This window comes from Rhineura floridana, chromosome 9 (assembly GCF_030035675.1).
Source record: "Rhineura floridana isolate rRhiFlo1 chromosome 9, rRhiFlo1.hap2, whole genome shotgun sequence".
NCBI lineage: Eukaryota > Metazoa > Chordata > Lepidosauria > Squamata > Rhineuridae > Rhineura > Rhineura floridana.
The window spans coordinates 99,544,140-99,616,228 of record NC_084488.1 but is presented as its reverse complement, the minus strand read 5'-3'; positions in this window follow the sequence as shown (position 1 = coordinate 99,616,228).

The window sequence follows — 72,089 nt, the reverse complement described above, 5'->3', positions numbered from 1 at the left end:
TTGAAACTTTGAAAACTGCACTGATATTAACCAAATTTTTCAGGGTTCCATATTATAGCTGACCCAACAATATTAGAATGAAAATACAGTTTTTTCATTAAGAAACTAAAGAAAGATAATTTATCCATTTATAAATCTCTGTGTATTTTGGTTTCTTAGAATTCCTGAGCAATGCTGGGCATTGTCTGCTTGTCTACTATATATTCTGGAAAGATGTTGTATATTTTGGAAAGTTGTCTGTTTGCTGTGCATTTGGACACTTCTTAAGACATTGTAACCAACACTTGCATGAAACTTCCCAAGACCAGAAAGTGGGTTTATATATATGTTTGGATATCATTGGATGCAATTTTGAATGTGGTAGGAAAGGCAGAAGAAAGGACTACTAGAAAAAGGTGGTTGTCTCTTCTTTTCTTTACAAAAACACACATCATTCTTTGATCTTACACAGGAATGGAAAGAAGCATTAGGCTTGTCATCCCTTTGTACCTGAGCATGTCAATTGCTTCTGGTTTTTAGAAAAGGGCGAGATGTGGACTGTGTAACCTGGGGCAGGTTTTATAGCACTAGGCCAGTGACTGGAAAAATAAAGGCCAAATTGGAAAGAGAAGAAATATTTATGGCTTTTGCATTCTACTGCTATGATTACCATTTTAATCTTATTGAAGCAATAGTAATGATAGTAATAAATAATATTTCATCTTTACAAGGACATGGAATTAATCAAATCTCCTTTAAATGGTAGGAGATAGTTAGTGCAGAAGAGCTCTATATAAAAACAATCTATGAAATAAATCATGAGGCAAACAAGATTTATTTACTAAAAAGGGAAGACTTAACATATTTTAATGGCTAATTCTAGATCAGTTATCCATTTAGTTACCCATGGGCAAACACTGATATTGTTGACTCCGAATTATTTCTTTTTTTTTTTTTTTTGAAATATAAAATCCAAGCAATTGGATGTGGCTATAATAAACTCACAGCAGGAATAAAATATTACTTCATGCAACTGAGATAAACATGACATTATCAAATACTCAATGGAACAAATACAACCAAACTACTCTTTGTAAGAAATTAACCAGCTTATGGAAGTACATTCCTGTTTACTGCATGCAGTATATTCTGTTTCTCTGGGCTTATCCACATGGGAGCATAACTCCATGCTAAAGACGCTGTTTTTACCTCCATTTTCTGTATGTACTCTCTACAATAAAGGATCAATGCCAGCTGCAAACATGGTGTTTTCTAGCCACACTTGAGGGGAAGCATCAATCATGCAGTTTCCTAAAGACCGCGCCCTCTAATTTAACATTCCCACTCCCTCTGTTCACCTGGCAATCGAGCAGGCTCAGTTTGTTCTACCAGTATGTTTCATTTTTTAAAAAACAACAACCTGGAAGTGCAATTATTTGTATTTTCACTGGTACATTACAGATGAAATACAAATCTTTGTTTGAGCCGTGTTATGTTTTTGCGCACAAGTTAGGGGAAAAAAAGAAATTAAAGGGACTGTTTGCAGCAACATAAAATAAGCTTGCAGAAAGGGAGAGAGCGCAGAAGTTTCTCTTCAGCCCACAGGAAATGAAATGAACAAAGAGGAAGGAGTGGGCGTGGAGAGGGGAACAATTTACACACCCACCTAACAGCATCAGAGGAAAGAATCTGCAAGCCCTAGAGATACAGAGTGAAGACTTTTTTCCTTCCCTTTTCGGATTATCAGAAGATTGGGTTAGTATGGATTTACAGGGGGGAAACTGTGTGATAGCTTCTGTTTGCCTGTAACGTCATGTGAACCATGCGAATTAAAAGGGGATGCAAGTAGCATCAGACACACAATAAAACCCTGTGTAGATGAGCCCTCTTTTTGAAGTCAGCTCCCCAAGATTTTCTGACAGCTATTCTGTTCACGTGTAAAAGAGCAGGCTCTTGGATGCCATTATATCACATTGGCTCATCAGATGGCACAGCATGCTTTTCCGTTATGCATCTTTGAGCAGACCTAGTGGCTGCAATCCTGCACCTGTGAAAGTAAAGAATGGCACAGAGCAGGTTTCTATAGGAAGCTTGTGTATTGTTGCCTCCATTACAAAGATTTCTTCACATTCAATGCACTGCTGTTATGCTACATTTAGACAGGATTTAGTGAGGAATCCATTTTAGTGGATTCAACAGCCCCTAAGTGGAATCTCAGGCCCAGGGCCAAAATGTGGCTCTCCAGACCTCTCTGTCTGATCCTTGACACTCACCCCAAACCCTAACCCCACCCTCTTTGGGTGTTTTTGCCTGGCTGGAAAAGTGTCCTTTAACTGTGATCATGCTGCTCGTTTACTTGGATGGATGGATGGAGGTTAGAGAAGGTAGAAACTAGCCTATTATACAAAGGCAAGATCCACATCCATTAGTCTGCTCACTTTTGCTTCTGGTCCTGCCCATTGCTGACCCCCTAATGTTGCCCAGAGGGAATGCAGGCTCCAGGCTGAAAAAAGTTCCCCAAACCGTTTCTAAGTGAAGGTTACTGTGCCTTCCCCTTAGCGGATTCAACACCTTATTGTTGACCTGTGTACCAGCAGGCTGTTGGATGCCCTAACATGAGATGTAAGGAGTGCTTCCATTTAGATGCTGTGCACTCAGCATGATAACAACATACTCAATGTACAAACATCTTCATGGGGGAGAAGAGACTATATTGGCTCCTGTTGAGAAGATGTTCTTCATCTTTCTCCATTTCCACAGGATGTGGGATTTCAACCATTCACATTCATTTTACCAACTCCTAATTGTTGAAAAATAGCATTGAGTCAGCCCTAGGAATTTGGATTTTTTGTGTATTGTTATGATTACCAAACTTTCAAAGTCCTTTTACAAATACATTTTTAATCTTGTCACCTACACTCCCAATGCCAAAACGACAAGATTCATAATCATATCAAGACAGATAAAAATCTCCTATCATACTATGATGAAGACTCTTCCACTCCCAAATTAGGGACTTTAATTTCAGGAAAAGGGATTGTGCTTCATTACCAGTTTTCTGCAAGCAGCTTCAGATTCTTGGTGTCCTGAAAAAAATACGTGTGTGCTTAGATCTGATGAACTGCTAATACTGAAAATCCCTCCAGTCAGGTGCTTGGGAAAAGAATAATATACTAATATTTGCAGCTGAATTTTTTTTGGGGGGGGAATACAGTAATGACTGCTGACAACAGTAATCTTGTATACAGTAATACCTCAGTTAACAAAGTAGATACGTCGTTGGACATTAGTTCTTTAACATAAACTTTGGTACCAGAAGTAGAAATAACATGAAAAGAATAGGGATAGGTTCCTACACCCAACTCATAGATGGTGGGGACAGTTTCAACAGGGGCTTTAAAGGGTGCCTACCTGGCACCTACCTCCTCCCCCTCTGAATCATACTGGATCCTTCCCTCCCCAGCCCTTGGAGAAAGCAAGATATCTCTTTAATGCAAAACAAACACACAGGCTTGCCAGTTTCACCCTAGCAAAGCAAAAAGACAGGCTTATCAGGTTATTGATAGCATAGCAAAGACACAATCTGCTCAATTTCATTTTATAGCAAGGCTCAAGGCTGAAAGTTTATCCATAGCAAAGCAAAGACACAGGCTGATCAATTTCACCTTAAAACAAAAGCATAGGCTTGTCTGTTTCATCTTAAGGCAAAGACACAGACTTGAAAGTTTATCCATAGCAAAGCAAAGCTAGTCAGTTTCACCATGAAAAAAGCGGTCCTTAACAGGAGCTTCATTCCTGGAGGATTCCTTAACTGAGGCATTACTGTATAGTTCACCAACCCTCACAAAAGACACACGACAAAATCTTGACTACCAAGAGAGACAGAGGGCCTGCTCACAAATGCTAACTATACTCCCCCTTTCTGTCCAAGTGATCCCTTCTGTTTATTTTGCTTGCTTTATTTTGTTATTAGCTTAGTGGAAAATGAACTTTCTAAAGAGATAGGCTGCAGCCATATTCACAATCAGTGCATTATTTTTGTATATGTGAGCTGGTCTAGAAGCTCCCAAAAGTGGTATAACCCAGAAGGATTAATAAAGTATGTGCAAGCAATAAAATGGATTGTGCCATTAGGAGCTCAACAATTCAAACTCTGCAACAGTAGGAAATGCTTGCACTGGGCTCTATAAGAGAAGCTCTGATCAAACTGCAGAGGTTCCTTCTTGTCTCTGTGTACTGGGGCTGCTATTGTGGCAATGAGGACAAAAGCAACCAAATTAGTTTCATTCCTTGTCATCAGGAAAGGGGCAATGGTATGAACTGACATAACTGGAACATGTCCCACCCATATGCTGCTTCCCATCAGCTGACCCAGCCACTCCCCACTGTGCCTGTGTCACTCTCCTCAGTTGGCCGCCTTCCTCCTCCTCAATAGAGAAGATCTAAAGGGAAGGAGAGGAGGAAGCCTGGCAAACTGATTGAGGGGGAGGAGAAGAGGGTGCTTGGTGACTTGTTTGGGGGAGCTGCTTGGGAGTCCCTGTGTGGCAGGGTTGTTTGGGGGTCCCAGTGAGTGAGTGTGTTTGGGAGTCCGTGTGTGTGTGTTTGGGAGTGCCTGGAGGTATTGGGTGCCCCTGGGTGTGGGTGTTTGGGAGCCTCTTACTGTGTGTATGCATATCTCTGTGTGTGTGTGTGTGTGTTTGGGTGTCCCTGTGTGTGTATGTGTTTGGAGATGCTGGAGGGGATTGGGGGTCCATGTGTGTGTTTCAGAGCCCCTGGCTATGTAGGTAGGTGTTTTGGAGTCCCTGGGTGGGGATGGGGTGTATGTGTGTGTGTGTGAGAGAGAGAGACTGAGTGTGTGTTTGGGAGTCTCTCTCTGTGTGTATGTGTGTGGGGTTGTCATGTAAAATGCATGGGGCAAAGCCCATAGTCACTAAATAATAAATAAAGCAAACTGATAGATCATCTATCCCTACTCTTAAGTAAATCAGTCCACAGCTACAGCAAATCAAGTTCTCCTGGCCAATCACGGGGAAGTGAAGAGTAGTTCTGGCATTTCTAGCCATATTTTATGCTAGGGATGGAGAACTTGTGGCAGATGTTGTTAAGCTCCACCTCCCATCAGCCCCATGCAGACTGGAATGTAGGTATCCTTCAGTTTTGCACTTTTCTGAATTTTTCCAGGTAGTTCCTGACTCAAAAAAGGTATCTAAATAAGTATTAAAATGCATAGTTTAGATATGATACATTTAGAAATATGTATTTACATTCTTATTTCAATGCAAATTTTGGGGTGGATTAAAAATTTAGCAGAAGAATGCAGAAAGGGGATGGAGTGGAGTTATGAATGAACACATATGAAAGTAACATAGACTGGAAATAGATTATTTGTCTCTATGAATGCTATGAACTGTGACTGCTGTATCAGAAAAGAAAAGCATGTCACATCTTAAGTGCTTCATTCATCTTTACCCATAAAATCTGAGGAAACTAAGAGAAAGGACCTTCTGCATATGCCACTGAAGGAATATGATTATTAATTTTAAAAAAAACCATCAAGATCTAACCTTTTTGACTGATGCCTGCCATAGTAAAGAGCATAAGAAATGTAATGGTAGAGAAGAGGTCAGGTTATCTGAAAGGAAGTCCAACAAGAATCTATCGGTGTGAATTTCAAAAAAGAAATAATGGCGACAATATATTGAATGTTTAGATTTAACTGGAAAAATGTTATACAATGCTTAGCATGCCCACATGTAGGACAATGAGGTGAGTGTCCTACATGTGGGCATGCTGAGCAGGAAAATGAGAGAAAGAAGTGGGCTCCTGTAAACTGGGAAGGATTCCCAATGTATGCTGGAAAATGTGGGCCCCCTAAAAAAGGGCACAGGACAAGGGCTGGGCATGCTAGTGCTATGCCGAAATCTGTCCTTCAGTTTCTCTAAATGTTTCTTGCCTTATAAAAGAGGTTTCAATTTTTTTTTGCCTCATTCTCAGGGCAGTTTACTATTGCGTTACCAGTTTGGTGGGTGTGAGGTTTTGAGCTAACCATATCATTGCAAGATGGCCAAGGGTGATGCATGTGGGTTCCCCCCCCAGTAAACATTTATCTAGCATTCCACAGCCTTTCCAGCTGCCCACACTTCCTGACCTGAAAAAAGTCCCTATTAGACAGGAACCATCCCTGTTACATTTTCAGCACCTATTGAAGACCTTCCTCTTTCAACAAGCCTTTTACATAGAGACCTTGTCCCAGTCTGCATCTGTGCTGGAATTGCTTTTTAAGATGTTTTTTAAGTTGTTTTTAAAAGATGTTTTGTTTTAATATGTTTTAAAGTCTTTTGTTTTTAAGGTGTTTCAAAGTGCTTTTAGTGTTTTTTCTTTGCCGCCCTGGGCTTCTTCTGAGACGAAGGGTGGGATATAAATTAAATAACAAATAAATAAATAAATTTTAGGATAGTACTAGTGTATACATACTGCCTTATGCTGACTCCAATTTAGAATTAGACCAAAAGGGTTTGAAAGTATATGGAATTGGACTCAAGATAATATTTACCATGTACCTAAAGGTGCTGTGAATAACAGGATTGAGATACCCCCTAAACATGCAAATAATGTACTGGGGGATTGGAGATCATGTGGTTAGTCCTGTGTCCTACTGTGGCTGCACTACCTATCATGTGGCATGCAGTAGAAGAGGATGTTCCATGGAAGGGAAATTCCAAATGCAGCAGGACCCTCCATTGCATGGAGGATCTCTATGTGTATATGGCAGAAGAGCCCCTTAGTACCTGTGCCAAATGGCCTAGCAGAGGACATGGCCACCAAATGCTTTACTGGCAGGAGGCAGGACTAGACCACAGCCTGTAACCATGGGGAGCATCTGAATGCCCCTGGTGTGTTTCTTAAATAGTAGCCTTCCACAGTTAGTATCGCAGTCTTACACCATTGCAGTCCCCTGTCTACTTGCACCCAAATTGGTCCTAAGCTATGGTCTGAAGGCACATGAGGCCAGCGCCCTGCTGAAGCTAAGCAGGGTCAGGTCTGGTCAGTACCTGGAAGGGAGACCACCTAGGAACCATATGTAAGCCGCCTTGGGTTTCAATCATGAAAAGAAAGGCGGGGTAGAAATGTAATAAATAAATAATAAGATAAATAAATTAAAGAACTCAAAAATGATGACAAAGAAGATGGAAGGAGAGCTTTATGATGCAGCTCAAATTAATCTGCTTTAATTTACAATAACTTTGCAACGTCAAATGAAACCTAGAAATGATTTAAAAAAAACAAGTGAGAAAATGTGTTGATCTTCTCTAAATTATGTTAACTTTTCTTGAAATTCCATATGTCTGAGCAGAACCCTCCAAATGGGTTCAAATTTTGCTTTAGACAAAGTATGGTGCAATGTGGAGTTGAATAAGGTTTGAAGATTTCTTGCAAATCTTGTCTAAATTTTGGGGGGCAGAGGAGGCTTTCCTCAACATTCCTACAAATTAGAGTAGCCCAAAGCAGGAGACAAAATTCAAGGAAGAACAAGTAGTTTCAATAACTCTTTCAAAATTTCTTGAGGAGTCTATATTTCCAACTATTTATTTATTTATTTATTATCATTATTTTTACCCCGCCCTTTTTCCAAAACTGGAACTCACGGCGGCTTCCAGATAAAAGCACACATATAATTAAAAACATACAAAAGTCTAGATTAAAATCAAATTAAACAATTTACAGTATTAAAACCATTCATACATACAGTTAAAATAATTCAAACTCAGTTTAAAATAATACAGTTAGGCAACATCAATGCAGCACCCTTCAAGACCTGTCCTTAACAGCTTTCAGTTCCAAAGGCTTGTTGAAATAAAAAAGTCTATAGATATTTTGTCAAAGCACAACCATACAAATTTGCCTCAAACTTCATTTTAGGCAACATTCAGTGGCAGCTTTGAAGCAGCCGTTTATAAGATTCTAAATAAGAACATATCAACATTTTAATAGCTACGGGTGCAATCCTACACCAGCTGTTTCCTGGACGGTCTTAATGAAATGGCAGGGCCACTGTCACACCTGCAGTCCTACTGTGCATATTGACTGGGGTGAAAGGTGGTGGTGGGGAGGCTGCTCCATCCTGGAGTGGGCACAGTGATGAGGGCAAATTGGTCCCAATGCCATTATGTGATGGCAGTGGGGCCAGCTTGTGATCCAAGGGATCCCAGGTTGGCTCAGCTCGCAGCAGAGTGATGCTGGTGTCACTCCACAGGCGGAAGCCAGTAGGGCGATCCCTCTGTGCAATTTAATTATTAACAACAACAACAACAACAATTTTCTTCCTGGTGCCTGTTATCTCTGCAAGCTATCTCACACCAGCTCCACCATGGATGTCCACTCCAGTTGGGGCAATAAGGTTTCAATCCAGATTGAGGAGAAATAAATTCAGGTTTGTACTTCCCAAACCAATACACAGACTGGAACACAACTTTCTATCTCAATTCACACTTCTCTGAATTTTATCATGCAGTTCCTCAACCAAACAATGAGCAGAAAAACGTCCATATCATTGAACATAGTGTACAAAATTACATATTAGGGAAATTGCTTGCAAACATACATGGGCAAAAATTGTATATATTAGGAGGAATGTGCATAAAAATCCATACAAATATTTGTATGAACTTAAGTGATGTAGAAATTGGGCAAACGGGGCTTAAGACTGGAAAATAAGAAACGGAGAAAACCTGAAATTGACTGATTTGTGAACCTCTGCATTATTTATTTATTTACCGCCCCGTAGCCGAAGCTCTCTGGGCGGTTTACAATAACTAAAAACATTAAAAACAAATATACAAATTTAAAAACACATCTTTTAAAAACAATTTAAAACACAATTTAAAACCATTTAAATTAGAATACAAGCTAAGTACATGTATCCAATGCTTTGGAGCAGCTGCATAATATCTGCATCCAGCTCCCAACAGACCCGTTTCTTTTTCTCTCTTTGAGACTGCCCAGCCCTGTCTACACACAAACTTACATAAATTCACTTAATTCAATTGTAGTGTTTACTTTTATGGATATATGAAGACACAGCTTGGCCGTGTTATTACATAATGAAAATCACTGAGGTGAGAAGTATAAAAATAATCTAGTTCAACATGCAACACCTTTGCACTGCAATTCATATACACACCATATGTTAACCCATATCATGCACCCTATGGTGTGCTACATTGATGGTGCAGAAATGAACAAGACACCCCCCCCTGACACAGATGTGATATGCAGTTCAACAGCTTTTGTCAACCTGGTGCTCTCTAGGACTACACGTCCCATCAGCCTCAGTCAGCTAATTCCCTGGCTGCGGCTGATGGGAGTTGTAGTCCAACAGTCAGAAAGGCACCAGATTGGCAAAAGCAGTGATACAATAACCAGTAGTGTGGTGGTAAATTCAGAAGTACAAGGTTCAAGATAGTCACACCACACCCCTTCGCAGCCATCCCCTTTCCCACTTTTCCTCATCTCCCTTGCTATCCCTGTCGTATCACGAGTTCTCACTCCACTACAACAGGCGTCCCTAGGAGCCAATCAGCATGAAAGAGGAGGCTGTGTTAGCTACTGAGAAGAGTCTTCCCAGTGGCTGGCTCACCTCCTTTCACTCTAATTGGCTCCAATCAGCACGAATGGACAAGGACTCTTCTAGCACACTTCCCTTTTCATGCTGATTGGCTCATACATAGGGACCTGGCTGGGACCCTGCTCCCGAAAAAGGAATGGGTCTATGACCGCTCAGGTCCCTGGATGACTACACCCCCGACTATAACGTTCTGCTAGTTGGTTTTATAAATTAATGGCCTTTTACATTTAACATACAGTTGCTAAATGCCATAGAGCCAGTTCTAAACTCTTCATTAATTCCTAGCAGCAGGTCACCAGTTGAATAATTCCTCTGAAGTTCACAGAACATTTTATTTTCCCTAATCTAAGAAAACCCAACCCTGTAGATAGTGTCTGAGTAGTCTGTACTGAGAGCAATTTTCCTGTTGCTATGTAACACTGCCTATGTGGATCTCATAAAGGTTATAATGGTTTATGGAAAGAAAGAAAGAAAAATGCTGGCTTTTTATTGTTTTTAGAAAAATACAATGCATCTGCCAGAATGAACGCCAAATATAGGCTTAAAAAAGATTAGGATCTGAATGGAAAATATTCTTCTAACATCATATTGATTGCTTAAGAAATGTTTCTTTAAAACATGAGAGAAATAAAAACAGCACTCACCGAGATTAGAGCACACCTCACAATGAAAATGTATCATAATGAAAAGTAACCTAATGTCCTGTGTTAGAAAAACAACTTCTTGAAAAACAGCTTTACTTGAAGGCTTCTCAGTAAAAAGGGAGGCAAGTAGCATTATACTGCGAAGTAATAGCTGTAGCCTAGCCATGTGTCAGTTGTTTTAAAACAGGAAAAGACAGGAGGCCTATTACCACTTAAGCCTCCATGCTTTGGGCTAATTCAGGGGCCAAGGTGCCTCTCAATTTGGCCCCCAGGCCACAACCCCTTTCCCCGAGCTACACACCTCACCAGCCCTGCTTCACACCCTCCACAAATGCTTTCACCTGGCTGGAACATTTCCTTGAGCTCTGATCATGCCTCTTGCTTGCCCGGATGGAGGATGGGGAGGGCTATGTGAGTGTGTGTAGAAACTACTCCGCTCTACAAAGTTCAAATTTCTATTCATTGCTCCACCTAGTTTTCCCTCTGGCTGCACCCACCACTTGCATGTACAGCCCCCCCCCCGGAAGATTACCCAAAAGGGAATTTGGCCTTTCTCAGCTAGCTCCACCCCAAGCTAACGTGTGGAGACAGAGCAGGACTGTGCCTACTGGCCCTATCCACAATAGGGGTCCCAAACATGTGCTCTGCTCATGTGTAGATGAACTTAGCTCATAGTTGGTGCAGTGGGGGAGGGTGGATGGCAGTGGAGGCAGGGCTGTCAGGCAAGGTTTCACTCTAATTCAGGGGTTGCCAACTCCTTTGAGCCTGTGGGCACACCTGCAAACCAGATAAACTGTCACGGGCACACATGTACAATCAAAACCACACCACAACGTATTCTGCTGGAAATGAAAGAACACTTCTTTCTAGCCACACTTCAGCAGGGACCCTCTGGGAAGCAGAAAAGGCCTCTGCAAGCACATATATGCTCATGGGCAACATACTGTTGACCACTGCACCAAAATGCAAACAGCACTTGCTTTAGCAAAAGATCTGTAGCGAATAAAATGCGAGCAGGCCATTTTGTGGGGCAGAGCCCTCTATGTGGTGCTAGCATCAGGGATGGAGGCACATCTGGTTTATTTATTTGTTTGTTTGTTTGTTTGTTTATTATTTGATTTATATTCTGCCCTTCCTCCCAGCAGGAGCCCAGGGTGGCTAACAGAAACGCTAAAAACACATCAAAACATCATAAAAACAGACCTTAAAATACACCAATAGAAAAACAACTTTAAAAACATTTTTTTAAAAATGTTTTTAAAACATCTTTAAAAAAGGTTTAAAAAACATATTAAAAAGCAATTCCAACACAGACGCAGACTGGGATAGGTCTCAACTTAAAAGGCTTGTTGAAAGAGGAAAGTGTAATGTGAACATTCCTAATCAATACTTCTCCAAACAATATGTCGACCAAAACAGAGCTAGCCTTCAAAATCCACACTTCCAAATTTTGCAGTTCAGTTCTCCAGCCTAAACATGGATATAAAATCACATAGCAAAATCACACGTCCAAATATCCCTTTCCATAAAAAGCTCCCTGCAGACAGGGAGGTGTTGCTTTCTTTTCTTAATGCAAAGGTCCAATCATATTGGGATCCCACTCCCCCCCCGACAGTCTGAAGATGTGCAATCCTGTCTCCCAACACCAGTGGGTTACAATGTTGGACTAAGATCCAGGTTCAAATCCCCACCAAGCCATGAAGACCACTGGAGACTTTTGCCCAGACAATCTCTCAGCCTGACCTATCTCATAGGGTCTGTGTAAGGATAAAATGGAAAGGGGGGGGGACTATGTGCATCACCTTGAGCAACTTGGAGGAAAGGTGGGAAAGAAATGCAATAATAATTAAATAAATACATTTCAGCTGCAGTGTGTGGACCCCAGCCTCAGCCAACTTGCTGAGCTTTTTTAAAACAGCACAACAACAACAACATTAACAACAGCAACAATAATAAAGAAGCAATATGATAGCGGTGGGGATGCTAGACTTTGAAGACAAAAGAGTGGATAGATTGAGGAGGGGGGTTAGCGCTTTTAGGCCTTGGGATGATTATTGGAACTGATTACTTGGTTAGCGTGCTCTTGGAGAATGAGAGTGGAGCAGAAGACAGATCAGCACACGCACACACACAAACACACCTACCCTCCTGCAAGCATCTGCAAGTATGCATGCATTCGGGCACATGGGAGGGGGAAAGCCCTCAACTGCCACAGCATCTTGGAAAGAGAGATTGGAGGGGCCGAGTGTAGGTGAAAGAAAGGGAGGATGCTGGCGCACACACTTGGCCTCAGAGATGGGGGGCAAGCAAGTCCTGAGCTTCCTCATTGCTCCTTGGCTCTGTCTGGGCCAAAGGAGATCTGGGTGGCCTCGCAAATAAGAATAATTTTTAAAAGGAGATGGCAGTGAATCAGGAGCCAAGAAAGGCAGGCAGGCTGGCTGGCAGGCAGGCAGGGGGAAAGCAGACTTTCCTTGCAGCCTTGCTTCTTTTTGCTTCACAACAAGCTCTCACCTCTTGTTAGGAGTAAGGGCGTCAGCAGTGGCAGTGCAAGGAGACGGGAGTCCCCTCTTCTTCCTGGTAGCTCCACCCTTAGCCTCCTTTAGTGTTTGCCACATGTTTTATACGCAGATGTCTGCCCTCAGCGTACCTGAAAGACTTCAGCAAAAGCCCTTCCCTTTTGTTAGGAGCAAGGGTGACACTAATACTTCACAGAGAAATGCCTACTAGTGTGAATGAAAACAGTGGATTTGAAGCTACCAAGTGTGGACCTTGCAAATCTATCATGAAGGTAAAAGCAGCATCTTTATTACGAAGGTATGCTCCCATGTAGATAAGCCCAAGTTCTCTACTTAAAAGGCTTGTTGAAAGAGGAAGGTCTTCGGTACATACCGAAAACATGCCATCTCTATTATCGAGATGGTGCCTGACTAATATTTAAGGAGAGGAATTCCAAAGTGTTGGTGCTACAACACTAAAGGTCCACTTCTTATGTTGTGTGGAATGGATCTCCTGATAAGATGGTATCTGCAGGAGGCCTTCACCTGCAGATTGTAGTGATCGACTGGGTATATAAAGGATAAGATGATTTTTCAGGTATCCTGGTCCCAAGCTGCACAGGGCTCTGTACACCAAAACTAGAACCTTGAACTTGACCCAGTAGCTAATGGGCAGCCAGTGCAATTCTTTCAGAAGAGGGTTAACAATACTGCGATTGCCTGCTAGCATTGCTGATCAGACTAGCACAAAATTATCTTGCCAGGCTGGGCCTGGCAACCAAGAGGTCTTCTGTATCTTTAAAAGTTGTGCAGGGGGAAGGGAGAATTCCACCTTGTGGTTTTTCCCATTACAATGTTGCAAGAACACCTGCACTTGGCTGACCTTCTCTTCTCCTAAAGATACAGGATCAGTCTCAGGCCCTGAACCTGGCAACCCTAGCGAGTTGAAATGAACTTATGCTCAAATAAGTGTGGATAAGATTGCAGCTTTGCAGTGCAATCCTGTGCTTGTCTACTCAGATGTAAAGAACCATTGTGATGTTGTGGTTAGTGTGTTGAACTAAGTCACTGAGAAACCAGGATTCAAATCCTGTCTCAGCCATGAAGCTCACTGGGTGATAGGGTTGCCAGGTTCGTGGCCTGAGACTGATCCTGTATCTTTAGGAGAAGAGAAAGTCAGCCAAGTGCAGGTGTTCTAGCAACACTGTAATGGGAAAAACCACAAGGTGGAATTCTCCCTTCCCCCTGCACAACTTTTAAAGATACAGAAGACCTCTTGGTTGCCAGGCCCAGCCTCCCAGAGGTCTCCTGTATCTTTAAAAGTTTTGTAGGGGGAAGGGAGAATTCCACCTTGTGGTTTTTCCCATTACAATGTTGCAAAAACACCTGCACTTGGCTGACTTTCTCTTCTCCTAAAGATACAGGATCAGTCTCAGGCCATGAACCTGGCAACCCTACTGGGTGACCTTGGGCCAATCATTGCCTCACAGGGTTGTTAAGGGATTAAATGAGGAGGAATAGAACCATATATGCTGTCTTGAGCTCCTTGGAAGAAATGTGGGATATAAATGCAACAACTACAACAATTAGCATGCTTTACTAAGTTCAGCAGAGCTTACTCCAAGGTAAATGTGCCTGAGGGTGCATCCTAAACACATTTATCTGGGAGTAAACTCCATTGAACTCAACAGGATTACTTCTAAGCATCCATGCATAGGGTTATGCTATAATTTCCATCCTTCCTCTCACTTTATAGTGAAAATCAATGAAACCCCACTCCCAGACCTCTGTGGAAGAAAACCGAGTAATTCTGCCCTGCAATGTGTTATGTTCTTTACAATCCTCCTGACCCGCCATACTCTTACTTTGATCCACATAATCCAGATTGTTCCTGCAGTGGGTATTGAGGGGTTTCCTCTATTAGTATTGGCAGATAATTATTGGTGTGAGCCGCAAGGCCTTCCTATTGAATTGCATTAGCAGTGATGAATGCTTTTAGATATCATGAGTTATTAATCATGGTAAAAAGGCCCTAGAGCAAAGCATGGGTGCCTTTGCTGTTCCAAGAGAAACACACAGTACTCCTACTGCTGCTGCTGATAATACTATATTCATAAGAGGAATAAAACAATTTGCTATGATAAAGACAGCACTGAAAAAAAGAGTGATTTCCTCCCCTACACCAAGCAGACATATGCTAGCCAATGTACAATACAAGTGCATGATTAAACCTTTTCAGCAATATACATGCAGAAAACGTTGATTTCTAATTCTTTAGTAGGCCAGGTTTCCATCAAATAACTAATTTTTTATTGTCATGGGATATGCAAATAACATTTGCAAGCTTGTTCTCTTACCGTTTAATAACCACTCTCCACAAATATAGGAGTAGGGTGGAAAGAACAGCCTGCTGATCCAAAATCAAGTGGCAAGGTCCGGGCTGGCCCAAGATCTTTTGCTTCCCGAGGCTTATATATGACACCCCGTCCCCATTTCCCGTACAGAAACCAACTGGATTGGCAGTTGATTCTTCAACACTGAGGAAGCGAGTCCAGGAGAGCATAGGGGGCTCAAGGGGTGCTATTCCTGCTGCTGCCCCACAGCTTTTGCCACTGGAAACAGTTGCCTCCTTCTGTCTATTGGTAGAGCTGGCTATGGGCAAAGCCTATGCCAAGAAAAGCCAAATCCCATGGCCTACATGAATTATGTGAGTGGTTCTCCAATTTTGTTCACCTTCTCACAAAGTTGGTTATTATGGATTCCTCAATGACAAGAATAAAGTCGGACAAGTTTCCCTAAAAGACAGCTTGGCCATCACTACCAGCATGTACGACTATCTGCCTGTTGGACAGAAGTCGTGGGTGTGCTCTCGGTGGAATGAGCTCCTGGCTCTCCGGGAATGACTTCGTTTCCTTGAGGCCAAGGTGGCGGACCTGGAAAAGCTGAGAGAGGGAGAGAGGTGTGTGGAGGAGGCCTTCAGGGACGTTATAGCTGTGTCCCACTCCAACGATGATAGCTCTCCTGCTATCATGGAGAATGATGGTCTCGGGGAAGGAGAGCATCCAGCTGAGGAAGAGGGAAACGATCCCTTAGAAGGGACCCATTCCTTGGGGGATGAGCAGCTATCCTCTCGTGCCGAGGATATATCTCCAGGGGGTGGAGGGATCCTTGTAGTGGGTGATTCGATCATTAGGAACATAGACAGTGGGGTGTGTGATGGGCGTGTAGACTGCAAGGTGTTTTGCCTGCCCGGTGCGAAGGTTGCGGATATCGCCCGTCGTTTAGATAGTTTGGTAGACAGTGCTGGGAAGGAGTCAGTGGTCGTGGTGCACGTTGGCACCAACGACATGGGGAAATGCAGCCGTGAGGTCCTGGAAGCAAAATTTAGGTTGCTAGGTAGGATGCTGAAAGCCAGGACCTCCAAGGTGGCTTTCTCTGAAATGCTACCGGTTCCACGTGCAGGACCAGCCAGACAGGCCCAGCTTCGCAGTCTCAATGCGTGGATGAGACGATGGTGTCGGGTGGAAGGGTTTGGATTTGTTAGGCACTGGGGAACATTTTGGGACAAGCCGGGCCTGTACAAAAGGGACGGGCTCCACTTGAACCAGAATGGAACCAGACTGCTGGCACTTAAAATTAAAAAGGTAGCAGAGCAGCTTTTAAACTGACTGAGGGGGGAAACCCGACAGGAGCTGAGAAAGGTCTGGTTCGGAATAAACCTCCCCCCTGGGATAAAAACCAAAGAAATGATGAAATGTTAAAAGGGGTAGGCCTAGAAGTAGGCATTGTGAGAGCAGGGGCACAGGATATAAATTCAGAAGAGCAAAATTACCACAGGCCTAACCACAAGTGCCAAAGACACTTGAAGAGAGACACTGCTTACAAGTGCCTGTATGCTAATGCTAGGAGCCTGCGAACCAAGATGGGAGAACTGGAGTGCTTGGTCTTAGAGGAGAGCATTGATATAGTGAGCATAACGGAGACCTGGTGGAATGGAGAAAACCAGTGGGATACGGTTATCCCTGGATATAAACTATATCGGAAGGACAGGGAAGGACGTATTGGTGGCGGAGTCACTCTATACATGAAAGAAGGCACTGAATCCAGCAAGCTCGAAACCCCAAAAGAGGCAGACTCCTCCACAGAATCGCTGTGGGTGGTGATACCATGCCCCAGGAGGGACTTAATACTGGGAACGATCTATCGTCCCCCTGATCAAAATGCTCAGGGAGACCTGGAGATGAGATATGAAATTGAGGAAGCATCCAAACTAGGAAATGTGGTAGTAATGGGTGACTTCAACTAACTGGACATAGACTGGCTGCATATGTGTTCCAGTCATGACAAAGAAGCAAAGTTTCTAGATATTCTAAATGACTATTCCCTAGACCAGTTGGTCATGGAACCGACCAGAGGGACGGCAACCCTGGACTTAATCCTCAGTGGGGACCGGGACCTGGTGCAAGATGTAAGTGTTGTTGAACCGATTGGGAGCAGTGACCACAGTGCTATTAAATTAAACATACATGTAACTGGCCAATTGCCAAGAAAATCCAACACGGTCACATTTGACTTCAAAAGAGGAAACTTCACAAAAATGAGGGGATTGGTAAAAAGAAAGCTGAAAAACAAAGTCCAGAGGGTCACATCACTCGAAAATGCTTGGAAGTTGTTTAAAAACACTATATTAGAAGCTCAACTGGAGTGCATACCGCAGATCAGAAAAGGTACCGCCAGGGCCAAGAAGATGCCAGCATGGTTAACGAGCAAAGTCAAGGAAGCTCTTAGAGGCAAAAAGTCTTCCTTCAGAAAATGGAAGTCTTGTCCGAATGAAGAAAATAAAAAAGAACACAAACTCTGGCAAAAGAAATGCAAGAAGACAATAAGGGATGCTAAAGAAGAATTTGAGGAGCACATTGCTAAGAGCATAAAAACCAACAACAAAAAATTCTATAAATACATTCAAAGCAGAAGACCATCTAGGGAGACAATTGGACCCTTGGATGATAAGGGAGTCAAAGGTGTACTAAAGAACGATAAGGAGATTGCAGAGAAGCTAAATGAATTCTTTGCATCTGTCTTCACAGTGGAAGATATAGGGCAGATCCCTGAACCTGAACTAACATTTGCAGGAAGGGATTCTGAGGAACTGAGACAAATAGTGGTCACGAGAGAGGAAGTTCTAAGCTTAATGGACAATATAAAAACTGACAAATCACGGGGCCCGGATGGCATCCACCCGAGAGTTCTCAAAGAACTCAAATGTGAAATTGCTGATCTGCTAACTAAAATATGTAACTTGTCCCTTGGGTCCTCCTCCGTGCCTGAGGACTGGAAAGTGGCAAATGTAACGCCAATCTTCAAAAAGGGATCCAGAGGGGATCCCGGAAATTACAGGCCAGTTAGCTTAACTTCTGTCCCTGGAAAACTGGTAGAAAGTATTATTAAAGCTAGATTAACTAAGCACATAGAAGAACAAGCCTTGCTGAAGCAGACCCAGCATGGCTTCTGCAAGGGAAAGTCCTGTCTCAGTAACCTATTAGAATTCTTTGAGAGTGTCAACAAGCATATAGATAGAGGTGATCTAGTGGACATAGTGTACTTAGACTTTCAAAAAGCGTTTGACAAGGTACCTCACCAAAGGCTTCTGAGGAAGCTTAGCAGTCATGGAATAAGAGGAGAGGTCCTCTTGTGGATAAGGAATTGGTTAAGAAGCAGAAAGCAGAGAGTAGGAATAAACGGACAGTTCTCCCAGTGGAGGGCTGTAGAAAGTGGAGTCCCTCAAGGATCGGTATTGGGACCTGTACTTTTCAACTTGTTCATTAATGACCTAGATTAGGAGTGAGCAGTGAAGTGGCCAAGTTTGCTGACGACACTAAATTGTTCAGGGTTGTTAAAACAAAAAGGGATTGCGAAGAGCTCCAAAAAGACCTCTCCAAACTGAGTGAATGGGTGGAAAAATGGCAAATGCAATTCAATATAAACAAGTGTAAAATTATGCATATTGGAGCAAAAAATCTTAATTTCACATATACGCTCATGGGGTCTGAACTGGCGGTGACCGACCAGGAGAGAGACCTCAGGGTTGTAGTGGACAGCACGATGAAAATGTCGACCCAGTGTGCGGCAGCTGTGAAAAAGGCAAGTTCCATGCTAGCGATAATTAGGAAAGGTATTGAAAATAAAACAGCCGATATCATAATGCCGTTGTATAAATCTATGGTGCGGCCGCATTTGGAATACTGTGTACAGTTCTGGTCGCCTCATCTCAAAAAGGATATTATAGAGTTGGAAAAGGTTCAGAAGAGGGCAACCAGAATGATCAAGGGGATGGAGCGACTCCCTTACGAGGAAAGGTTGCAGCATTTGGGGCTTTTTAGTTTAGAGAAAAGGCGGGTCAGAGGAGACATGATAGAAGTGTATAAAATTATGCATGGCATTGAGAAAGTGGATAGAGAAAAGTTCTTCTCCCTCTCTCATAATACTAGAACTCGTGGACATTCAAAGAAGCTGAATGTTGGAAGATTCAGGACAGACAAAAGGAAGTACTTCTTTACTCAGCGCATAGTTAAACTATGGAATTTGCTCCCACAAGATGCAGTAATGGCCACCAGCTTGGATAGCTTTAAAAGAAGATTAGAGAAATTCATGGAGGACAGGGCTATCAATGGCTACTAGCCGTGATGGCTGTGCTCTGCCACCCTAGTCAGAGGCAGCATGCTTCTGAAAACCAGTTGCTGGAAGCCTCAGGAGGGGAGAGTGTTCTTGCACTCGGGTCCTGCTTGCGGGCTTCCCCCAGGCACCTGGTTGGCCACTGTGAGAACAGGATGCTGGACTAGATGGGCCACTGGCCTGATCCAGCAGGCTCTTCTTATGTTCTTACCAATTTTCCCTTACAATGTATAGGGGAGCACAGGGCAGGTGCTTTTATCCTAGAGCTCTTGAACAGAGGTCTTACTTTTCTGTGTTTCCTCTCTACCAGAAATCATCAGAAAGAAGAATCTGGAACATCCAGGCTGTAGAAGGGTCACCTTGGAGAGGAGAGCTGCATTAAGAAACTGGCAGATATGGAGAGGGGGGAAAAACTGCCCTCTTTACCCTAGAATTTCACTGCAAATCATACATTCCATGCCCTAATGCACACAAGAGAAGCAGCAAACAGACGTTTGCAGAAATGAGGTCCATCCCAAGGAGACACAGGGTTACCTGTAACCAAAACCTTCGGCATACTAGCCTGTTTGGATGTTTGTCAGGCCATTTGGATGGCATGCAAGTTTCAAAAGCAAACACCACACATGTACTGAGATGAGTATCTATAGTGCATAAGTGCTTCAGTCTAGAAGTTATCATCCATATGTGGTGCAGGCTAAAGATGTTGGGGGGAGCCTTTGGGTAAGATACTGCCAGTGATTCCTCCTCCTGAGTGGGCCATGTACTGTCATCACTGACCATTCTTTTGTTCTCTCCCTTTTATTTGGTCCTAACTGCTAGAGGTATGCATTTGCTTTATGGTTACACCAAATAATAAGTCAAAAGTGTGATGATTAGGGGAAGGTTCTCACATTTCTGAGTTGCAAGTCAATGGAGAGATATTTGTGTCCCAGAGAAATAAGGCAGTATCCCTCCCAAATATCTCTGTGTGTGGAGGGGGGGTAGCTCACCCCATGACCCTTGACGTAACAGGGTACTTGTTGCGATACATGTTCCCTACCCCATTTTTTCCTAGGGATCCATGCCTCCCTGTGATTCCTTTGGTACACTATTAATATGCAGAGACAAGCAGAAAAAGGCAACTCCTTTTTCAGCCCTTGCAAAGGTTTCTGGCCATTGCCTGGTGTTCAACAAATCCTTTGTCACTCACAGCTCTAGCTTCTCTCATTGGCTAACACCCTGAAAGGATTGGAGCAGCCAGCTAGCCCATTTCTTTTTTTTTTTTTTTTCAATAATTTTTATTCAGATTTTCATAAAACATACAAGACAAAATCATAAAACATTCAAAGACAAAAAACAAAATCAAAAATAGTTAAACAAAAAGAAAAAAAGAGAAGAAGAAAAAAAAAAAACAAAAATAAAAAATAAAGAGTAAAATATTGACTTCCCATTTGTCAAAGATCAAATCAGTTATAAGTCTATAATATATAGCAATCCTGTCTCTTAAGTCATATTATAAAATCACTTTCCTCCAGTAGTTATCTTACTTAATCATCAAATCTCATAAACATTACTTTATTCTTTCCACAAAAAGTCAAAGAGAGGTTTCAATTCTTTAAGAAATATATCTATCAATTTTTTTTTCCAGATAAGCATATCGATTAATCCATCTCATTACTAATTATGATAATCTTATTGTCATAACCATAGTCAAAATAAACATTTCAATTAATCCATCACATCAGAATCTGTTAGGTTCAGTAATTTCAGTAGCCATTGTTCTATTATCTCTATTAGTTCCATTTTCCATCTTCCATCTTCAGTAGTCTTGTTAAGTCCAGTAATTTCAATATCCAATCTTCCATTATCAGTATTCCATAATAATCTTGCTGTCAAAGCCATAGTCATATAATAAGAGTCTGATGGGAATTACCTCTATCCCAAATATTTTCTTGCCATCCATTCTGAATAAGTTGCTGAAATACTGCTGTAAAATCATATCTCTGTTCTTTTTTTCAAAATACACTGGGTCATCTCTTAAAAGTTTTTCCATTGTCACATGGCTGCAGTTAATTCCATAGATTTTCTCTATATTGGGCTCCATCACATCATTCCAGTCCAGAAGATAATCCATGCCATTGATAACTTTATCTCTAGAATCTTCATTAATTTCTTCAGAGATAACATTGAGTTCCAAACAATAGATTTTATTTCTAAAGTCCATAGACTCCAAATCTTGTTCCTGTTCCACGTTTGTTCCAATCTCCGGGATCTCCTCTCTCACAGGGACCCCTATTCCAGTCTCCAGGGTCTCCTCTCTCACAGGGACCCCTATTCCAATCTCCGGGGTCTCCTCTCTCACAGGGACCCCTTCCAGGGTCACCTCTCTCACAGGGACCCTTATATCTTTAATCTCCTGCTTCATTTTACTCAATTCAATTTTCGTTATCTCAATCTCATTCATTATTCTCTGAAACATAGTTATTTCCAGATTCTCAGCCACTTTCTTAATTGCCATTTTAAAAGAAAAATATAGGAAAACCACTTCTTATTTCAGCAACAATTGGGTTAATACTCCAAACTTGGTGACATCACAGTATAAACAGAGCAGACAGCCTTATCTCTCCAATAGTTAAGTAAACAAAATGCAGTTCCCAGGATCGAAGCAATTAATGGCAATCGTCAAGAAACAGATTCGTCAAAATAAAATAGACCAAAAAGAGAGTAGTCTCAAAACAGTATAATATTTTTCAAAATAAAAATCTGGAATAGAAATCCCTCTTCTGTGTGTATCTTTAGAATGCAAATCCAGGACAGCTTTTTGCAACAAAAACAGAGATAAGCTATTAATTAGTGCGTAGCAGAGAGAAGTTACGGCTCCCCAGTGAGATGTCAAAAACCGATCAATCTGGCAAATCTCTTTTAAACAGCAACAATTTAAGTCAAGTAAAAGAAAAATATAGAAAGAAGGGTGCTTGCCTGTTAGTGCGTTCTCTCTTAGAAGATAAGATGAACGTTCGCTTTAACAGATAGAGCTTGCTGTTGAAAATCCGTCCCACCTTCGTCGGCTGGACCTCGTCCCATAAATTAATGAGATCTGGTCGTCCCAACAAAAATAGGCTTTGAGGTTAATCTCTTCGTTTCTCCCTACCCGGGAGAAGTTTAATCAGTCAAAAAAAAAGAAAAAACTGACTGATATATCTGAATAAGCTTCTTTTGAGGCAGGAGCCCGTCTCAAAAGCAGGCACAGGCTAAGTCACCCTTCCCGGAAGTGCCAGCTAGCCCATTTCACAGAAATTGCAGGAGGGGGAATTTTTGGGGTATAACATTTTTCCCAGGGCACTTGGAAATTTACCTGCCTGGGCCCGATAGAAATGGACCCTTTCTTACCTGTCTCTTGGTGGCCCTATTTGGAGGCAAAGCTTTCTTGAGCAGAGCACCTGCATTCTGGAAAAGACTGGTTTTCTACTGGTCTCTCAAAGATGCAGAAGCTCTCCCTGCCCCCCCCCCAGAAATTGGTAATCTCATCAGGAACAAGAATTTCCATGCAGGAGAGTGTTTTTGTGCTCAAGTCCTGCTTGTTGGCTTCCCAGAGGCATCTGGTTGGCCACTGGGAGAACAGAATGCTGGACTAGATAGGCTTTTGGTCTGATTCCGCAGACTTCTCCTTATATTCTTAGGCTGTGCTCAGCAAGTAAATATTTTACTGCTCCTTCTTTCCTTGGAAACTATGATAATGAGAAGACCCCAGCACAGACACCCTGCTTGGCAGCTTGAACATTAGAGAAAATCTGCATTTGTGAAGCCAAAGAAGGGAACTTTGATTTGCCCCAGGTTAAAGCATATAAGAAAATAGAAGAATAAGTGAGAGAGATGGAGAGAGTATCCCCGGAAAATGGCTTCCTGCTTGCTGAAAAACCATACTTCCCTCACAAAACCCAGTCATGGCTTACAAACACATTATCGTGGTACACTGAGTTCAGGATCCAGCTGACATTTCTAATGCTATTTAGCCTTACGACAAATCTGATTTATTGGGGCCTCTCTCTGCTGGCGCCATAAAAGAAGGGCTGATTTGCTGACATATTAGTCATAGCGGCACCTAGCAGAGTGGTTTTCTTTGCTGATAACAGACTGTTAGCAGGCCTGTAAATTCTTCTTGATGCCACAGTTTGATTTCGGTATGTTTTTGTAGAATGTCTCTATTAATTCATCTGGACTTCTCAGTTCTTGTCAAGGCCTTCTTAAGCTATATATTTCCCCAGGAAGTGCTTTTTCTTTTTTAAAGTCTTGTCAGACAGCAATTTAGTTAATTGAGGAAAATGCCTCACAAAATGCTGATTGAGTACTTCCAAAGCAACTTGGCCACAAAGCAAAGGATCTTACTGGTTTTATAATTTAAGTAAAATGGAATCGAAATGTATCATTAAGTATTAGTGTGCTCAATAATGTTTACAACCGTGTGCTTTAAAAGAAAACAAAAATGTAACAAATTGCCATGAACAGGGACAATAAAGTCTTTCTTAATAAACCATTGTTTTGACATGTAAAATTTTTAACCAACTGAGAATCCAAATGGGTTTGTTTGTTTGCACTGGAGCCTAAATAAAGCTCATTAAGTAAATGGCAGTATCTCTGCAAATACAATTGATTGTGGATTAGCTGTTGGGCTGCCCAAGCCATAGATACTTCAGGATGAAGCAGCTCTTACATCTTCATTCAGGAGTGAACCTCATCCATACCCTGTGCTCAGCTTGGAGTCGTTCCTGGCCTATACACTTAGCAAGACTGGTTTCGGAATGAATATAAAGCCACTAGATTTGCTAATTTTTAAAAAAGGTACTAAAGGTAACCCTACAAGTTGAAACATCATGAGTGGTGGTGGTATGAAGCAACAGAATTAATGCACACATCATGTTACCATTGGCTGGATCATGACATATGTGTAGCTTGTACTCTTTCCATTGGTCAATGTATTCACAGCTGTGTCATGACTAAACAGAGTGCTGACACGGCTCTTTGTACCCTTTGGAACAGTGTGGGAAGTGGTGCCAGGGGAAACCAAGTCTACATCCACACACTACGTTTTATTTTACTGTGTATTTTGACATTTTTATGGACACCCACTGCCTTGGGCATTCACGCAAGTGGAGAGGCAGAATAAAAATCCCCTAATAAATAAATATTTAGTTCTCTTTTTATTATTTATAAAGCTTTTACACCTCTTAATACAACAGAAATCTCTAAGCAGTTTACATTTTAAAAAAATCAGTAACATTCCCTCAAAATGAGATAGAAACAAAACACAACTGTATATCTAAAACTGAGCAGTGTACAAATTGTGTACAAAGAGGCAGAGTGCAGGAAAGCTTGGGTAAACATATAAGTTTTTAAGAGGTGTTTAAAGATAATTAGTGTCTTCGCCTCGTGAATTACCCAAGGCATTCCAGACATGGGTGATATCACCGAGAAGGCCTGCTTCTGCGTTGTCACCAAGTGACAAAATGCTGGTTGTGGAACAACCGGCAGGGTTCTGTCAGAAGATCTTAAAATATTGGCCTGGACTGTAGTATGGGATGAGGTCTGTTAGGTATCCTGATCCCTAGTTGTTTAGGGCTTTAAACATCAACAACAATACTTCTGACTTGATTTACTAGCTAATAGGTAGCCAGTAAAGATCTTTCAACAGTAGGTGTAATGTGTGTAAAGCCAGATGTCCCACTTAGCACCCTAGAAACTGCATTTTGCAGTAGCTGCAGCTTCTGAACCAGGCCCCACATACAGCACCTTACAGTAGTTTTAATTGTAAGGTTGCCATTGTATGGACCACTGTGGCAGGGCTACAGTGGCTTTATCATTTTCCGGTTTTTCCATTTCTCCTCCATTACTGGATCTTGAAGAGGACAAATGGCATGTCAGTCTAGATTGTAATCAAGGGAGGGGGAAAATCCCAGGTATGGTCTGAGGGCAGATGATGTAGTCACCTTGATGAAGTAGGTCTGGTTAGTACTTGGATAGGAGACCACCCAGGAACCCCCCTACATGGTGCTCTGAGATCCATGATGGAAGAGAGGTGGGATATAAATGTACTAAAAAAATAAGTATATTTTTGATGAAGTACAGGTCTTCATTATCTTTTTTCATTCTTCTCTTTTATTTTCTGCCACTGTCAATTTCCCCTCCAATAATTCCGCACAATTCTGCACATTGGAAAGAAGAAGGGTCTATTGTTCTTTCTGTCTTACATATAAATGAACGACTGCAGCAAATTGAGATTTATAGTGGTGTCCTTCACAGTACTTGACCTGACCTAGGTCTGATTCTCATTTAGATGGCATAACAAAAATCCACTTAACAGATGCTCGGAATATGTATTTTCATGGTTTCCAAGTCTCCATGGTGCTAATTTGCTTATACTGCTACAACAAGAGGGAATGACTCCAAAATGAAGCCTGTGTAAGGAATAACAGAGAGAAAAAATGCTCATTTTGAATTAATCAACTAGTAAGCCTATTAATTTCAAGTCAATGAGCAATCATCACTCATTCACCAACAATGTGTGTGCCAAGTGCTGTGAATGTCAAAGAATATAAGCAAGGCTTGCTTGTGCAAACATTTCTGGAGATCAGATCTATCAACTGTTAACGGCCTTGGGACATGACAGCAAAGTGGAGCCTCCATGTTCAGCCAATATACTACTGAATACCTGTCATGGCTGAGCTGTGGGCAGTACTCTGAGTCAGGAGCCAGGAAATATGGGACCAGCCAAAAATCAGGAACAAAGGACAGCCAAATGTCAAGCTGCTTGTGAGGAGACATCTGTCACTGACTTGTGCCTCTGAGTATTTGCAGAAAGCTTCCCTGCCAACCATGGTCAGGCCGGAAGGCATGCCTCCTTTCTCAGAGTACAAAGATAAAACAGAGATGCTGAGAGGGAGGTATGGGCTTGAGAGGCAGAGAGCAGCTGCTGGAAAAGCCTCACATATTTGATGTTTCTACAAGGCCCAGAGCTAGGCATGGACGGGCAAAGAAGAGGGTGGCTCCCTCTGCCTCAAAGCTACAGATGACCCAAATGCAAACAAGCTAGGTAGGAGGGTGGCAACCAATTACTAGGGAGATAAAGGGAAGATGGGCTCCTGCTGGGAGGAAGGGCAGGATATAAATCAAATAAAAAATAAAAATTGGTAGGGGGTGGGGGAGGAAAGAAGCAGCAGTTCTATCTACGTGAACTGTCTATGTTAACTGTGTACTGGGGCCAGCCTAGGAGAAGGAAGGAGGTGCAACTTGAGAATAAGAAAGTAGGAGAAGCAAAAAGGAAAGTCCTGTTATGAACCAACTTCTGAGAACAAAAGACTCACCAAATCCACCCTGAAGCAAGAGTGGCCCAGCATTCTGAGGAGCCCCAAGGAGGAAGGGTTACAGGGAAGGCCACCTTACTCTGAAACGTAGTACTGTTGTTACCATCTGACTTGTTCTGCTGGGGCTTGGGGCCTACAGGGGAAGTGGAAATGATTACCAAGGCTGCTTTCAGGCAAGCTACAAGCTCCCAGTGGGTCCCAACCTCATCTGAGAGTTTAAGAAGGCTGGCAGGGCTTCCTTTCCAGTGGGTCTGCTATAAGCAATCTTAGAATGGCTTCAAAACTATGTTGCCATTGCATGCGCCTGCATGGTTGTACGGCAGGAGATGATGAGAGGATGATGGGAGAGCTGCATTCTTAGGCCAAAGCAGTGTAGAAGGGGGTGTTGGGGGGGATTCCCCCGAGTACATTGTTTGAATATGAGTCCCCTCAGAGTGACACTGAAAGAAAATCCAAGAGGCCCACAAAAAAGACTCCTGGCCACCCTAGCCACCTGGGCTACCCCAAACACTGAGGAGTCCAGGATCATCTCCAAACTGTTAACTTGATCCATCAGACAGAGTGCAGTCCTATCAAGACCAGGTTGCATTTTTCTATCGGGAAACAGTGATTCTCCTACCAACAGTACCTCTGCCTTGGATTGAGCTTCAGCTTGTTTTCCCTTAATCCATCCCATAACAGCCTCCATGGCACTATTTTAGGAGTTCTACATCCTCCCTGGGATTTGCAGGTGGAGACAAGAGACAAAGTTGAATGTCATCCACATTTTCATGATACTTCAAGTCAAATCTACAGATGACTACATCCCAGTAATTTCATATAAATGTTCTTTAAAAACATGGCCAGGTTATCTGATTCAACAGTGCTTGTCTTATTTTCTTATGTCATAGAGTGTTTATAATGGGCCAAGGGAAGACATAAGGCATTCTGTTCAAGTGATAAGAAAAGCTTTCTGACGATATCCACAAACATTTAATCATTGAATTTTATTTCACAGCAGCAAATGCAATCCTTGAAATATTGGTTTCACAGTAGGCAAGATGTGCTGAGGATTGGCAGCAATAGTAATATGAACTCTTCATAATCTCAAAGACACTATTATTATAATGAATATTATAACATATTTATTTATTTATTATCTATTTATTTATTTAATTAATATGTATCCCGCCCTTCCTCCCAGGAAGAGCCGAGGGTGGCAAACAAGGTACTAAAACACCTCAAAACAACTTGATAGGTTTCCACCGGGCCTTAAAGACCTGGCTGTTCAGGCAGGCCTACGGGACCTCTGGGGTGGGTTAGTTTTTAATATGGTAATATTATTATTGTTGTGGTCCTCTTTGGCTTTTATTGTATTTTTACTGTGAAGTTGTACGTCGCCTAGAGTGGCCGTTAATTCGGCCAGATAGGCGACTCACAAATAAAATTTTATTATTATTATTATAAAAACAGATCTTAAAATACATTAAAACAAAACAGCATTAAAAACATTTTAAAAAACAACTTTAAAAAAGGGTTAAAAACATTATTAAAAACATATTAAACAATTCTGACACAGATGCAGACTGGGATAGGGCTCAACTTAAAAGGCTTGTTAAAAGAGGAAAGTCTTCAAAAGGCGCCGAAAAGATAGCAGAGATAGCACCTGCCTAATATACAAAGGGAGGGAATTCCACAGGGTAGGTGGTCCGTTCCCTATGTTGTGCAGAACGAACCTCCTGATAAGAGGCCCTCACCTGCAAAACGCAGTGATCGACTGGGCATATAAGGGGTAAGACGGTCTTTCAGGTATCCTGGTCCCGAGCTGTATAGGGCTTTGTATGCCAAATCTAAAACCTTGAACTTGGCCCGGTAGCAAATGGGCAGCCAGTGCAGTTCTTTCAGCAGCGGGGTGACATGTTAGCAATATGTTGCTCCAGTGAGCAGTCTCGCCACCGCATTTTGCACCAGCTGCAGCTTCTGGACCAACCTCAAGGGCAGCACCACATAGAGTGCATTACAGTAATCCAGCCTAGAGGTTACCAGTGCATGGACAACAGTGGTCAGGCTATCCCGGTCCAGAAATGGCTGCAGCTGTCCCACTAGCCAAAGCTGGTAAAAGGCACTCCTAGCCATGGAGGTCACCTGGGCCTCTAGCGACAAAGATGGATCCAGGAGCACCCCCAGGCTACAGACCTGCTCTTTCAGAGGGAGTATGACCCCATCCAAATCAGGCAACTGACCAATTATCCAAACTCAGGAACCACCAACCCACAGCGCCTCTGTCTTGCTAGGATTGAGACTCAGTTTATTGGCCCTCATCCAGCCCACCACCGAGTCCAGGCAGCGGTCCAGGGCTTGCACGGCATCTCCTGATTCAGATGTTATGGAGAAATAGAGCTGGGTATCATCAGCATACTGCTGACACCTTGCCCCAAAGCTCCTGATGACTGCTCCCAAGGGCTTCATATAGATGTTAAACAGCATGGGGGACAAGATGGTACAGCTGCCAGGGGGCCGAAAGACAGTCACCCAATGCTATTCTCTGAGAACGACCCTGGAGTGCCTCCAATACCCATCCCACGAAGTCGGCCCAGAAGGATACCATAGTCAATGGTATCAAAAGCTGTTGAGAGATAAAGAACAACAGGGTCGCACTCCCCCTGTCCTTCTCCCGATAACGGTAATCCATCAGTGTGACTAAGGCCGATTCAGTCCCATAACCAAGCCTGAACCCAGACTGGGATGGGTCAAGATAATCTGTTTCATCCACGAGTACTTGCAGTTGCTGCGCCACAACCCTCTCAATCACCTTCACTAAGAAGGGGGTATTTGCAACTGGTCGGTAGTTATCACAAACCAATGGGTCCAGGGTGGGCTTTTTCAGCAGTGGTGGAATACCGCCTCTTTCAAGGTGGCTGGAAGCACTCCCTCTCGCAGTAATGTGTTGACCACACCCTGGATCCACTCGGTCAGACCCCCTCGGCAAGCTTTAATAAGCCAAGAAGGGCAAGGGTCGAGTGGACACGTTGCTGGCCGCATCATCGCAAGCACCTTGAGATCATAAACTCTGGCAATCAAAGGACAAGAACTGAACCGGTAACAAAACAAGAGAGGGCAGAAGAAAGCTTTCTGGGGCATTAGTTCTAATAGAATCTATAGGATTACCTGAATACACGGCCAAATCATGGTGCAGTATCTGAGGATTTGTCATCTAATCGTCTGAGAGTGAATCTAAGTCAACAGAATTGGTGAGGATTCTTCTTGTGTCCCAGAAACCAGACTGGAGCATATTTATTTTTATTTCTTGTTCTTTCAGGGAAGGGCAATGGTGTTTTTACTTGTCCTTGTTCCTTTTCCATTTTTGAGGATTTCCTGTTTGTTTTTTCTGTTGCTTGAGAAAGGCTACTGGGCTCCAAGACCACAACTGCAGCAGTTTGAAAACTGCACCTCAACAACCTATAGTAGCCGAACAGAGTTGAAGTCTATGGAGAGAGAAGGCATAGTAACCTTCATATCTTTATAACTTACCAAGCAATATTAGGAACTTTATCTCCATGTATATTATTTTCATTAAAGGAAATTTATTCCACTAACAGAGGAAGGAGCCAGAAGGATGAACCCATGTGCATGTGCCCACGCACATACACACGTGTGTTTTGTGTGTGTGTGGGAAAATGTTGCTATAGGTTTGCTGCAAGATCCATCATTGATTAGTAGTAGTAGTGTAGAGACTGCTCTGATGTTCACTGCATCGGAACATATACAAGTGAGGGGAGCATTTCTGATGGGGTGGACAGGGCAACCCAGAGCAAATGCACACACTGTTCAGAGACCAGTTCATCTGTGGGACAGAGCTTCAGGATGATCCTGGAAGAGTAGCCATGCTAATCTGATTAGCCAAAGGAAGCAAACAGTCTGGTATGACCAGGCCTGGCTAGCACGGCTAAGCACCTGTTGAAACAAAAAGTCTGTCACTGGGCCCACTACCCAACAGAAACATTGAGGCTCCTCCTATTTCCTGATGGAAGCAACATGAGCTACGTACAAGACATCAATGCCATGTTCTTTCTACAGACACCCCTTTCAACAGAGTACAGGAGATCACTTCAGAAGTCCCGGGGTCATTGCAAGGGCCTCCGAGCAAAATCTCAGGCATCAGAGAGGGAGTAGAGGTGACTTTCTCTTGTTCCTCTTAGCTGTTCCACACACTAGGATGTTGTGGTAACCCTTCTTCAGCTCAAGGGCCACATTCCCTTCTGGATAACCTTGGGGGGGCATGCCAATGGGGTGTGGGCCCTCTCTATTTTCTGCCCACTCAAGCAAGAGTCATTATCAGAGTTAATTCCAGTCAGGCAAATATAGTTAAGAAAAGTCTGAAGCAAGTCCAGTGAGAGGTGTGGCCTGGAGAGAAAAGGTGTGGCCTGGTGAGAATTCCAAGGGCCAGATAGAGAGGCCTGGAGGGCTGCATTTGGCCCTGGGCCTGAGCTTTCCCACCCCTGCATTAGTGAATGGAGGAGGATGCCCCAGAGGTTCTGGGACGATCACCCATTTTCTGGTGGGTATGGCACTGCAGGGTTTCTTTTTGGCCCCTGCCAGCACCATCTTACTTGGTGGTGGTAGTGAGATGTAGAGAAGATATCTGTGATGGGGTAGATGAGGGGAATGGGTCCATGATGGGACAATTCAGGGAAAGGCCTCTGAGCAATCATGTTGGCACCCAGACTCATGAAAACCTGTAGCCAGCCCTGGTTGTCTCCTTGAAGACTCACATATTTGTTGTGGTTATGAACTTCCATAGACAAGATGTTTACTTCATGCATCAGGTGGTGACAGGTTCAGTAAATCACTGATGCAACCAGTAATTTTGTAAGGTGCTACAGGACTTGGTTAGGTGTCTGAAATTCTATATACCCCACATTTGTTTAGTAGCAGAGCTGAAACCAAAGGATCTGTTACAGAAGAGTGGAGAAAGCAACAGGAGGAAACTCAGAGAAAGGCACCAGGACAAATGAATGCATATTAGCAAACCCTTTTATGACAGGAATGTTAGGGGTTTTACTGAGGATCCCTACCAGGGTCAGGATGGGTTCGTTTTAAGTAATGTGGTATTCCTATGCACATTACCAGAAAGGGTACAAAATTCATGGATGGTACACACATGCAAATCCATCGTTAAGTTGTAGATCTCAAGAATTCACTGCAAATCTTTTCTGTTATGTTCTCTTTCCCCCCATTGTATTGGAGGAACAGAGTATGAGGGAGTTAAGTCTTGTATAGAAGGAGGTGAAATCCCAGGGAATGAACTGATGGGATTTAAAGGAATATTGTTGTTGTTTGAATGCTGGGAAAAACAGAAGGGAGTAGAAAAAGAGGAAGGCCAAACAAAAGGTGGATTGATTCCATAAAGAAATCACAGACCTGAACTTACAAGATCTGAACAGGGTGGTTTATAACATATGCTATTGGAGGTTGCTGATTCATGGGGTCACCATAAGTCGAAATCGACTTGAAGGCACATAACAACAACAAATGAGTAATATGTATAAGTGGAATTGGTTTCTAATGTCATGGGGCCTACTCAAAAAAAAGTCAATAAAATGTTTTAAGTGGATGAAAGCTTAAAAACTGCAACAAAATCAAAGGCAATTATGAGCTTAAGACAGTTGCTTCTGCCAGTTCTTGCTAGATGTGAATTTTCAAGCCTTCATTCTCTTAATACTAATAAAGGGAATGATTGACACAGGACTGGAGCTTTCCAAACATTAGCAATGTAGCTGCAAATATCTATCAGTAGGTGCCCCAATATATTCTAATAAAGAAAGCCATGATAGTTAAATGGAAGCAGTATGGGCAATACACAGCTAAACACTAGGTGAGAGCCATAGACCTGTTGCTCTCCTTGTGAGATTCCAGAGGCTGCTGCTGGCCACTGTTGGAATCAGAATGCTTCATGAACAGCGCCTCTACTCTGAGTTCAGTGAAACACACTTCAGGGTTAGGCTATAGCAGTGAAACATAAAAATAGCCATGCTGGGTCAGACCAAAGTTAATTAAGGCTACAGACCTATGCACCATTACCCTGAACTCCTGATCCTTCACCCCACATATGCTGAGAATATTTCCTGTTCAGACATTCATTTTCCTCCAAAATTGTCCTTTCACAATTATTTTCTAATCCAAGTCATAAGCAGCCATCCATGGGTGATAAGCCTTCCTTTGTTGGTATGTATTCTCTGTGAAGGACAGTGCTGACACCTATCTAGCACTCCAGCATCATGTGTGTGGGAGAGGCAGGTGAGGAATGAATGTTATGACTTCCATTTGCACACCTGTGTCAGTATAACAGCCAGAGACCTCAAACCTCTTGATTAGATGCCAACCACCATCTTGAATAAAAATAAATGCACAGCTTAAGATGGTAGTTCACCGTTGTGTGCTGAACAAAGTGGCATAAATGACACAAAGTAAGCTTTAAAGGTGAGCACGGGATTTGAATGTGAGTTTTCTCATATTTATTTATTAGAAGAATTTATATACTGCCTTTCATTTCAAACAGAAATACCAAGCTGGTTCACCAACAAACAACACAACAACCAATTATAATAAAATAATAAAAATCAGCTTGCATGCCAGGACTAATGGTCATAGAATGAATGACTAGGTATATTTTCAGTTCTTTGCCGAAACATTCACTCTCAGAGCCTGCCTGATTTCTATGGGGAGATCATTCCACAAGGCAGGCATTCTGGAATTCTCTCCCGTTTGATCTTCGTCATGCCCCCTCCTTAATTGGTTTCCGCTGGGCCTTGAAGACCTGGCTATTCAGGCAGGCCTATGGGATTTCTGGGATGGGTTAGTTGTTAACGTGTTATTAACTGGAAGAGTGGGTTAGATGTTGATGGTCTTATCTATTTTATATTGTATTTTATTGTATTAATGTATGTCGCCTAGAGTGGCCGTTAACTCGGCCAGATAGGCAACTCAGAAATAAAATTTTATTATTATTATTATTATAGGAGTGTGCAACTACTTTCTGCTGGGGTTACATATGAGGTGAATCAGAATGATCTTACCTGTCCCTTAGTTGAACCACAATGTCAAGAACACCCCTCCAAGTCAGATCAGGGCCCCCACAAAGGTTCATGTTACTCTTGTTTTCTGTAGTATCTACTTTTCTATACAGTATTTCTCTAAGATTTACTATGTCACCATGTTTTTTTATTCTAAGTCTGTGGGCTTTATAAGATGTGAGGTTACCTGAATGCTGCCTGCAAAGCAATGAAGAACTCTGGATGATTAGTTGTTGTTGTTGAAGCATAGTAGTGGAGGTTTTTAAAAAATGTTAAAGTTTCATTTAACTTTTTAAAAAAACAAATCAACTGGTACTCTGCCTGCAAAAATAAAATAAAATAAAAATCCTCCTGTACTCTTCAGGGGAGAAAACTTCTGTACAACCACACACACACAAGTCTGGTTGAGTGTTTCTCTTACAGGGCCTTGATTTTAATAAAGTTGTGACCTTTAATCCCAAAACATGTCTTACATGCTCATTTTGGTTGATGGGGCAAGAGCTACATCTGAACTCTGATTCACACACACACCAGCAGCACGCAGGATATTTGCTGTGCAACAATATTCAATAGGATCCCCACTTCTTTTTTGAAGTCACTGTTGTGATTTGGGCCCTAGTGGTGTAATGTCAGTTTCCTGATCCCACACTACACCATAGCAGGCTCCCTGGAGTACAAAGTATCTCATCACCCTTCCCATCATTTCTGGGTGGCAGGTTGTAGAACCTGGGGACATAGTTATGTAATTCCTTTTATTATGTGGTATCTGAAGGGGATTTGATATCTTTGTGTATATTACTGGAGGAAGGAGAGAGAAAAATCTGTAGAAGGATCAAATCAGAGAAGACAGCTTGAAATGAAGCATGCATTAATGGATTGCATCACTTTATCCATGTTTCTCCAGAAAAGAAAAGAACTATATCTCTTCTGTTGTTTGACCTCAGGAAAAATATAACTCAGTGGAAACTTAAGTAAAAGAGAGGATTTATCATAAGGATGTCTTAAAGACAGGGAGAAATATAGGCTTGAAAAGTCTACCACCATGGGATCTTGCTTGTGAGTTTTAGTTTCAGGGGAGAAAACTTCTGTATAACCACATACACACAAGTCTGGTTGAATCCTTTGAATAGCTCGAAGAGTTCAATATTTTCTGCTAAACCTTTTCAAGGATTAAAGAAGGCTAGAGAGCTGCTGCAAAGTTATGTTTGCTAAAGATCCATGAGCTGGATTTATGCTAGTGGCATCATATGTTTCCAAGCCCAATTTTGGCTTGAATCCGTAATGCCTTCAGTGGTTCCTGATGGAACACCTTTCCCATGATCAATGTATCTGCACCCTGAGGTCATCACCCAAGGCCCTTCTCCAAGTGCTCCATTGGGGAGAAAGTAATCTCATTTTTTAGAATCTTCATTATAGTCAATGGGGAAGAAACAGCTCCAGACTTTTTATTTACTTTTTAAATATATATATCATAACAGTCTCTATTTTAGAATGAAATAATATAAAGTAAATCAGTACAGTAACAAAAATAATACAAATAACAGAGAATATATATAACATGATCAGTAACGTATTAAAACACTGTGAATAAATTATACAGATATATTTTATCATGGAATGTCATCACAAAACATAATAAAAATTGCCCATAATTCTATAAATCTATTTGTTTGCTCATTTCTCCCTCTCCTGAAATAGTAAGTTTCAAAGATGTTACTATATCCCAGATCTTTTCAAACCAATCTAGAATAGGTGGCACAGTTTTCTTCTCTCAAGCTTTGGCAATATTTATTTTTGCTGCAATAAATAAATTTGAGATGGTTTCTAAAATTAGTCTCCAAGACTATACCTTCCAAATAATTCAATAGTAATATCTTGGGGTCTTTTAACAGTAGGTAACCAGTCATTTCTGAGATCAAATTTTAAATGATATTCCAATAAATTTGAATTCCTTGGCAACTCCAAAATATGTGTAAACAATCTGCAATTATTACTCTTCCACCATTTATCTTGTGTTATTGGGTATATCTGTTTGGGGTCAAATGCCATCGGTGTTGGACCTTAAAGAAATTTTCTTTTCTTTAAGAGCTTTGGATTTAACAGATCAGATTAGATCGAAATAAAGTGAATTGGAATGACACAGAGTGGATCCAAACCAGATCTGGATTGCTTCCAAACAATACAGATCCAAGATAAATGTTGTGGCCACTGCATACCAGTCCAGCTCCTGGTTCAGTACAGTATGTACAAACTGAGATCTAGAAGTGTTTATGCACCTAGGCTTCCATTGTTAATGGCAGAAAGAGCTCTATGGGTTAGTTGTATAAAGTTGTTTCTTCATTTGCACAAGGAGAAAAAATGCACGTGCCAGAATTATTTTGCTATGATTCTGTTATGCAGTTTTGATTTATTTGGTAATCGTTTTAATAAAGTATTGATATTTTATGTTGATGTAAGCCACCCTGGAATCCATGTTTGAACTGAAGGCACATTTTAGAAATTTTCAAATTACTTACATACATACATACAATTACATACATGATTACTTGTTGATGTTGCTTGAAGACGACAACACTTATGATGCAGTGCAAATGTGAACACATTCCTGAAAACATGTGGGGCTTGAACTGAAGTGAGCCATTGAAGATGCTGCAGAAATGGCAACAAAAGCAGAATGGTTTGAAATTCAAGATATTTCCCCCCACAAAGTCCCCACTGCCTTGGGCTAGAAAGATGGAATTGAAAAGGGAATTCTACATGTTGGGTTCAGACATGACAAGATGTAACGTTAAGACCTGACACATGCATTTTATAGTCAGGGTATCTCTGCCTGAATCCAAAATGAAAAATGTGAATCAGCCCTCAGCTTTGAACAGAATACAGATGGCTTGTTGGGCTCATACAGAAACAGAATCTTTATTGCATTTATTGTAGCATTTTCCAGGGATGGATTCTCTGAAGTGCTATTCAGCTTCCATATCTAATTTTTACTTCTCTCTCTCCCCCATGCATTTAGTTTCACATTCATTTTAATTTGGTGGGATTTCAACTTGAAAAGAGTAGTCATTATATGTCCACTTTTTTGACATTTCTGAAATTCTTCAGGTGACCAAAAGAAAATAGCCTGCAATGAATTCTGTATACTTAAAAAGCGAAATAATCATGCATTTCTTTCATCGTGATAAGAGGGTCCAGTGCACAATTATCTTACAGCTAAATGGTAATTACAATGTAACTGCCTACCCAGCAATTATGGTGCCATTTAAGCAAGGAGACATGCTATTGTTAAACTTTTGGATTGTTCCCTATTTTGTAGAAATTCATTTAGATATCTTCACAAAAATTAAAAAGTTACAAGCTATTCTTGTAAGATTGTGATCACTACACTTGCCAAACATGAGAAGATTGTTTCCTCCAATATAGACTTTCCTGTGTCCAGCTCCATACACAGATATTCTTGACCTTGAAAATGAAAAAGATCACATGAATCAAATGTGCATGTGCCTAGATGAAACAGGCAGATTTGGCAAGGAATTGTTCTAAATTTTTGTTAATTTTTACTTTTTTACTTCGGTTTGGTTTATGTAAGTGAGGTGCATAGGTTTATGCAAATGAGGTAGTAGGGTTCTCAGATTATGGGATGGCAGATGCTACTTCAACTGCAGGTGGGAAATCATATTTTTCAATGATAACCAGCGTGAAAAAAATCGCTACATGTATACAGCTAGCACAACAGGGGGTGTTAGAACCTTTTCTCCTTATGTGCTAGATTTTTATTTTATTTTATTTTACAGAGGGTATCTCCACACACACACACACTTTAAATAGTACCACCTATTTTACCACACCAGAACTCTGCCACTTCATTTTGCTGCATGAGTAGACCAGATCTGAATTCTGGCCTTTCGAGGGAGTATTACCTCTTCTCCCCCTTTTTTTTTCTTCAAAGCAGGGAATAACTTATGCTAATAATCAAGGTTTTTAATTTTTTTTGTATGTATGCATGTATACATATATATCCTGAATTTGTATACTGCTTTTCAACATTTCAGGAAGATGAACTAAATATAACAACAAAATCATTTTTAAAAAAACACCTGTTTGGGGGTCTGTTTTGAGCAATAAAGCCATGTAGTCTCAATGCAAGTTCAAAGACACATTCCATCTTCATAGTTGCTTCCTCTCAGCAGAAATTATCTCTATGATTTACCCTTCGTTGAACAGCTGAGGGGATGATACCATCTAGACTCTGAAAAGTAAAATGATTATTAAATATATGCTTCACCATAATGCTGAAAATGGACTTTTAGCAACTTCCTGCATAATCTGCCTATTTTTAGAATGCCAAAAAAGAATCCTGACTCAGCCACATGTGTGTGTGCGAGTGCACGTGTACACACACACACACACAGAGCTTTGATTGAAAATGTTACCCTCTTAGACTATGATCCCCAAGCCTGTTTACTCAAAAGTAACTGCCACTTCATTCAAAGACACTTAATGCTCTTGTAATTGTGATTAGGGCCTCATCTACACAATACCATTAAAGCAGCATTATACAGTTTTAAATACTCATGGCTTCCACCGCAGAATCCTGTGAACTGTCATTTGTAAAGGATACTGAGAGTTGTTAGAAGACCCCTGTTCCCCTTAGAAATCTATAATTTCCAGAGGTTTAACAATCAGTTCCTCTTCCGAGTGAACTCTAGGAACTGTAGCTCTGCGAGGGGAATAGAAGTCTTCTAAAAATGTAAATGTACTGCCTTCAAGTTGATTCTGACTTATTGAGACCCTATGAATAGGGATTTCATGAGGCTGAGAGGCAGTGACTGGCCCAAGGTCACCCAGTGAGTTTCATGGCTGTGTGGGGATTTGAACTGTGGTCTCCCAGGTTGTAGTCCAACACCTTAACCACTACGCCACACTGGCTCTCACAGGAGTCTTCTAACAACTCTCAATATACTTTACAAGCTACAAGTCCCAGGATTCCCAGGATTCTTATGGGGAAGCCATGGCTGTTTAAAGGGGTATCATACTGCTTTAAATGTATAGCGCAGATGGGGCCTAGGATTGCATCGGGCCATGAATTCAACATCATTTATATATAAGAGCCAATATCCTGGATTTAGTCTCTATTGAAGAGGAGGAAGAAGGAGAAGATAGGAAACTGGCCTCTGCGGTGAGTGACAACATGATGGAGATATATTGCATGTCTTCCTTATAAACTTCTAAAGTTAGTTCTTGGGATGGGTGCAGAAAAGCTACACATTAAGGGCTCTTTGGGTGGTAAGGCAGAGTAGAAATTGGGAAAAATAAGACATGGCTCCTGATGATTAATGTGTACCCACATTCTTCACCAAGGTTGGACATTATTGCTGGAGAAACCAGGTGGGTCAAGGGCTACTTACCACAGTCCACGAACTTGAGGGGCTTGGCCAGCACTGCAGAGCTGGTGGCCAGGAGCAAAAGCAGAGCCAGAGCCAACATCACCTCGTCTCTTGCTGCGCCGTCCCAAAAAGAGCAAGAAAGTTCTCCCGCCCGCCGGGCTGAATGATTGTAGCCTACCCTACATCTAGAGGTTTCAGTGGAGATGACACAATTTAAAACAACAGACATATCCCATTAAAAAACAAGAGCAGGAGGAGAGTGGTGCGTAGTCAGGATGCCACCACAGAAAAGGCCTTATCCCGTGTCACCACCCGATGTGTCACCACCCGATGTGTCACCACCCGATGGATCCTGCTCCAGGCAAGGCCCAGGTCCCTGAGCCTGAGCTCCCGCAGCTGCCCCCAACATAAACCACCAGCAGCAGCACAAGCCCAGGGAGCAGCAGCTGAGCGAGCCCGAGGACATGGAGAGGAAGACAACACTGAAACGGCAAACAGCTTCGCTGGTCTCAGGAGCTGCCGCCCCCGCTAACACCTCCTCTGCTTCCTTGGTGGTGCCAAGTTTATTTGTTATTATAATGTTATTTGTTATTTAATTTAATTTTTGTAAATTGTATTGCTTTTATTGTATTTTTATATTGTATTTTTATACCTGTGTTTATTTTTCTTTGTAAGCTGCCTTGAGGGCCTTTGGCTGAAAGGCGGGATATAAATAAAATTTAATAATAATAACAATAATAATGATAAGGCATTAGAAGCAAGGCCAGGTGGCCAAGCAAGGTAGAGCTGTGAGTCAACAGTATATTAATGACATTTACACAGCAATCCTGTACATATCTAGTTCAATGCATTCTATGAGACTTTCAGTTGTGTGTATAGAGTTGCCATTATACAGTACAATCCTAACCATGTCTACTCAGAAGTTAGTCCTATTGAATTTAAGGGGATTACTCCCAGATAAATGGGACTAGGTCTGCAGCCTTAATAATGGAAAGAATCTTAAGTACAGTCTCATTAGTTGCTACATGTACTGTTGTATACAGATCGTAGTGAAGGCCTCCTGAGCTAGGCTCACAAAAGAAATTAATGAGTATTAATGAGTATCAATGCATGCCTCAAAGGAGAGAGAGCTTTACAAGCTCCTCTAGCTCAGTTTGAAATGTGAGTTAGAGAAGAATTTCTGGCTTCCTTAGCTGGTAAATGCTTTGCACTACCAGTCTCAGAGGCTCATTGTGGGGTCTCTGGGACTTGTTTGGTTTAGCATCTGGCTGTAGATATCAGAGCTGCTGCAAATCCAAGTTGCCAAAGCAGCAGGTTCAGCTTCAGGCTGCAGGGACAAATACTGAGAAAGGGGGAAACCATACCATTCAGGTCCTCCACAGGAGATGGAGTTCTCCCCCATTCTTGATATTTGCCCATGAAGTCTCTTAAACTTCTTTGATGTAGTTATTACTTGTTGCTGGTGTTGTGGCTGCTGCTGCTAGTCCTACTAGTAATCATTTTTTAAAAAAAATATATCAGCAAAACCAATCTTTCAATTTTCTTATGGTGTTCAACGACATAATTCTGGAATTCAGAATTGAAAATTTAGTTTGGTTTGCCACAATAGCTGAATTTTGAATGTGTGTGAAAATAAATAGTTTACCATTATTACTACTGCTACTATTCATGTTAATATTGTGTAACAGCAGTGGAGGAATCCCTTTTCTACTTTGAGCACCACACACTCTTGGTCTTTTTTTCACAGCCTTATTCACATATATCGGCTGTGATTTCCATGATTTCAGTGGCCAGAAAAAATATTGTCATGGCTGTATATTAGAAGGCCATATAGGCAGCCGCTACATGGAGATGCCAAACATTTCCTTATGCCAGGTCTGGCCAGAAATAGTCTACATGAAACAGGGGTGGCTGGTGCCCGTTGGGACAGGTGGGGTGGAAGGCAGGGTGCCCGAACAGTAGGTAAAGCCAGAACCAATGACAGCTAGAGCATACCAATTCTAGTTTTGCCCCTATCCAACTCCCTGATGAGTTTTGCAATGATAACAGTGAGACAAAAGAGGAGGATTAAGCTGACAGTCAGTGGACTGGTTGTCAGGAGGCAGGCAAGTGAAGGCTGGCTGAGATTGGTGGGGCACTGCTCCATTTGCTCTGATGGACCAGCCTCCACTGCCACAAAGGCCTCACAACTTCCTCCTGACATGCTTACGTGTGTGTGACTTTTACTTCAGACAGAGAAATTAATTGATGTTCTGATGTTCAAAATTCATGCAACTCAGGCATGGCTTATCCTAGCCTTTCTCCTCTCTGGTTTTTTTTTTCTTCTGTATTCAATTGGTTTGTGAAGACACTATGGAGATGATTTTACCATGGTATAATAATGCAGAGTTAGCATTGCAAAAAAAAAAAAAACACCATTCATTCATGGATGAGTTGGCTTTGAAACTGCTGTGCCATCAATACTGTTATAATTTATTCACTAATTTATTTTTAAATAAGATAAGTGGACAAGTAGTATTGATGGATCACTAACACATCACCTGTTCGTGCAATTATCATTAGGAAGTCTAGATGGATTGCTGAAATGATTCAATAACAGGATATCCTACAAAACCAAGGAAGCAATAATGTTGTCGTTGCTGTATCTAGAGGTTGCATTAAAATAAATATTTTACATAATACCAGACTGTTGCATTGTCTTCAGACCTGGTGGCTCAGCATTCCATAGCTGACGGTGGACATTGGCCCTCACTTTCTCAACTGATTCTGCTTGCCAAAATGCTTACCATAAAACCAAGATGTCACAAGCCTTTTTGTGTTTAACACCAATCCCTGAACAACAAAGCTCATTGTGTTGACAAGCATTTCTGCATAGTGAATATTTAATGGCACGATAATATAGGCTTATAGCAGAGATTTCATATAATCTGTAATAAATTGGATGGCTCATTTGCAAGGAATCATGCACTGAGCTGGGGACCTGTGTGCTTCTTAGATCATCTGTGTGCATTGCCATCTGCCTTTAAAAGAGAAATAAGCTGCCTAGCTTCCAGCTATTTTGCCAGTGACTCAAGAAATTGGATAACACTACTTTCTACTTTTGCCATAAACACAAATGCTAACTTTTAAAACTATAAGGCAGGATGATTTCCCCACGTGGGAGCCACCTGGTTAAACTGCTGTAGTCCATGGGGAAGGTACAAAGGAGAATGGAACAGAAGAGTAGGTTATGGGTCTTAGGCTTTCCAATCAAGCATGTTGCACATTCAAGATCTGGCTGAATAGTCAGCGGAATGTAACTATAATTTATGTAGCAACCAGGAGTACTCCCCTTGTCATTCTAAGTGCATAGTTTAAATATTAAAGTAGCATGGAATTGTAAACTGTATTGCTGGGAGAGACATCCTCACTACTTCTAATAGTATAACCCATTCCATTTTGTCGCTCATGTCCTGGTGCAGACACTTACCACAAAGGTGAAAGCAGTAAAAAAGGGGCATACTGCTTTCTTCACATTATTTATTTATTGTATACCACCCTTCCTCCAAGCAGGAGCCCAGGGCGGCAAACAAAGCACTAAAACACGTTAAAACATCATAAAACGGATCTTAAAATACATTAAAAAAACAGCATTAAAAACATTATTAAAAACATATTAAACAATTCTGACACAGATGCAGACTGGGATAGGTCTCAACTTAAAAGGCTTGTTGAAAGAGGAAAGTCTTCAAAAGGCGCCAAAAAGACAGCAGAGACAGTGCCTGCCTAATATTCCACAGGGAATTCCACAGGGTAGGTGCCGCCACACTAAAGGTCCATTTCCTATATTGTGCAGAATGAACCTCCTGATAAGATGGTATCTCAGGAGGCACTCACCTGCAGAGCACAGTGATCGTCTGGGCATATAAGGGGTAAGACGGTCTTTCAGGTATCCTGGTCCCGAGCTGTATAGGGCTTTGTACGCCAAAACTAGAACCTTGAACTTGGTCCGGTAGCAAATGGGCAGCCAGTGCAGTTCTTTCAGCAGCGGGGTGACATGTTGGCAATATGTTGCTCCAGTGAGCAGTCTCACCACCGCATTTTGCACCAGCTGCAGCTTCCGGACCAACCTCAAGGGCAGCACCACATAGAGTGCATTACAGTAATCCAGCCTAGAGGTTACCAGTGCATAGACAACAGTGGTCAGGCTATCCCGGTCCAGAAATGGCTGCAGCTGTCTCACCAGCCGAAGCTGGTAAAAGGCACTCCTAGCCACGGAGGTCACCTGGGCCTCTAGCAACAAAGATGGATCCAGGAGCACCCCCAGACTACGGACCTGCTCTTTCAGAGGGAGTACAACCCCATCCAAAGCAGGCAACTGACCAATTATCCGAACTCAGGAACCACCAACCCACAGCACCTCCATCTTGCTAGGATTGAGACTCAGTTTATTGGCCCTCATCCAGCCCACCACCAAGTCCAGGCAGCAGTCCAGGGCTTGCATGGCCTCTCCCGATTCAGATGTTACGGAGAAATAGAGCTGGGCATCATCAGCATACTGCTGACACCTTGCCCCAAAGCTCCTGATGACTGCTCTCAAGGGCTTCATATAGATGTTAAACAGCATGGGGGACAAGATGGTACCCTGCAGTACCCCACAGCACAGCTGCCAGGGGGCCGAAACACAGCCACCCAATGCTATTATCTGAGAACGACCGTGGAGATAGGATTGGAACCACTGTAAAACAGTGCCTCCAATACTCATCTCACCAAGTCGGCCCAGAAGGATACCATGGTCAATGTTATCAAAAGCCGCTGAGAGATCAACCAAGAACAACAGGGTCGCACTCCCCCTGTCCTTCTCCCAATAAAGGTCATCCATCAGGGTGACCAAGGCCGATTCAGTCCCATAACCAAGCCTGAACCCAGACTGGGATGGGTCAAGATAATCTGTTTCATCCAAGAGTACTTGCAGTTGCTGCGCCACAACCCTCTCAATCACCTTACCTCAGAATTATGTAACACTAGCAGCCTCATACTCAACATTGCTTAGGAATTCTAAAAAACTCTCCCCCCCAAAATCATTGCAGGTTAGAAAGGTACAGTCCTCCATCTTGATTCAAAATGGCATCCAAACATAGACGAGAACCTGCTCCTTGATCTCAGGAACCATAAATGGAAAATCAGTGCAATTTTGAAAGATTCAGTCCAATTGTATCCAAGCATAGAGAAGAGCCTGCTCCTTGATTTCAGGAACCAGCATGCAAAATTTGGTTATAATATCTTAAGAGATGTCCAAATGCATAGAGAACAAACAACTTTCCACAATATGTAGAAGATGTAATGTAGTGACCATCTATATGAACAAAAGTGTATTATTATATGCATTTTATTCCCTTACTTCCCTTATTTTCCCTTAGTTTCCCCCAATTATGTTATACAGTAGGGGTGAGAAACCTTTTTCACACTGAGGGCCACATTTCCATCTGGACAACCATCCAGGGGGCACATGCTGGTGGTGGGGGCATTGGAGGCAAAAGTGGTTGAAGCAGTAAATGATAAAAATAACTTTGTACAATAGGCTGGTTTCTATACACACTCACACACCCCTCTCCAGCCTCTCTCCAAACAACCAAGAAACATAATCAAAGTTCAAGGTCACACACATGCCAGGCAAGAACACTGAAGGAGTATACGCCCTCTATGTGGGGCTGCCCTTGAAGATGACTCCAGAACTTCAATTGGTCCAAAATGCAATGATCAGGGTTGGGGTTTAGATCTCATATAACCCTGCCCTATTCTAAAACAGCTGCACTAGTTGCCAGTTGGTTTTGGGGCCTAATTCAAGGTGCTCACATTTGTATTTAGAGTCCTAAACAACTTAGGCCCCAAATACCTGAAACACTGTCCCCTTTCCTACAGATCCTCTTGGGTGTGAAGATCAGCAGAGGTGGTCCTCTTGATAGCTCTGCCACCCCCGTAAGCTCAGGGTAGGGTGGTGGCCTAGGAGAGGGCATTGTCAGCACGATGAAAATGTCGACCCAGTGTGCGGCAGCTGTGAAAAAGGCAAATTCCATGCTAGCAATAATTAGGAAAGGTATTGAAAATAAAACAGCCGATATCATAATGCCGTTGTATAAATCTATGGTGCGGCCGCATTTGGAATACTGTGTACAGTTCTGGTCACCTCATCTCAGAAAGGATATTATAGAGTTGGAAAAGGTTCAGAAGAGGGGAACCAGAATGATCAAGGGGATGCAGCGACTCCCTTACGAGGAAAGATTGCAGCATTTGGGGCTTTTTAGTTTAGAGAAAAGGCGGGTCAGAGGAGACATGATAGAAGTGTATAAAATTATGCATGGCATTGAGAAAGTGGATAGAGAAAAGTTCTTCTCCCTCTCTCATAATACTAGAACTCGTGGACATTCAAAGAAGCTGAATGTTGGAAGATTCAGGACAGACAAAAGGAAGTACTTCTTTACTCAGCGCATAGTTAAACTATGGAATTTGCTCCCACAAGATGCAGTAATGGCCACCAGCTTGGATGGCTTTAAAAGAAGATTAGACAAATTCATGGAGGACAGGGCTATCAATGATGGCTGTGCTCTGCCACCCTAGTCAGAGGCAGCATGCTTCTGAAAACCAGTTGCCGGAAGCCTCAGGAGGGGAGAGTGTTCTTGCACTCGGGTCCTGCTTGCGGGCTTCCCCCAGGCACTTGGTAGGCCACTGTGAGAACAGGATGCTGGACTAGATGGGCCACTGGCCTGATCCAGCAGGCTCTTCTTATGTTCTTATGTTCTTATGTCTGTGATGGCCCCTAAGTTGTGGAACTCCTCCACAGAGGTACCTCTGGCACCTTCACTATATAGTTTTTGTGAATGGTGAAGATGCACTTCTTTACCCTGGCCTTTGACACCTGAGATGTATATTTTTAAGACCCACCCTACTTTTGTGTTGTAATTTGTTTCAAATGTTTTTTATTTTAAATTGTTGTAACCCACCTTGGGACCTTAGGGACAAGGGCGGGCAATAGAGTAAGATGATGATGATGTGGAGTTGGTGAGGGATGTGACCAGGGGAGAGTCCTGAGGGATAGATAGAGAGGTCTGGAGAGCCACATTTGGCCTAGGGTTGCCAGGTTCAGTCCCTGAGACTGATCCTGTATCTTTAGGAGAAAAGAAAGTCAGCCAAGTGCAGGTGTTCTTGCAACTCTGTAATAGGAAAAACCACAAGGTGGAATTCTCCCTTCCCCCTGCACACCTTTTAAAGATACAGAAGACCTCTTGGTTGCCAGGCCCAGCATCTCTGCCCTCAACCAAGATGGCGACAGGGGCTTCAGCACCTTAGGGAAACCTGACCGCCATCTTCATTAAGGGCAGTGCTAGAAGGCAAGAAACAGGTAGGTGGAGTGAGGGAATGGTGGGTAGGCGGAAGCTCCTGCCCAGAGATCCAAGGCAGCAATCCTGCCGCGGATCACGGAAGGGGAGTGGAGGGGCTACTCGGCCACCCTTTAGAATCGGCCCTGTCTCCCTCCCTCTTCCTCCATGCCTAAGAGGCTGCAGAGGTAAAGACTTATCTTGCCAGAGGTTTGAACTGATTGCTTGCAGAAGGCTCTTGAAATTAAACCTAGGGCCACATGAAATTACCTAAGGGCCACTGGTTGCCACTCATCCCCGATGCAAGACATACAACTATCACTTCAAATGCTGTCCCTTTTATTGTGTATCTATATAATTTGTATGATTTAGAATCATTCAGCTCTCACAAAGGCTATCATGCTCTTCTCCAAAGAAGTGCCATTGTGGTATCAGGCTGCTGCTTACTAAATGTTCTTTCTTATCATGTTACAGTCACACTAGGGGTCTTATTTAGAAACTCCTGTCGTGTGAATAATTCTCCTTACTTTTCACACTGTCAGCTGAGAATTGTTATAACCCTGAAGATTTTTTTTTAAAGTGCCACCTAAGCATGCAGCACATGACGAATGCTATTTGCAGATCTTTGAGCAGAAAAAACATTGCCATGATAGAATTTACTGTCCTGTCCCTTCTAGGTTAGGGGCTCCCAGGGAAAACATGCGACAGTCCTGGTACCAGCTATCAGGGTGGCACGGAGCCAGGAAAGGCAAAGGAAGGCTTGGACAAGATGATATCACATCCAGCAAGGACATTATGATAGCAAAGACAAGACAAAATTACATCCTGCAAGATCAGGGTCCCAGTAGGTGAGGTAAAGACTTGTACTAGACAGAGCCAGTCAGTGCCTTGGACAGAGCATTGGCTGAAAGATCTTTCATCTATGGCAGGGATGGAAAACCTATGGCCCTCCAAATGTTCTTAGATTCTAATTCCCATTAGCCCCACAAGCATCGACAAAGGTCAGGAATGAAGGGAGTTGTAGTCCAGCAACATCTGGAGAGCTACAGGTTCCTCACCCCTCATCTCCTACAGTAAAGAGAGGGGATCTCTATAATAAGGAGAGCTCCTGTTCCAACAAGATGAAGAGGCCAGACTTGCCCTGCTTTAGCCCACCCCTTCTGAGAAGCTGCTTGAGCCCTTAAGAGATTGTTGCTTTATTAGGCAGCCACTGGAACCTATGGTGTTGTGTGGGTCCGTAAGTGACTGTGGAGGCCAATTCTGGATCCACACAGCCTCCCAGAGTGAGGACATAGGTTTCCAGATGGAAGATGGTCATGATGAGGATTTGCTTGACGTGCCTTCCGCTTAGCTTGTTTGTCCCCTTCGCCCTGTACTCGTGCTTCTTCAAAGTCCATAGCACCTTTGATAATGGCCAACCTCCAATTGGGACGCTCATGGGCCAAGGCTTCCCAGTTCTCGATGCTCATGTTACATTTCTTTAGATTAGCTTTGAGAACATCTTTAAACCTCTTTTGCTGTCCACCGATATTCCGTTTTTCATCCTTAAGTTAGGAGTAAAGTAGCTGCTTTGGAAGACAGTGATCAGGCATTCGAACAACATGGCTGGTCCAGCGAAGCTGATGTTGGAGGATCATTGTTTCAACACTGGTGGTCTTTGCTTCTTCCAATATGCTAATATTAGTCCGCCTATCTTCCCAAGTAATTTGCAGAATTTTCTGGAGGCAGCATTGGTGGAATCTTTCAAGAAGTTGGGAGTGGCGTTTATAGATGGTCCATGTTTCACAGGCATACAGTAGGGTCGGTAGTACAATGGCTTTGTAAATAAGCATTTTGGTCTCCCTGCGAATATCCCGATCCTTGAACACTCTACGCTTCATTCAGGAGAATTCGGCACTCGCAGAGCTCAGACGATGCTGAATTTCGGCGTCGATGTCAGCTTTTACAGAGAGATGGCTGCCAAGATAAGAAAAATGATCAACATTCTCCAGCGTCGCACCATTAAGCTGGATTGATGGTGCTACAGAGGGATTGGTTCGCACTTGCTGATGAAGCACTTTGGTTTTTTTGATGTTAAGCGAGAGGCCAAGCTTTTCTTATGCTTCTGCAAAGACATTTAGGAAGATCTTCCTCTGAATGTGTGGAGACTACATTATCATCGGCATACTGAAGTTCTATGACAGAGGTTGTAATTACCTTACTTTTTGCTTTCAGCCTACTGAGATTAAAAAGCTTTCCATCTGTTCAATATGTGATTTCCACACCAGTGGGAAGTTTCCCCTCAACAAGGTGTAGAATCATGGTGATGAAAGTAGCAAATAAAGTCAGAGCAATGACACATCCCTGTTTGACGCCTGATCCCACTTTGAATGGATCACTGTGAGAGCCATTGTTATCCAAAATTGTTGCCGTCATGTTGTCATGGAGCAGCCACAAAATATTTACAAATTTATCAGGGCATCCAATTTTCAGAAGGATGGTCCAGAGAGCAGTTCGAATTTCAGCATCAAAGGCCTTAGTCAGATCAATAAATGCCATATACAGAGGTCGGTTTTGCTCCCTGCATTTTTCTTGAAGCTGTCGTGCAGTGAAGATCATGTCCACTGTCCCCCTGGAAGGGCGGAAACCATTTTGGGATTCAGGGAGGATGTCTTCTGGGATAGGTAAGGCGATTGTTGAATAACATCCTTTGTCATCACTCCATAAGGTGTAGTTCCACTCGTTCCTCGTCAAATCAATTCCCATTGCTACAGTTAAAAATAAGAGTGTAATTGTAGATGTCATCGTGATGCAGCTGCGAGAGACTCTGTATTATAATATGCCATTCCATCTATTGCACTTGTAGACAGCACAGAAGCAAAACTGGCTTTTGAGAAATCAAGTTGCAGTAGAGCACATAATAGCTAAATCATTGACAAATCCTCCAACACATATGAGATGAAAATAAGTGCACTTCTTTTGCATAAAGTAAAAGAGGATGGCTTATATAACAACACACAAAGAATTCAGGAGGTACAAATTCCTTTAGGGCAAAGGACATGTTCAGATATTTCCTATTATTATTATTATTAGTAGTAGTAGTAGTAGTAGTAGTAGTAGTAGTAGTAGTAGTAGTAGTAGTAGTAGTAGTTCTATCCCATCCTTCCTCCCAAAGGGAGCAAAGGGTAGCAATCCACTACAGAAGGCTTTCATTGTGTGAGACAATCACACAGGATTACAGTTATATATATAAAACACATATCTGAGTATAGAAATGCAAAGAAACTGTAAGCTAAAGGCTGGTTTACAAATGCATATTCACTATAGCAACCTGTCAAAAAGGTGTTGCGTCAGTGTTTTGGTTCTCATAGGATATTTCTCACAGGAGAACTGTGAGAACCAAGCTACTGCTGTTGAAGAAGATATTTTGTCAAAATACACCACAGTTTTACTTTCTTAATAAACTCTCCATACGGCACTGCTTTGGGCTTCACCTCTTTTCAATTTCATGGCCATGTCTTACTGTTACATTTCTGCTAACACTAACACTGGTCCTCGGGACATGATAGATCCATCGGAAGCCCGTTTAATGAATTTGCTAGGCACTTCCAGGATAAAATCTCTTGCATCCGTCAGGACTTGGACTCCAATGTTATAGCAGTGGAATCAAATGAGGTATCCGGTACACAGTCTGGTCTTGATTTTTTGGATGAGTTTCAATTGGTGCAGCTCGAGGACGTTGACAAGGTGCTTGGACAGGTGCGTGCAACCACTTCTGTGTTGGACCCTTGCCCCTCCTGGCTAATAAAAGCTAGCAGGATTGGAACTGCCGGCTGGCTAGGGAAGTGATTAATGCCTCATTACGAGAGGGAGTGGTCCCTGGCTGCCTGAAAGCGGCGGTGGTGAGACCACTTCTGAAGAAATCTTCCCTGGACCCAGAAAATCTTAACAATTACAGGCCGGTAGCAAATATCCCATTCCTGGGCAAGGTCCTAGAAAGAGTGGTTGTGGACCAGCTCCAGACGCTCTTGGATGAAACCGATTATCTGGATCCATTTCAATCGGGTTTCAGCCCCGGTTTTGGCACGGAGATGGCCTTGGTCGCCCTGTATGATGACCTTTGTCGGGAGAAAGACAGGGGGAGTGTAACTCTGTTGATTCTCCTTGATCTCTCAGAGGCTTTTGATACCATCGACCATGGTATCCTTCTGGGGAGACTCGCTGATCTGGGAGTTGGAGGTACTGCTTGGCAGTGGTTCTGCTCCTACTTGGCGGGTCGTCTCCAGAAGGTAGTGCTTGGGGAGTTTTGCTCGACACCGTGGGCCCTCCAATATGGAGTTCCGCAGGGGTCAGTGCTATCCCCCATGCTTTTTAACATCTACATGAAGCCGCTGGGAGCTATCATCAGGAGTTTTGGAGTGCGATGCCATGTATGCTGATGACACGCAGCTCTACTTCTCCTGTTCATCTTTTTCAGGTGAGGCTGTCATGGTGCTGAACCAATGCCTGGCTGCGATAATGGACTGGATGAGAGCGAATAAATTGAGGCTCAATCCAGACAAGACTGAGATGCTGTTAGTAGGTGGTTCTCCTGATCAGATGGTGGATGTTCACCCTGTCCTGGATGGTGTTAAACTCCCCCTGAAGGAACAGGTTCGTAGTTTGGGAGTTCTTTTAGAACCATCCCTGTCACTAGAGGCACAGGTAGCCTCGGTGGCACGGAGTGCTTTTTACCAACTTCGGCTGGTGGCCCAACTACGCCCTTATCTGGACAGGGAAAACCTTGCTTCAGTTGTCCATGCACTGGTAACCTCTAAACTTGACTACTGCAATGCACTCTACGTGGGGCTGCCTTTGAAGATGGTTCGGAAACTACAGCTTGTGCAAAATGCGGCGGCCAGACTGTTAACAGGGACCAGGCGGTCTGAACATATAACACCGGTTCTGGCCCGCTTGCACTGGCTGCCTATATGTTTCCAGGCCCGATTCAAGGTGCTGGTTTTAACTTATAAAGCCTTACACGGCCTGGGACCACAATACTTGATGGAACGTCTCTCCCGATATGAGCCTACCCGTACGCCTACTCAGAGAGAAGCCCGGAGGGTGACAACGAGAAAAAGGACCTTTTCAGTGGTGGCCCCCGAACTATGGAATACCCTTCCTGATGAGGTACGCCTGGCGCCAACACTACTATCTTTTCGGTGTCAGGTAAAAACCTTCCTCTTCTCCCAGGCATTTTAAACATTTTTAAACATTTTAAACATCTCAAACATTTAAACATCTAAATTATTTAATATGTTGACATTTTAATTCTCTTAACGTTTTAACATTCTTACCAATTTCACATCTTAACATTTTCATATTTTAGTATTGAGTTTTGCAGCTAGTTATGTGTTCCATTATGTTTATATTTTTTTGTTGAATTAATTCATTTTTAACTTGTGTTATATATGGCTTTTTTACTTGTACTTCAGATGTTTATGTGTTGTGAACCGCCCAGAGAGCTTCGGCTATGGGGCGGTATAAATAAATAAATAAATAAACAAACACTATACAAATACTTCTGAGTTCTTCCCAGTTGGTCAATTATTTTAAATATGTCAAGATTGAAGTCTGTGAAACAAGTGAAAATATTACATCTAGAATAGCATATCCACATTCAATAGTGGCACATGTGGTGAGATGGAGCCACTCTCCCAACACCAGCGTTATTGCTGCTTACCTGGATGAAGATGGGGTCGGCTGTGGGTGGCAGTGAGGTTGAGACTATGTAGATGCACTGGGAAGTGCACCGTATTGGTGGTGGCACTCTACCCACACAGGCCTAATCTCACCACTGTCCCACGCCCCCACGCCGTTGAGGTAAGCAGCAGTGGCACCAGTGTTGGGAGGATGGCTCTGTGGCTATGCCACTATATGCACCCTGACTACCCACGTCTCTGTTGCCATTTCCAAAATCTGTGGGATTTAATTTTGTAAAACACATAATGAACATTTGACTATTTTTTTTTGGAGGGGAGAAATTAGAGTTCTTATTATTCACAACCGAAAAAATAGTTTGGAACTTAAGTAACAGATTGTGGAGATTCTTTTCTTGTGGGGAAAGTGTCAAGAGGCATCCAAAGAATAATGCAGAAGTTATAGTATTGAGTAGCCTGGGGAAGAATATTTGGCTTTATAAAAAGTTAATTTTTGCAGACATACGCTATTGAGTAAACAAAATGCAACAATAAACATTTTTTTTCAAGTGGATAATAATGGAACTCATACTGTGGTGCCTTTTTCTCTGTCTTGCCTATGGATTCATTTTCTCTTTTTTCTTTATGATTTCACATAAATTCATTTGCCTGGCATTTTATTAGAGAAGTAATAGAAATTCATAAAAACAGAGCATCCAAAAGAATATTAGATCTATAATTCTTAATAAAATAAGAACATTGATAATAGACAAACTGGAAAAACAAACACAGCAGCTGTGGAGTCACATATAATCGAGAGCGAAATGGTTTCTGCATTCAGACTCTAAATCAGGATCTTCCAAAGTCCATAGCAAAGACAAGTACTTCAATTCAAATATACAAGTATATTCTCTGGGAGAAAAATCAGTTATATATAGGGATTGTTATCTAAATCCTAAAAGAAGGGCCAGTGTGGTGTAGTGGTTAGAATGTTGGACTGAGACCTGGGAGACTAGTGCTCAAATCCCCGCTCAGCCCTAGAGCTCACTGGGTGATCTTGGATCAGTCACTGTCTCTCAGCCTAACTTACATCACAAGGTTGTTGTGAGGATAAAAATGGGAGGGGGAGAACCATACTTGAATGCCACGTTGAGCTCCTTAGAGGAAAGGTGGGATATAATAATAATACTAAAAGCTGTTTTATGACTGCCTTGTTCCACTATGTGTTTTAACTCCATTGAGGTTTCTGTTGTCAAGTCACATTGCGCTTGATGGAACAAGGCAAACATAAATATGAAAACATGTCTATTTAAGTAAGCATTCGCCTGTGCTTGAACTTTTGGTTTTATTAACTGATATGATTGTTCTTAACTATTTTGTCATGTTTTTAACAAGTTTGTTTACTGTATACTTTATTTAAGGAAATTTTAATGTTTAATTGAATTGTAATTTGGTATTTTAATTATATATGCATTTTATAACTGATTTTATGTTGTAAACTGCTTAAACACAATTTTGGCATATAAGCAGTATATAAATCAATAAACAACAACAACAACATCTGAAAGAATTAAGCCCCATTGAAAACATATAAACGTGGTTGGGATGGAGGCTGTTGGTCAATTAGGTTAATCTAGAGGAAATTCTTTTGGGAGTGGGGGAAGGGAATTATCAGCCTATTAATTATATCCTTAGTCAAGCGACAAGATATAGGCAGAAAGTTTGAATCTTGTACCTAATTTAAGACATGACCCATTTGAGGTACTGCAAAAGCTCCATCAAGCTCTTCTTGCTATGTGCAGATAAGTAGCAAGTGGAGGCACATTATTTTTGAAGGTGAGCCATCCCACCTCTAGAAAAGCTAGGAGGAAAAAATAGTTCATGAGACAAACTGAGAGAGGGATTTTTATTTTTTTGCGGAATTGAGATTTTTAAAAAATCACATTGATTAATCATCCAAACCATGTAATTAATTTGCTGGAGAAAAATCTTTAATCATTTGAAGAAAGTCTTGTTAGAAATAACCTGTGCCATCTCTCTAACTAGATAAATGGCTTCCTACTCCGACAGCTACCTCCAAGAGCCGTTTCTTGAGGAAGGCTGCATTGTAGTGACTGGAAATTATGCCAGAATCAAAGCCAGAGTCAATCCAACAGAATCCAACAGAATTCTCCAGAATCTAACCTTTGGCTTAAAGCTTATGGCATGTCAGTTTTTAAGAGTTTACTTGAGAAGATGTTCAATAGAAAATATATCATTAGTATAAAGTAATACCAGAAAATAAAGCATTAACTCAGCCTTGGGCCACTATCAATTTCAGAGTAGAATTTGCTGCAAATGCACATTAGAGTTATCTTTGTTTTATTAAAAAAAAGTGTTGTTGGGGTGTATCAGTAGTTGCCCTACTTTCCTCCAGGAATTTGCTTTTAAAAATTATTTGGCTGTGATTTGTTGAGCATATTGTGAAACCAGCAAGACGGTTGAATGCACAGGTTCGAGAGTTCTTACGTTTTTTCCTTTGCCTGTTGGCTAGTCAGGGTCCTTATATGTCAGATGCACCTAAGATTGCACCGTTTCCAACAGCAGTTGTCTAAATAGGCAGACTAAGAGTTGGAGATTCCACCCAAGAATTCTTGAGGCTTGGGAGATATCAGGAAAATAAATAGGAGTTCTACAGTGGAGTATATGATGTTTATTTCTTAAACATTTTAACACTTTTTAAACATCTTAACACTTAATGTTTTACATGAATGCATATAGTTGGCCTTAGCCAATAAGTCAGAAGCAAACAAGTTGCACTGCAATGTATCTTAAGGCTATCTAGAAAGAAATGGCTCTGCTTCGGACTGGAAGGAGGTTTCGAGTGGAGTGCCACAGGGTTCTGTCCTGGGGCCGATACTCTTCAACATTTTTATCAATGACTTAGATGACAGGGTGGAGGGAAGCCTTATGAAGTTTGCGGATGATACGAAACTGGGAGGGATAGCTAACACAATGGAAGACAGGAATAAAATCCAAAGGGACCTGGATAGACTAGAAAATTGGGCTGAAATTAATAAAATGAAATTCAATAAAGACAAATGCAAGATTCTGCATTTAGGCCACAAAAACAAAATGCACGGGTACAGGATGGGAAATACCCGGCTTAGCAGTAGTGTGTGTGAGAAGGACCTTGGAATTGTAGTGGATCGCAAGTTGAACATGACCCAGCAGTGTGATGCTGCGGCAAAAAAGGCAAACACGGTTTTGGGCTGCATAAACAGAGCTATAGTTTCCAGGTCGAGGGAAGTAATAGTCCCACTATATTCTGCATTAGTCAGGCCTCATCTGGAATACTGCATTCAGTTCTGGGCGCCTCATTTTAAGAAAGATATAGACAAGTTAGAGCGGGTTCAGAAGAGGGCGACGAGGATGATAGCCGGTATGGAGAACAAGTCTTATGAGGAAAGGTTGAAGGAACTTGGCATGTTCAGTCTGGTGAAGAGAAGGCTGAGGGGTGACATGATTGTACGCTTTAAGTACCTGAAGGGCTGTCACATAGAGGAGGGCACAGATTTGTTCTCTGTTGCCCCAGAGGGTAGGACTAGGTCTAATGGTTTTAAGTTGCAGGAGCATAGATTCAGATTGGACATTAGAAGGAACTTCTTGACAGTAAGGGCAGTTCGGCAATGGAACCGACTGCCTAGGGAGGTGGTGGGATCCCCTTCGCTGGATGTCTTCAAGCAGAGGCTGGACAGCTATCTGCGGGAGATGCTCTAGCTGTGGATTTCCTGCTGTGAGCAGGGGGTTGGACTCGATGGCCTACAAGGCCCCTTCCAACTCTATGGTTCTATGATTCTATGAAATTGTATTATCTCACCCCTGGAATGTTGGCAGGAGCAGCAGCTATGTCTTCGACCAGGCTTAGAAGCTCTAGTAGCTTACTGCAGTATTCTGTACAAATCTGGTTTTCTGTTATCTGACAGGTGGCTGCATGAGGTCATGACTGTGTCACATCAGTCCAGACACACCTCTGCCCCCACAGTGACCTTGCAGGTGTCCCAGAGAAGACATTACGTCCCCTCAGTGATGCACTCTGCTTATCATTTCTGGCTTTCCTTATCTCTATTTACAACTGACTTGGCAGACTTCCTGAGACATTGGCTGATGTGCAAATTCCGTTTCCTAAATCTCCATATAAGGCTGTTCCTCCCGGCATGGCTCTCAGACATTATTACATCTCACAGACATCTCACTTTGCTTTCCTAAAATTGGACAAGCTAGCAGACTGCTCAGAATCTCTGGAAGGAGGAGGAAAGAGCCCAAGGCTTGTCTAAGTGAATTACTCCTAGACTGTATTTTAATGGTTTACATTATACCCGATACATATTTACCTTTATTAAAGAGGCCTCGTGGTGATAAAATTCATAAAAATAAGAAAAATAATGAACTGGATACCCTCCACCTTTTTCACAGCTGAAGCTAACTAACAACCCACTTAGTTACAGCCCATATTTTTGATACCTTTCCAAACACATTCTTACTATATGGTGGGCATCTGTCTTGTATGTACATAATGTATGTGTATATCTAACAATGCCACTTTGCAGTTTTAAAATGAAGTGCTGCCAAGACCCAACCTGGAGGTTTCGCTTTGTGCTTCTTAAGTCTGCTACTGATTCAACAGATGATTTTAAAGCAGGATGGAAAAGCTGAGTTGTTGGATTACAACTCCCATCATCCCAGACCATTGGCCATGCTAGCTGGGGCTCCAACAATATCTGGAGAACCACATGTAGGGATGAGGGAGAAATTTTATTCAGTTCACACTGAAAGCTGAATCTATCAAATTTACACTTTCTGAAACAGTATGAGAACAGAAACACAACTGTCCTTTGAAATTTACACTCATCAGAATTTTGAGATTCAATTCTCCAGCCAATGTTTACAGACAAGCATATATTAAGGGAAAGTGCATAAAATGAATGCATTGATATAAATAACATGCAAAAATGCTTGCAAAATTTGTATATTAATCGAAACTGCATACAAAAATGTGTTTATTAGGAGAAATTCACACAATTTTTTTTAAAGAAAACCACACAGGTTGCTGCAGAAATGTGGGGAACTGAATTTAAGACTGGAAAAATGAAAAACTGAGAGAACTGAAATGGATATATCCTTCCATCCCTAGCTGCACGGTTCCCACTCCTGTTTTAAAGGTAAGAAAAAGAATGTTGATTACACCACAGCAAATCAGTCTTTCAGTCTTTAAGATTTTTAATGAAGGAAGAACGTGACTAGGTTTTGCTTTCTGATCTCTGGATGAAGATTGATTCACATGAGGGGGTTCACGCGAACCCTCACACACGTTGAAAGGGAGTCATGTAGACATGTTGCATAGCCCTAGCCACATTGACTGAACATTTGACAGTCATGTAAAAAGACCCCGCAAACATAGAGCTACTCCTCACGTAGGGGGATCTTGCATCAAGATGCCCCCTCACATGAAGGAGTTCTACACACTTACACACTTGTATGGCCATTCACATGATTGATGGATGGATGAATGAATGAATGGTGAAAGTGCCCCCCTCATTCATTGTCACCCCCTCATTCATTGCATGAACATGACAGAATGCCCGTGTGTCATGCCCCCCTCAGAGGACTCATCCGAGGAGGAAGAGGAATGGGAGACCGCAGACCCAGGAGAGGGAACAAAAGCAGGGAGACAGCCCAGGACTCTTCATCAGACCAGAGACAAGCCCCTGAGGGAGCCTCCCTGCCAGAATCGGGAAGTGACCAGGAGGCTGCCCCTTCCCCAGCAGAGAGAAGACACCAACAGGTGTTGCAGCAATGAAGGCAATCAGCATGATTAAGGAGCAGGAGAGCTCGCAAGAACACAGGCTGATTGGAAGCACCTGGGCCAGCATGCAGAGTACAAAAGGCTGGAAGGAAAGGGAGACTCCTTGCTAGAGTCAGCATCAAGCCTTGCTGCAGACATTACTCCAGCTCTCCTGCTAAACCCGTGCCTTGCACCCTGCCTTACCTGATCTCTTGGTTTCTGGACATTTGGACTCCCTTAAGGACTTCTCTGCCTCCTCCTTCGGCGTTTCCCAAACAGTAAAACATGCTGGCTGACCCCCTGGTTCCTCCTGCCTGGCAGATTTATGGTCTGGCCTTATGTTCATTAGCTGTATGGCTCTGTGAACCCCCGTGTTTGACACCGTGTGTAACCCCATACAATTACTGAACTGAGTTGATCATCACCAGAAAGCTGTTAAGTGAATTCCCTCTTCATTGGCAGTGTCCCATGTTTCCTTTCATTGTTGGGTTGTTTTTTTTGCAAAATCTCTTCCCCTCCCCTGCTTTCTTCTTCCCGGTGTGATTCCAAGCAATGTGATGCCATCATAGTGCTATGAAGTGAATCAGATGTGACTAGATGAAGATGCCACTGAAATCAAACAAAGCCAATTTAGAGTGAGGACTCACAACACTTCTCACAGCCCCCCTTTCTCTCACAAACACCACAGATTCACCAGATTCACTGATCCACTGCCAATCCGCTACCCCCAGGCACCCTTCCTACCATGGAGAAGGAAGAGGCAGGAGAGCAGACCCACCCTTAGGCTGAATGACAGAATGAAGAATGTGGCAAAAGCCTCCCCAGCAATGCCAAACCACGGAAGAGGAACAGGAAGAGGAGGCACCACACCATGGAGCAAGAGACAGGCTGTAGGCTGGGGTGGGCGAATATCTCCTTAATTCCAACTTCCTGTGGCCAGAATTAAGCAGATTTTTCACCTGCCACAACCTGCAGCCTGTCTCTTGCCCCATGGTGTGGCTCCTGCTCTTCCTGTTCCTCCTCCACGGTCTGGCCCTGCTCAGAGTCTGCTGCAGAGGCCTCCACTGTATGGTTTGGCCTGGTGGCCCTCTCCTCTCCTGCCCCCTCCTTCTCTGTGGTGGTGGGGATAGATTAGAGGAGGACAGAAGGGGGATGCCTGCGGAAAAAGTAACTGGATGGCATCCTGATGCGTCCCACTAGGAAAATTCACCTGGTGAGGACAATGATATAGTGACTGGTCACAACATGATCCCAGGCAATTAGATCACTGTTTGTCCTCACTCCAAATTATTGTAAAAGGTGAATAATTTGGACTCTATAGCTTCAATATTTGAAAATCATAAAGATATATTTTCACTTCTACCCAAAATGTTTGTGCAAAGCATTCCTCTCTTTCAGCTAAGACCTTATCAAAATGCAATGGCACATTCAGTTCCCTCTCAAAATGTTAGAGACCAAAAGTTCTTCTGGTAGCTAATCTGTGTGTTCAAAGGAAGATGGTTATCTTTCTTCCTGACAGGTCTCTTGTGCACATAGCAAGCCACACAATAAACATTAAATGTAACAGATTAAAATTTCCCCATCATTACATCTCCACGCTGTTAATGCTGCACCCGTTCAGTGTCTGTTTGTTGTGCATCCTGGATATGGTGGCCATCCCATCATTTCCTATAACATCCTGGCCTAATGCATTTGTTTTCTGGAGAGCTCATCACTTACTCTTGCTCCTGTCTCCATCTCTACTTACTCCTCAGCTCCTGTAAGGGACCAAGATTAAGCCAGGATTAATAATTGATGCCCAGTGTGAGTAAATAAATCTGAAACTATAGAATCTCCCCAGCTGCCAAATTCTAGCATTTCACTAAATACCCTTCCTCTCCCGCCCCCCAACCCTTCCCTACTTTATTTCTGCTTCAGCATTTGTCATAGATTTGGCTAGATATGATTATTTGTCAAGATCTGATCAAAGTAAGAGATTCATCATTGTGCAAGGATGGGATAATCACATTTCCCAGAGTGTAAAGACCAACTATGCATATTCTGAAAATGTTTTAAAATATGGCTCAATTAAGACAAAACGCAGAAGCAAGCCACTTGAATAGTGCACAAGACAATGCTGCATTATTATTTATAAATAATTAATTAAGAATATTCAGAATTTGGGTGTCAGCTTCCTACTCATATTTTACAATGGCTTTAGAAGAATCGATTTAATACCGGGGTTGGAATCTTTTTCTGCCTGAGGCCCACATTCCTTCATGCCCAATACCAAAGGCAAAAATGGGCAGAGCAACAGATGCAGCTCTTACCTTTGTATAGTAGGTTACACAGTCATATACAAGCCTGATTTTCTGCACACACACACACACTTGTCTCCCCATCCTGGCAAACAAGTGGCATTATCATAGCTTGAGAACACATTTCAGGCAGACACAAGTGCTCCAGGAGAGTGTGGGAGAGGACTGGTGAGAGGTATGACCTGCGGAGAGGAGTGCGGTCTAAAGAGGGGGTGTGGCCTGAGCAGAGTTCTGAGAGCTGAATAGAGAAAGCCTAGAAGGCTACATTTGGACCTTGGGCCTGAGATCCCCCCCCCTTCCCCATCCCAAATGTAGTAAAACTCTTGCCTTGAATGAACTTTGGAGTCTTTCTGTCACCACACTGAATAGGGAGTAGGCCTTTTTATTAAGGAAAGTTGTCATGCTTTGTTTCCTTACAATTAAACTAATCTTATCTTTCATTGCTCCTGGTTGTATGAAATAGTATTATGGTTAAAAGAGAATTTGCATAATGCCTTAGAAGGGCTTAATAGCTATAATAATTTTCATCTACTATGAGGTATTTATAATATATATTAAACTGAAACATTTTTGTATAAAAGGATTATTAAAACTTAACTCCTAATCATTAAAGGAATGAACAGTATTTGGAAGGGTATGTTTTGCTAATTTTTTCCCTCCAGGCTGTCAAACAATAGAGTACCTTTAGTTGTATTAACAGTTGTATTAACAGTTGCCTTTTAACCCATTAATCAGTCACTTAATTGATTAAATTTAAATATACTTACAAACATACAGTATAATGAAAACCTCAATGCTGGTAATTTTTGGTGATACTGAAGAATTTACAATTTAATAAACAAAAATTACAAATGCCATATTTAAGATTCATTTTTTCAGGTCTTACTGTTAACAGTAATATCCTAACCAAGTATATATTCACTAATAGGCAAAAAAAAAAAAACCTTGCAGTTTTTTAACCCTTCTTAAAACATATGTATAGCCAACAGATATTTCTATCAAACTTTTAAAAGCGGGGAAATTGGGCAGCTATAGTGAATGCTCAGAGGCACACGTTACGAAATTCTTCCAAGCTACACAGGGAGTGGATTGGACTGTAAAGACCAACCCAAATGGTGTGTGCATTTTTACAAATTTATAGGACAGTACAATATCTCAGAGAGGAGGTCAGGTCTCCTGCTCCCCTGGTGCGTTCACTATAGCTGCCCAGTTTCCCTACTTTTTAAAGTTTGACAGAAATATCTGTTGGCTATAGGTATGTTCTTAAACCACAAGGGTTTTTTTTGTGTGTCTGAATGAAGCTTACAGTAAGCGTATAACAAACCTCAATTTTGTCACGAGGTGCATAACATCATACAGAAGTATAGGATGGAAGGTCAAACAGATATTTATACAAAAGTATACAGCTGTTCTTGAGGAACCAGCCACATGTGCTATGTAAAATCACTCCTCTGTCTTTTTCACTGCTCATTATTCACTCATGAGAATTTCATGGCACATATTTGAGGAAAACCTTTCATTAAAGAGTTAGATATTATGTTGCTGTGATCTAGGATCCCTTTTAATTTTCAAATGGTTGAGCATTTGGTGCAGATATGCTTATTTTATAAATTATTTATGAGCAGATTTGTCTATTTTCACCAGACTCAGTATAATCACTAGATATGTGTGACATCTGCAGATGGAATTCTATTTTTAGTTCTATTTTCTTGCCCCAAATCAATTAATTTCCACTGAAAATCTCTCTGGTTATTTAACTTTCTTCCATAAAAATGCCTGTCTTCTGTTGCTTTCTATGGGAGAAAGTCAGAGTGTTGCAATGAATGATATTACTGAACATGGCAAAATGTGTCCTCACATACCCACAACATTGATTTACCAGTATCTGTGGCACGGGGCAAGTTTTATTCCAACTTCAATTTACTTTCTCTCATAGAATTAAATAGTTGCAATTCAGTTCTTTGGGAGATAGAAGCTCCTTCCATGTGTTACCCAGATCAAATGACAAAGCATGTAGAAAGCAACTGTGGACCCAAAACTTTGGCCTCATACCCAAGTACATGTGACTCCTCCTGGCACCACGTCATCATGTTACTGTGGATAGTTGTGGTGGAGAAGCCTTTGTGGAGAGACATCTGTCTCTCTATAGGTGAAGGTCCTGGAACCTGAATGATCAAGGTGCCAGGGCCCAGGGAAACCTGCACTTGTAGAGAGCTACATGCAAATACCTCCCTGCCTCAGATATCGATGCTAAGGCAGAGGCAGAACAGGGGAGGCAGCAGAGGCAGAACAGGGGAACCACATATTGCTGGGGGAGGAGCCGGAGGTAGGGCCACACAGCTCCTTTGTACATACTTTGCTGCTTCATGTGAGTAAGTGAAGAAACTGAAATTGGTGAGTGAAAACCTTTCTCTAATACAGATGCAGATGGCCAATAGAGACATTTTGTCTCCATATCAATGGGTCTTTCTTATTAGAGTCCATTTCTTACACAAAGAAATGGGGTCCTGCATTTGGCTGCATGACTGGGAAGCTTCAATTAGCCTTAGTCCATGTAGCCACAGCAAACATACACATGTGACATATACACATGTGAGACTGACTGCTTTTTGCTAAACATAAATGTTTTCTGAGTATGAAAACCATAAAGACTGATTTGCCCTTAAGTTAAGCCATTTGCTGTGGGGAAAGCTATACTAGATTGCTTTCACTGCAGGTTGTTTGACATGTTGTTGCTATTATTATTGAGCCACCTTCCATTTTGCTAAGGAAAGTTTTCCCTTTGTAGAAACCCATGTGTTGTCAATAAATTAAAGCTGAATCTTTTGGGCATATGCCTTGATTATATAAATTTTGCATGCACATTCTATGGTATCTGTTCATTATCTGCTGCTCACATTTTATTAATGAAGCAACCCATCACCCCCCTACCAGCAGGCACTTAATTCCTTCCCAGAATGCATCTGCTTGCCACAGCTCTTTCAAAATCAGCTTTTCTTGCAGAATCAGCTTTTTAACAAAGCATCAGTTTCACGGGTCAATTAAATAACAAACATGGTTATGTCACAGTGGTGGATCCTTTGAAAGTGATTTCTCTTTTAAAGCTGTGACAATATTGGAGGAGAGGGTTGGGAATTCCAGGTCTACTTTAAGACACTTTTATTCTGTACAGTTCCACATACTGTATGGGGTGGGGTGGAGAGGGTTTTTCAAAACAATCTCCCTGTCCCCTTGTGTTTCAACTCAGGCTTACTGTTTTATTTAATGGTGATGCTGCCATATATCTTTCTTTCAGGAACTGGTAGAAGAGAAAGTTGGACCATTTTACCTCATGGTGTGTTTCAAATTTTAAAGAGCCAGGCATCAGAGAAGCAATAGATACCAGCAAAAATATGAGAACCTCATGAGAACCTCTTCCCTGTGATGCAATCACATGCCAGTGGAGGGTATGCATGACAATTTCAAATAAATAGATGAGCCAATCACACAGTTCTTGCCCATCTGATTGGCACCTCTCCTCTTGATGAGAATGTCAGATAGGACAAACCATGTAGTCAGCCCTGTAGACTTAGTTACACATGCTTCCTAGAAGTATCAGATTGCAGCATGGAGAAATGGCTCCTTTGCTGCTGCTGCTGCTGCTGGCGGTATATGTGTATAGGGGGACAAAATCTGTGTTTAGAGAATAGGTGAGCGAGCAACCCTTACCCACTGCTTGATCTCTGGAATGGCATCATTTTGCAGTGCCCATGCCCTATTTATAAGGGGAAGGAGGGAAACTGTTTTTCCAGCCCTTCATGGCTTTCCTTTTCCATCAGTGATGCGTGTACACCCACCCACTTCTTCTCAGAATGTTTGGCATAAACAGAGCTATTTCCCCCTATGATCAGGAAATAGCTGAACTTATTCCAAGCCCATCCATATTAAATCTGTTTGGGGGTCCTACAGGGTCTGACCTCTGTCCCAGCTACATCTTTGTGAACAACAATCCTCTCACTTCCCTTCCATGGCTCCTCAGCATCTTTATATGTGGTAAATGGGTTACATGTAAAGTAACCCTTCTACTCAGATGAAGGAAGGGTAAGCTCTGGCTCTCCAGAGGTTGTTGGGCTGCAATTTCCATCATCCCTAACCATTCCTATGCTGGCTGGGGCTGATGGGAGTTGGAGTCCAACAGCCTTTGGAGAACTCCAGCTTTTCCATTCCCAACTGAGAGCATTGAAACTACCTTGCAATCCGGGCCAGGTAGCACTAGATGCTACTAGGAGGATCACCTCCTCTTGGACAGCTGGACAATGTACCTCCTTGCTTTTTTCTCCACAGCAGGTATGTGTGTCTGGGGGAGGGGAGTAATGACAAATTGTTACTGTTAACTTTCTACTCCCCAGCCTTTAGATGTTATTGTTGCTGCTCCAATTACTTGACATTCTGCATAAAAAGAACTTGTTCTTTGCAGTCAACAGTCATGTTATTACTCATCTAAACACAGAGCATAGTTGAACTATGGAGTTCACTCCCATAAGATGTAGTGATGGCCATTCACTTAGATGTCTATAAAAGAGGATTAGACAAATTCAGGGGTGATAAGGCTATCCAGCCAAGATGGCTATGTTTTGCATTATTATAGTGCTCTAGTTAACCATGGCATTAACCATGTTTCAAATGCATTATACTGTTTATTCTTTACAACAATCATTTAAAGTAGGTCAGTATTATTTCTATATTGCAAATTGGGATGGGGGAGTAAAGGTGAGAGCTTGAATGGCTTGCCTAAGCCTACCCTGTGTGCTTGTGGGAGCAATGGAAAGTGAACTGAGGATTTTCCATCTTTTTGTTGAAACCTTCACACATCATAGGGATGCTCTGCATGGTGAATAAATGGTATATGGTGAGAGACAGGGTCTGCCACTGTTAGGGATGGGTGAGAATTTTGATTCAGTGCATTTCAAGCAGAATTTATCAAATTCGCAATTTCTGAAACAATATGAGAACCGAAACACAGCCATCCTTCGAAATTAGCATTTATTAGAATTTTGGGATGCAGTTCGCCAACTAAACAACATTTACAAAATGCATATATTAGGGGAAAGTGTGCATAAAAATGAATAAAGGTAAAGGTAAAGGTGTCCCCGCACTTGTAGTGCGAGTAGTTTCCGACTCTTAGGGTGACGTCTTGCGACGTTTACTAGGCAGACCGTATATATGGGGTGGGATTGCCAGTTCCTTCCCTGGCCTTTCTTTACCCCCCAGCATATGCTGGGTACTCATTTTACCAACCACGGATGGATGGAAGGCTGAGTGGACCTTGACCCCTTTTATCAGAGATTCGACTTCCTCCTTCCATTGGAATTGAACTCCAGCAGTGAGCAGAGCTTTGCCTGCGTTACCGCTGCTTACCACTCTGCGCCACGGAGGGTCATAAAAATGAATATATGAGTGAAAATAACATGCAAAAGGCATGAAATGAGAGATGGATTGCAAAAATATGTACCTTTGTCAAAACTGCCTACAAAAATGTGTTTATTTGGAGAAATTTGCACTAAAATGGTGGAGAATTTGCAGATCACTGTAGAAATGTAGAGAACTGTATTTAACATTGGAAAAATGAGAAACTGAGAGAACTGAAACAGACAGATCTTTTCATCCCTAGCCACACACCACCTTATGTGCATGAGAGGAGGGGCTTTATCCAGAACATTGCACCAGCAAGTAAGGGGTCCTACTCTTATATGCACATGCTGGTTCTTAAGGCCCCACACAGGCTACAACCTAAGCAAGTCACATTAAAATCAATGGGATTGACTCCCTAGAAATCACATTCAGCGGTGTCCAGTGAAGCAGTTTGGTAGTGGGTATCTCTGGCATCCACAGAGGAACAGTCAGGGAAGATAGGGATTCTCACCTTAACTGGCTGCTGAGTGCCTAGTGTCACCAATTAGATCTGCTGGCATCAGTGAAGGCAACTAGCTAATCAGGAACTGTGTGCTTGCATAATGCTGACTGGGGTGTCCCTGCCTCCATCACTGAGTGTCCAGCAATTGCAGTGGAAATGGATAATTCCCCCTAGCAAAGTGCTGTGGCCACTATTGATCATATTTAGGGTCAGGTTGGTGAAGTTTCTTCACATGCATATGCTTCACTATACTGCTCTTGGCATTAAGCTTTCTTCTTTTAAAACAGTAACATTGTTTTTGTGCAATACTGCAGTTATTTTCCTTGTCAGATATCATATGCTTTCCATTATGCTTTATGGGGTGACTTAATCCTCCACATCAATAGAAGTATGCAAACACTTTGACACTGGAAACTGAAGGAGGGCTACTAGCCATGCTATAATACTTTCTGATATAACAAACATGCTCTCTCTCTAGACTTCTGAAGACCAGCTTCAGAGGAAAAGCAGCAGCAAAAAAAACCCTACAAAAGCAACTTCTCAAAAAACACTGGTTCATTATCTTTTCAATCTGTAACTAATTTGTGCTACATAAAGTCATTTAACTTAAATATGAGTGTTGACAGTCACAATGATTTTTAACATGTGAGCCGAATTCAATTTCCCTGAGAAGGCTTGATCTGAATAGACTGAGAAACTCTAGAAGTCATGGGGCTGAGTTGCACTTATCATATTCATGTATGCATACTGGATTACAAATAGATGTGGGCTGCCCCAGGTCTGTGAAGTCTACAAGTGTGTATTTGTAAAGTGTGCAAGCTATGATCAGAAATTTCATGTATTTTACAAGGGACTTCCTATACTGCACTCCATATGTGATATAATGTGGCAATGGCACACATGTGTGATGGGACACACCCTGGTGATGTGGCACACATCAGGCATGCATACATGAGTACTGTAATTTGTTACATTCATGTGAGTGCATGCACATAGACAAACAGTTTCACACTCAAAGCCTGATGCTCACATTAAATCAATGTTTTTATTTTCATTTGTGTGTGTGTGGAGAAATGCTGTATACATATTTGTTTATGCTTGTGTTTGAAGAAAAATAATATATATATTGTGACCTCTGTGTCTGTCATGAGGCCTTGTGTTGTTACATTGTTACAAGCCTATTTAGCAGTGGTTGCTTGGTGACAGGTTCTGAGAGGAAAGAGAGACACAATAGTTGTAACATTTTATTAGATGGGGCTGGATCGGGTAAATTAATTCTGATCGGTCTGGGTAACAGTACTCGGATTGGCTAGAGGTTCCAGTCAGTTGGGAATTAACTGTCAGTGAGGGAGCTGGTGGGTGGTCAGTTGGGAGTTGAGGAGATAGCAGGTTGGTTGATGAGGGCAGTGTGAGGAATCAGACCAGTGAATACTGAAGGGAAGAACCAGGGGCATCACTACCAGGGTGCGGAGGGTGCAGCCCGCACCCGGGTGTCACCATGAGGGGGGTGACACTCAGAACCGCCCCACCCCACCCCACGCCATTGCCCGGCAAGGCTGCTCCAACTCCTCCTCGGAGGCGGGCAGGCGGGCGGGCAGGTGAGGCTGGGAACAGCGTCGGCGGGGCGAGGGAGGCGCGCCGGCATTCCCAGGCCTTCTCCGGCTGGGTGCCCCTCTGGCGCGCGCCCTCCCAGGGGCATGGACGGGTTGGCTGGCCTCGAGTGTGCGCGCATGCGCGCACAGATGCAAGTCCAGCCACCTCATCCATGCCCCTGGAAGGGCGCGCACCAGAGGTCCGCACCCCCCCGCACTCCCGCTAGTGATGCTGCTGGGAAGAACTGAAGCTTGTAGATTACTACCCAGAGTGCGTTGGTAATACTTGTCTGGGGAAGATCAGGATAAGGGAGCTGGTGACTGAGTTGGTCTGAGAAGTTGCCCTGTGTAAAAATCATACCAGAGGAAGGTGTCACCAGTGGGTTTGTAGTGTTGGCTAAACAGTCCAAACAGCCAGGAGAACAACCAGAGGAGCTTTGAGGTACAGAAGCAGATTGCCCCCAGTAGCTGGAACATTTTGTGGCAGTCGGTTGGAGGTTTAGGGAAATTGGCCTGAGGTAAAAGCCGCTTAAATGCTGGTGTCAGCAGTGGTGTCTCTGGAGTCTTTAGAAACAGAGTTAAGAGTTGGGAGTTGAGGAGAGTGAGAGGAAAAGACCGGATAAGAGCTGAGGGAAATTTGAGGCCTGTGTACATTATTTATTTATTATTTGATTTATATCCTGCCCTTCCTCCCAGCAGGAGCCCAGGGCAGCAAACAAAAGCACTAAAAATTAGTGGTGATGATGATGATGATGGACTGCCTTCAAGTCGATTCCGACTTATGGTGACCCTATGAATAGGGTTTTCATGTTAAGCAGTATTCAGAGGGGGGGTTACCATTACCTTCCTCTGAGTACCCAGGGTTTAATGATCTAAGTTGGTCTGAGAGGCTACTCTGTGAAAAAATCTTATCAGATGGAAGTGACACCAGTGGGTTATTAGAATTGGCTAAATGGTCCAAACAGCCAGGAGAACAACCGGGGTGAGACTGCTGGGACCATCAAGGGGCAAGCTTTTCTCCCTGCCCTGCTCCACCCCACCCCTGTGCCTGGACCCTTAGAAAGAGGACCTGTGAGAGGTGTTGCTGCAGGGGTGAGACAGTGCTAGGACCATCAAAGGGTTAGTTTTCCCACGTGCCTTACCCCCTCACCCCAGCTCTTTCTGACATCTTTCTGGGGACTGCCTTTTACCAGGAAGATAAATGTATTTGGGTTTTAGTTGTTGCTTTTTAAAACTGTTAAGATTTTGTTGTATTGTTCTTTTCTTACTTGTATTTTGGATTTGTGTGTATTCTTCGTGAGCTGCCTTGAGGGCCTTTTTACCTGATAGGTGGCACAGAATTAAAGCATAACATAACCAGACGAGCTTTGGGATACAGAAGTAGATTGTCCCAAGTAGCTGGACTGTACTGGGGGAGTATTCGGCTGGGGTGGAGGTTTAGGAAAATTGACCTGAGGTATAAGCCACTTAGAAGCTGGTGTCAGCAATGGTGTTTTTGAGTTTTTAGAAACTCAGCAAGCATATTTAAAGACCCAATATAAGTTTTAGTATTCCCTTGTGTAAACAATATCCCTTTAATAAACCTACAATCTTAGTTGAAGGTTTATTTTGTCTCTCACAGTTGGTCTTCATCGCCCTCCTAAAGCCTACTATATATACTAAGGCTGCTTTCACACTGTACTTTATTCCATTATTCTGACGATTTCTTATGTCGTAATTTGTACATTGTATTTGATCTTTCACATGACGCACAAGCTAGCTCTGGAATTCTACTGGAATATACTGCAAGTTTAGCACTAATTTTCATGATAAATATTACCAGAAATAATCCATTTGCAAGCTTGGGAATGTGGAAAATTGTGCGCGTTTTTGCTAGCTGCAGCCACTCATGTGATAGGCATCCCAGCATGCAGTGTGTTCCCGCCCTTTAGGTGCATGGGTTTTGTTGTTGTTGTTTTGCCTGATAAAAATTGTACTGGTATTCTGGTGTAGGCGAGGGTAGCAGCATCATTTCCCATACGCTCCCCCATACAATTAAAAAAAAATTAAATGCTAAAGGGAGAGGGTTCACATAGCAACAGAACGAGATCTTAGATCAACACAGTGGGGAACTACAATGCACATGTGTATAATGGGTGAGGGATGAAAACAAGACCTTCATTGCAGCTGTGTGAAAGACAGTTGCGCAAAATGCTGATATATCGGCTGAAAAAGCTATTGTTCCTGAATGCAACAGGTCTTGCACTGTGATAGGGATTGTAGAAATCAAGACAGAAGTGCTACCATTTTAATCCATTGAACAGATTAATCTGTTTAAATCCATGTCTGAAAGCAGCCTAGGAGGGTGTTAAAAGTATTTTGAGTGAATGGGTGGCAGTGGAAAGTTAAGGAAGCCCATGTTTACACTACTCTGAAGAAAGAGGATAGAATCAGTATGTGTGACACCCACCCATTGCAAAGCATTATGTTTTATATTTAAAACATTTCTGGCCTATGCATGCTCATAGCCAATCTCAGGGTGGTTAACATACAATAAAATCATAAAACATCAATCATAAATACAGTATGCAATTCAGTCATATCTAATTCACACGTCTACATGGCATGTCATCTACACGGTACTGTACAGTCTTCATCCACAGTTCATATGGATGTAGAATTTAACCCAGACTCTCTATATACCAAGGATGGGAGTCCCATTTTAGGCCAAGGACCGTGTTTCCTTCTGGGCAAGTGTCAGGAGCCACATGCTGTGGTGGGTGGGATCAGAGGCAAAGTGGGAAGAGCAATAAAGCAAATCTAACTTTTGTGCAGCAGGCTAGTTACTACACAGACTCACATACATACCCTCTATTTCCCATCCAGGCAAACAAGAACACATTTCAACCAGGCAGAAACATTCAAGGAGGGTGCAAAGCAGATTTGATGACAGATATGGCCTGAGGGGATGTATCCCCTGGAGAAAGAAAGGCCTGCTTGGAGGGTCGCATTTGGCCACCAGGCTTGAGATTCCTCATCCCTGCTGTATATAACTCACATGAAGCGCATGGAAGTCCTTGCACTTACACTAATGTAAGGGGGGGAGTTGACTTTATACACATATAACAAGAAATAAGATTTACACTGGTGTAAGTGGAAAGGGGAAAGTAGACTTTATAGACAAACATAGCAAGTAATAAGATATTTCAGTATCTGATTCCTAATTTTAAAAATCCCTGTGAAGAGGAAGGACAATAATGAAGGTCAATGTTCTTCCATCAAAAAGTTATGTTGCTGAAATGACCCAAGAGCACAAGGGAGACATTTTTATTGGCTCTGTGTCTGCTTGGCTTAAGAAAGGCTCTTTGTGAAAATAAAGTCAGTGGAAATAAAAAAGGAAATGTTCTGACCATACATAACACCTTAGGGCTGATAAAGATATCTGGGAAATACATTATTGTTTCTTGGGGTGGGAAAAATGTTAAGAAACATCAGTGGCCGCGGTGGGTCTAAGGTTGTCAACTTTTATAGCTGGAAAAGGGCAAGAGAAAAAATGAATCTCCTTCTCTCTCTTTATTCCCCTTGAATTGGCCTTGCTTGAAGTAATATCCTTTTAGACACTGTAAGCCAGATTCATGAAGGCTGTGATTTTGCGTTGTATTACCTGTGTCCTGTGATTTAGATGCATAGCCCAGTTTTAACTCAGAAGTGTGGGACCTTTTTCAGACTGAGGGCCACATTCCCTACTAGATAGCTTTCAAAGGGGCCACATGCCAGTCATGAGCAGGGCCACAGGTAAAAATGTATGGAGCAACAGATGCAGATTATACCATTGTCCATAAGCTATTTTCTACACCATGGGTTCTCAACAAGGGGGGAATTCCCCCACGGGGGGGAATTTTAGGGTTCCAGGGGGGGAATTGGGACCACTATTCAGCAAAGTGTGATGTCCTGTAGATTATGTACAATCTGTAAAATTGTAGTTTGTTTTTAATTTAATCTGCGACATTCAATAAAGTTTATTGAATGTCACAGATTAAAATCGATTCTTGAACATGCAGCATTATTTTCATTTGCAAAATTAAATTATTATTTAAAGACCAGAAATTGCTCCAAGAAATTCTGCTATAATATAAACTAAGAAATTTTTCTCTGACGAGAAACACCACCGTCACTCGTGAAACGTCAACACACTATGAGAGACTATCTTGGGAAGGGGGGAATTATATTCTGAACAATGGTGAAAGGGGGGAATGGAGCAAAAAAGGTTGAGAACCACTGTTCTACACACTCTCACACAC